This window comes from Mus caroli, unplaced genomic scaffold (genome assembly GCF_978045245.1).
Source record: "Mus caroli unplaced genomic scaffold, Mus_caroli_1 scaffold_13, whole genome shotgun sequence".
NCBI lineage: Eukaryota > Metazoa > Chordata > Mammalia > Rodentia > Muridae > Mus > Mus caroli.
Window position 1 is genome coordinate 105000042 of NW_028227268.1, and position 72089 is coordinate 105072130.

General features: G+C 39.3%; 1 pseudogene; it reads left to right on the forward strand.

The window, feature by feature from the left end:
• Positions 1-27719: 27719 nt before the first annotated feature.
• LOC110304129 (signal transducing adapter molecule 1-like) lies at positions 27720-39534 on the forward strand (annotated as a pseudogene).
• The last annotated feature ends 32555 nt before the right edge of the window (positions 39535-72089 follow it).

Sequence of the window (72089 nt, forward strand, 5' to 3'; positions counted from 1 at the left end):
AATTTGTTGTCCACTTGTCAAATCTTTTGACAGTTTGCTGGCATATGATAGACTCTAGTACCCGTCTGAACAATCCTAAAATCTGTATTCTCAAAAGAATTATTTATAAATGCACCAGTATCTAACATGAACTCAAGACTACTCGGTGACTATTTACAGCATCTGCATTTGGAAATATACTTAAACGTCTTCCTGGGGTACTTAGCTCAGATTTGGTGGCGGTCACAATTGAGAACAAAAGGAAAATTCCAAGTAGCCTAATAGCTTTCTTCCTAATATGTTTTATTTCCATTAAGTTTATCTTTAATAATGAGCATGTAAAAATCCCTTGAGTATTCACCATTCAAACTAAATATTTTTAATGTGACTCTTAAAGGGTCTTTACTGAAACTATGTCTTATTCCTTTTAGATCCAAGTTATAACACTGAATATGCTCATATCCTATCTATTTATACATGGGTATATTAGACATGAGTTTGCTGATATTACAATTGTTAAAACACTTAACAATTACAGGTATTAGAGTGAAACTTAAACATTATATGTCACTGTTTTTTATAGTCAGTAATGTTCCCTGCTCTTGGTATTAGGTACAGCTCTTCAGAAACAATACGGTAAGTTAGAGGTTCATTCCTGGACCCACTGATGTCCAAGGTACTTGTTCCAAACTTTTGCCAGATTTCTATCTCAAAAATAGTTTAGATATTAAAAGAAACATGAAAAGGTACTAAGATGTTTTTGTTTATTAATGATTGAAATTTTCTAAGACAGCACGTGGCAAAATAGTGGAGTGGGCTGCAGGTCTCGGTGCCACTACTTGTTGGGCCCTATTTGGCTTTGGTTTGGGCCTTGAGAACAAACCACAGCCTGGCTCAGTCTTTGAGACCTGTCATTCTCCTCTGCTTAAGAATGACTCAGCATGACCTACTGACCTGAATGAGACTGCCTCTGCCTAGTTACCACTTATATATCAATCTCTTATAGGCCTGTGAGATCACCCCACACCCCTGGACATCTCACTCCATCCCATATGTCATCTCATCCCATACCCCTATCCCTGCCTTCTTGCCCTGCCTAAATAAACAAATTGTTGCCATATTAAAATGAGTTCCTGCTTTGACAAGACTCCTGGCCTGGATATGTTTGTTTTGGAATGTAGACACTCACCATCCCACTTATCCCTGGAGAGACTTGGCTGGACCAGGTTCTCTCCTCTAACCTGGACCTGACAGCAGAGAGCCGACAGCTACTGTTTCTCATCATGCAAGTTACTTGTACTCTAGGAATCATTTCTTACAAACATCTCTAATGGATGTGAGAGTCAATAATGCACACATATAAATAATAACTTACAAACAACTCATGGGACTTCAGGAGAAATATATATATAAGCTACTGGTGATTTCAGAATCAGCTGCCATAGTATGTCATTGTCACTAAAGGGTGTCTGATGATGTAAATAGTCAATTGAACAAGATGAGAGATAGGACATGGTTCATCTAAGAGGAACAAACTTTCGGTATAAGCCTCCCCATCAATCATTTTCCTTAACACTTTTTTCTTGCCATAGATGAAAGGAAGATGACATCCAAGGAAGACTGAGGACACAGCAACTTACACTTCCCGTTGAATAGCTGTATCTGTGAAGGAGCTCTGGAAGCTATCACACAAGTAGGGATAGGCTATGAGGGGAAGAGAATTCTTTTAACTGGATCTCTGTGAGGGGATGAGCCTAGAAATATCTGCTGGATAGATTGATATGTGAAAGATACACAAAGAGTGTAGAATTATTCTAAACTTAGGTGTGAACTTAGGATTCAGAAATGTGACTTGACTCAACATGGATCATTGTTCTAATTCTCAGGTTAGAACTTTCAGGAGAAAATTTGACTTGTTTATCCATATAGCTTAAGGTTGCAACCTGGCTTGTTTGATGGTTGTCTGTTGTTCCTGCTTAATTTTCCTTGACATTGCCTTTCATATTTATCCAAGTGTCTTGTGTGAGCAACAGCTTGTATGACTGCTGTGAGTAATTAGCGTCACGAGCCCAGGTAAACACTCTTCTCCAGATCTCTCTATAGCTCAGTGTTAGTTTTAGTTGTTTGTTGATGATGATTTTGTTTTGTTTTGTTTTTAAGAAGGGATTTGACATTATTTCTCCAAAAATAATTTTGAAATTAGTTTGTTCATGTGGGTATGAAGATCATAACATGTTTGTTTAAAACTCTTTTTTTTTTTTTTTTTATTTATTTATTTTTTTTATTACATATTTTCCTCAATTACATTTCCAATACTATCCCAAAAGTCCCCCATAGCGCCCCCCACTTCCCTACCCACCCATTCCCATTCTTTTGGCCCTGGCATTCCCCTATATTGGGGCATATAAAGTTTGCAAGTCCAATGGGCCTCTCTTTCCATTGATGGCCGACTAGGCCATCTTTCGATACATTTGCAGCTAGAGACAAGAGCTCCAGGGTTCTGGTTAGTACATTATGTTGTTCCAACAATAGGGTTGCAGATCCCTTTAGCTCCTTGGGTACTTTCTCTAGCTTCTCCATTGGGAGCCCTGTGATACATCCAATAGCTGACTGTGAACATCCACTCCTGTGTTTGCTAGGCCCCGGCATCATCTCACAAGAGACAGCTATATTTGGGTCCTTTCAGCAAAATCTTGCTAGTGTATGCAATGGTGTCAGCGTTTAGAAGCTGATTATGGGACGGATCCCTGGATACAGCAGTCTCTAAATGGTCCATCCTTTCATCACAGCTACGAACTTTGTCTCTGTAACTCCTTCCCTGGGTGTTTTGTTCCCAATTCTAAGAAGGTGCACAGTGTCCACACTTTGGTCTTCATTCTTCTTGAGTTTCATGCGTTTATCAAATTGTATCTTATATCTTGGGTATCCTAAGTTTTGGGCTAATATCCACTTATCAATGAATACATATTGTGTGAGTTCTTTTGTGATTGTGTTACTTCACTCAAGATGATGCCCTCCAGGTCCATCCATTTGGCTAGGAATTTCATAAATTCATTCTTTTTAATAGCTGAGTAGTACTCCATTGTGTAAATGTACCATAATTTCTGTATCCATTCCTCTGTTGAGGGACATCTGGGTTCTTTCCAGCTTCTGGCTATTATAAATAGGGCTGCTATGAACATAGTGGAGCATGTGTCCTTTTTACCGGTTGGGACATCTTCTGGATATATGCCCAGGAGAGGTATTGCTGGATCCTCCGGTAGTACTATGTCCAATTTTCTGAGGAACCGCCAGACTGATTTCCAGAGTGGTTGTACAAGCTTGCAATCCCACCAACAATGGAGGAGTGTTCCTCTTTCTCCACATCCTCGCCAGCATCTGCTGTCACCTGAATTTTTGATCTTAGCCATTCTGACTGGTGTGAGGTGGAATCTCAGGGTTGTTTTGATTTGCATTTCCCTGATGATTAAGGATGTTGAACATTTTTTCAGGTGCTTCTCTGCCATTCGGTATTCCTCAGGTGAGAATTCTTTGTTCAGTTCTGAGCCCCATTTTTTAATGGGGTTATTTGACTTTCTGGAGTCCACCTTCTTGAGTTCTTTATATATATTGGATATTAGTCCCTTATCTGATTTAGGATAGGTGAAGATCCTTTCCCAATCTGTTGGTGGTTTTTTTGTCTTATTGATGGTGTCTTTAGCCTTGCAGAAGCTTTGTAGTTTCATGAGGTCCCACTTGTCAATTCTCGATCTTACAGCACAAGCCATTACTGTTCTATTCAGGAATTTTTCCCCTGTGCCCATATCTTCAAGGCTTTTCCCCACTTTCTCCTCTATAAGTTTCAGTGTCTCTGGTTTTATGTGAAGTTCCTTGATCCACTTAGACTTGACCTTAGTACAAGGAGATAGGAATGGATCGATTCGCATTCTTCTACATGTTAACAACCAGTTGTGCCAGCACCATTTGTTGAAAATGCTGTCTTTCTTCCACTGGATGTTTTTAGCTCCCTTGTCGAAGATCAAGTGACCATAGGTGTGTGGGTTCATTTCTGGGTCTTCAATTCTATTCCATTGGTCTATTTGTCTGTCACTATACCAGTACCATGCAGTTTTTATCACAATTGCTCTGTAGTAGAGCTTTAGGTCCGGCATGGTGATTCCACCAGAGGTTCTTTTATCCTTGAGAAGAGTTTTTGCTATCCTAGGTTTTTTGTTATTCCAGATGAATTTGCAGATTGCACTTTCTAATTCGTTGAAGAATTGATTTGGAATTTTGATGGGGATTGCATTGAATCTGTAGATTGCTTTTGGCAAGATAGCCATTTTTACAATGTTGATCCTGCCAATCCATGAGCATGGGAGATCTTTCCATCTTCTGAGATCTTCTATAATTTCTTTCTTCAGAGACTTGAAGTTTTTATTATACAGATCTTTCACTTCCTTAGTTAGAGTCACGCCAAGATATTTTATATTCTTTGTGACTATTGAGAAGGGTGTTGTTTCCCTAATTTCTTTCTCAGCCTGTTTATTCTTTGTGTAGAGAAAGGCCATTGATTTGTTTGAGTTAATTTTATATCCAGCTACTTCACCGAAGCTGTTTATCAGGCTTAGGAGTTCTCTGGTGGAATTTTTAGGGTCACTTATATATACTATCATATCATCTGCAAAAAGTGATATTTTGACTTCATCTTTTCCAATTTGTATCCCTTTGATCTCCTTTTGTTGTCGAATTGCTCTGGCTAGGACTTCAAGTACAATGTTGAATAGGTATGGAGAAAGTGGACAGCCTTGTCTAGTCCCTGATTTTAGAGGGATTGCTTCAAGCTTCTCACCATTTACTTTGATGTTGGCTACTGGTTTGCTGTAGATTGCTTTTATCATGTTTAGGTATGGGCCTTGAATTCCTGATCTTTCCAAGACTTTTATCATGAATGGGTGTTGGATCTTGTCAAATGCTTTTTCCGCATCTAAGGAGATGACCATGTGGTTTTTGTCTTTGAGTTTGTTTATATACTGGATTACGTTGATGGATTTCCGTATATTGAACCATCCCTGCATCCCTGGGATGAAACCTACTTGGTCAGGATGGATGATTGTTTTGATGTGTTCTTGGATTCGGTTAGCAAGAACTTTATTGAGGATTTTTGCATCAATATTCATAAGGGATATTGGTCTGAAGTTTTCTATCTTTGTTGGGTCTTTTTGTGGTTTAGGTAACAGAGTAATTGTGGCTTCATAGAATGAGTTGGGTAGAGTACCTTCTGTTTCTATTTTGTGGAATAGTTTGTGAAGAACTGGGATTAGATCTTCTTTGAAGGTCTGATAGAACTCTGCACTAAACCCATCTGGTCCTGGGCTTTTTTTAGTTGGGAGACTATTAATGACTGCTTCTATTTCTTTGGGGGATATAGGGCTGTTTAGATCATTAACCTGATCTTGATTCAACTTTGGTACCTGGTATCTGTCTAGGAACTTCTCCATTTCATCCAGGTTCTCCAGTTTTGTTGAGTATAGCCTTTGGTAGAAGGATCTGATGGTGTTTTGGATGTCTTCAGGATCTGTTGTTATGTCTCCTTTTTCATTTCTGATTTTGTTAATTAGGATGCTTTCCCTGTGCCCTCTAGTGAGTCTGGCTAAGGGTTTATCTATCTTGTTGATTTTCTCAAAGAACCAGCTCCTTGATTGGTTGATTCTTTGAATAGTTTTTCTTGTTTCCACTTGGTTGATTTCACCCCTGAGTTTGATTATTTCCTGCCGTCTACTCCTCTTGGGTGAATTTGCTTCCTTATGTTCTAGTGCTTTTAGGTGTGTTGTCAAGCTGCTAATGTGTGCTCTCTCTAGTTTCCTTTTGGAGGCACTCAGAGCTATGAGTTTTCCTCTTAGAAATGCTTTCATTGTGTCCCATAAGTTTGGGTATGTTGTGGCTTCATTTTCATTGAACTCTAAAAAGTCCTTAATTTCTTTCTTTATTCCTTCCTTGACCAAGGTATCATTGAGAAGAGTGTTGTTCAGTTTCCACGTGAAGGTTGGCTTTCTATTATTTATTCTGTTATTGAAGATCAGCCTTAGTCCATGGTGATCTGATAGGATGCATGGGACAATTTCAATATTTTTATATCTGTTGAGGCCTGCTTTGTGACCAATTATGTGGTCAATTTTGGAGAAGGTACCATGAGGTGCTGAGAAGAAGGTATATCCTTTTGTTTTAGGATAGAATGTTCTGTAGATATCTGCCAGATCCATTTGATTCATAATTTCTCTTAGTTTCACTGTGTCCCTGTTTAGTTTCTGTTTCCATGATCTGTCCATTGGTGAAAGTGGTGTGTTGAAGTCTCCCACTATTATTGTATGAGGTGCAATGTGTGCTTTGAGCTTTACTAAAGTTTCTTTAATGAATGTGGCTGCCTTTGTATTTGGAGCATAGATATTCAGGATTGATAGTTCCTCTTGGAGGATTTTACCTTTGATGAGTATGAAGTGTCCCTCCCTGTCTTTTTTAATGACTTTGGGTTGGAAGTCAATCTTATCAGATATTAGAATGGCTACTCCAGCTTGTTTCTTCATGCCATTTGCTTGGAAAATTGTTTTCCAGCCTTTCATTCTGAGGTAGTGTCTATCCTTTTCTCTGAGATGAGTTTCCTGTAGGCAGCAAAATGTTGGGTCTTGTTTGTGTAGCCAGTTTGTTAGTCTATGTCTTTTTATCGGGGAGTTGAGTCCATTGATATTAAGAGATATTAAGGAAAAGTAATTGTTGTTTCCTGTTATTTTTGTTGTTAAAGTTGGCATTTTTTTCTTGTGGCTGTCTTCTTTTAGGTTTGTTGAGGGATTACCTTCTTGTTGTTTCTAGGGCGTGGTTCCTGTCCTTGTATTGGTTTTTTTCTGTTATTATCCTTTGAAGGGCTGGATTCGTGGAGAGATAATGTGTGAATTTGGTTTTGTCGTGGAATACTTTGGTTTCTCCATCTATGTTAATTGAGAGTTTGGCTGGGTATAGTAGCCTGGGCTGGAATTTGTGTTCTTTTAGTGTCTGTATAACATCCGTCCACGATCTTCTGGCTTTCATAGTCTCTGGTGAAAAATCTGGTGTAATTCTGATAGGCTTGCCTTTATATGTTACTTGGCCTTTTTCTCTTACTGCTTTTAGTATTCTATCTTTATTTAGAGCATTTGTTGCTCTGATTATAATGTGTCGGGAGTTATTTCTTTTCTGGTCCAGTCTATTTGGAGTTCTGTAGGCTTCTTGTATGTTCATGGGCATCTCTTTCTTTAGATTTGGGAAGTTTTCTTCTATAATTTTGTTGAAGATGTTTGCTGGTCCTTTGAGTTGAAAATCTTCATTCTCATCCACTCCTATTATCCGTAGGTTTGGTCTTCTCATTGCGTCCTGTATTTCTTGGATGTTTTGAGTTAGGATCTTTTTGCATTTTACATTTTCCTTGATTGTTGTGCCGATGTTCTCTATGGAATCTTCTGCACCTGAGATTCTCTCTTCCATCTCTTGTATTCTGTTGCTGATGCTCGTATCTATGGTTCCAGATTTCTTTCCTAGGGTTTCTATCTCCAGTGTTGCCTCATTTTGGGTTTTCTTTATTGTGTCTACTTCCCTTTTTAGGTCTAGTATGGTTTTGTTCATTTCCATCATCTGTTTGGATGTGTTTTCCTGTTTTTCTGTAAGGACTTCTACCTGTTTGATTATGTTATCGTGTTTTTCTTTAAGGATTTGTAACTCTTTAGCAGTGTTCTCCTGAAATTCTTTAAGGGATTTTTGTGCTTCCTCTTTATTGTCTTCTGCCTGTTTAGCAGTGTTCTCCTGCATTTCTTTAAGTGTGTTATTAACGTCCTTCTTGAAGTCCTCTATCATCATCAGGAGATATGCTTTTAAATCCGTGTCTAACTTTTCCGGTGTGTTGGGGTGCCCTGGACTGGGCGAAGTGGGGGTGCTGGGTTCTGATGATGGTGGGTGGTCTTGGTTTCTGTTAGTAAGATTATTACGTTTACCTTTCGCCATCTGGTAATCTCTGGGGTTAGTTGTTATCGTTGTCACTGTTTAACGATTGGAGCAGAAGCTGTGTTCCACTCACCAGCAGTCTCTAAATCCTGTGGCGGGGGTCGTGGGTAGCTGATGGTACCCTGGTGCTGGTCCAGCCGGAAGAGGCCTGTGGTCCTACTCAGGCCGTTTTTCTGCTTCCCTAACTAATGCAGTCTCTGGTCCCGCGTGCAATTGGATTGGAGCAGAAGCTGTGTTCCACTCTCCAGAAGTCTTAAGATCCTGTGGTGGGTGTTGTGGGTAGCTGGTGAGTGTCAGCAGACCCTGCGCTCCAGCTGCCCAGGTGCTTTTCTGACTGGAAGAGGGTTGTGGCCCTATGTAGGCCGGATTTCTCTCTCCCCAACCAGAGCAGTCTCAGGTCCCGCGTGATTGGACTGGAGCAGAAGCTGTGTTCCACTCACCAGCAGTCCCAAAATCCTGCGGCGGGGGTCGTGGGTAGCTGGCGGGTGTCAGGCAACCCTGCGAGCTCCTGCTACCCCGGCACTGATCCGGCTGGATGAGGCCTGTGGCCCTACTCAGGCCGGTTTCTGCTTCCCTAACTAATGCAGTCTCAGGTCCCGCGCAATTGGATTGGAGCAGAAGCTGTGTTCCACTCACCAGCAGTCCCAAAATCCTGCGGCGGGGGTCGTGGGTAGCTGGCGGGTGTCAGGCAACCCTGCGCTCCCGCTACCCCGGCACTGATCAGGCCGGATGAGGCCTGTGGCCCTACTCAGGCCGGTTTCTGCTTCCCTAACTAATGCAGTCTCAGGTCCCGCGCAATTGGATTGGAGCAGAAGCTGTGTTCCACTCACCAGCAGTCCCAAAATCCTGCGGCGGGGGTCGTGGGTAGCTGGCGGGTGTCAGGCAACCCTGCGCTCCTGCTACCCAGGCGCTGATCAGGCCGGATGAGGCCTGTGGCCCTACTCAGGCCGGTTTCTGCTTCCCTAACTAATGCAGTCTCAGGTCCAGCGCAATTGGATTGGAGCAGAAGCTGTGTTCCACTCACCAGCCTGTTTAAAACTCTTAAAGGGAACCCAAAGATACCACTGACACTAATAAAGTTAGGGTTAGACGTTTATGGAAAAGGATTTCTGAGAAATTTGGCCAAAAACCTCTTTTGGTTTGAATTTGGACAGGAAATATGAAGTACTTGTGTGTCTAGCAGTGGAGGGATGGCCAGTCAGTGGTTTCTTTCATGGAAAATAAATACTGAGCACTTCCCAAATATAAGATATTACTGGAAGAAAAATCAAAGAAATAAGAGAAATAGCAATGACTCTAAAAAATGCCAACCTCTTTAAGACACATGATCAAATAGCATCTTTTTCTTAACTTGTGATTGTCATTTTGTGGAGTAGAAACAAGGAGATTTAATGGCCAACATCCCCAATATCTTTCTAGTTCAAGATACCAGCCACAGATATTGCGAGTACTTGAATTAAAGTATTGACTGTGTTTAGAGAATAGAAAGAACAGGGAGATAATGTTGTATACTCCTCAAATCTAGCAATCATATTTGTTTCCTATGTAAACCCAGCCCACAAGGTCATGTAGCACTGTCTATGAGAAGACTAAAGAGTCTCATGTGCTTATCTCACAGGGCTGACGTGTTCTGTGACCTTATTCTTAAGATGCTAGACAAAGTCAGTAAAGATCTTATCAAGGCAGGTCAATATGAGAGCTACAAACACAAGGGCACAGAAATCTAATGGCTTGATGGTGTGGAATCTGGTTGCCTTTGCAGAGACCCATCTTATTACATAGTTAATTAGCAACCTCAGACATTCTCTTGATTCCTTCAGGGGAAGGAAAAGCAGACGAACATTTGGAAAAATGGAAGTTTAATACAACATTGTTGGGAGGAACTTAGAATGCGGTCCAAGAGAGCAGGACTCTGAAAACAACATTGAACTCCCTAACATGGTTGTTGGCACACTCTAGTCATCAATTGCAGCTCACACATGGGTAATGGAAACTGACATGGTGGATCATATATGATGAACTTCTATGGCTGTTAACAAGGAAATGTATGCCATTTGCTTCCCCCAGTGAATGGGATAGAACTTTTAAAAAATGTGAATTAGTCTCATTTAGAAAGCTCTCCTACCTTGACAATGGTATCTGAAGCTAGAAAGCCCAAGAAATTAGACATCTGCTTATTTCCAGAGTCTGTTTAGTGGAAGAAACCTCTCTTCATCATGATTTTCCCCTAGAAATCAGGGAAGGGGGAGAAGATATCCCAAGGACATTTTGGAAAGAGGAACTCTTTATTTATTCTGAAGTATTCAGTTTCTTATCAGATAAAGCAAGTGTTAATTTGCACACGATGGATTCTCAGTTGGAAGAAGCTGGGCTGGAGCTTCCTAGAACTGAAAAGGCTCTTAGAAGGACAGCATCTAGAGCAAGAGATCCCAGAACTTACTTACAAATTAACTAATGTCACTCCACTCATGGGCTATACAGAACTTAATTACTGGTTTCTGAATAGGTCCATCCCAAAAGTTCAACTCCATTATCATGGCTACTCTTATACTCTCATGTCTACCAAATGCACACAGTACCTAGTCCCACATATCCCTTATGGTTGCTGGATTTACCAAATACAAATACAGAATAGTAAGTCAAATTTGAATTTCAGCTTACAAAAACATTTCTTTTTGGTTCAGTATATACCTGCAACATTAGGGACATATTTATGTTAAAATTTATCTGACAATTATGTAAAATTTAATTAGCTGGGCATCATTTCCTTCTTAGAAGTGGGAGTCCTGTCTCTGATCATATTCCTTACAAAGATCCAGCATATATGAGATATGCTTAAGGTGAAACTGCCTGGCAGACAAGTTAACATTATTAAGGGAAAATAAATGATGATATAGAAATTTCAATGTTTCCATCCTTTGAAGTTCTTTTGAAACAAGCTACTAAATATGCATAATCCCACTGTGTATCTGAAGAAGTATATGCAATGTTGAGAGCCACAATATGTCTTAAGTAAATAAGGATCCCTTTAAAATTGTTCCAGCATATAATATTTAGGTTTCACTCTACAAATGAAACTACTTATTTTTATCATATAATGAAAAGGTAGATATGAAGGACTCTTCTCTCTCTATCCAGTCAGTAAATATCTTCAGATATTATGTATTTTTTTATGAGAACTGTTGACCAACAAGCATTAATACATTTATTTATATGAAGGTAAAATGACAAGATAATCTATAGGGAAAGAAAGCAGATGAATGACTGCCTCAGAATAGGTTGGGAAAATGGGAAATAAGAGATTTATAAGCACAAAGGGAAACTATTAGAGATGATGGATGTATTTACTATCTTGATTGAGAAAATGATTACATAGATATTTGCATATTTAAAATCTTATGAAATTATAGCACTAAAATGTGCAACTTATTGAATCAATTATATCTCAATAAAGTCAAATGAAATTTAAATTGTTACAAAATGAAAATAATATACAGTAAGCTGTATTAGAATTTTAAAGTATTTTCTAATATGGTCCTTTGAGCTCTATTAAGAAAACCACACAGTGTATTAGCGTAAGTTGAATCTCAGAGAGTTCCATGAAGAAAAATTTCATGTATTATTTATCTCAAATACTAAAACATCAAATGCTGGCAATAGCTCTTGTACATTAAAAAAAGGTACATACTATATTTGGATGAGTAGATAAATAGAAGCCATATAATCCCAAAGTACAGCAGGAAGAGATATACAGTGATCTAAATAGGAAGATATATCAGTTATGCTTGGCTGCTAGTGGCAATGTCCCAAGCACAGTGCATATATCACACATGCATGTAGTCTTCTGTGCTATAGTAGCTTAGTGTAAGCAGAAGAGAAGACTGGTGGATGGCTCTCCAAAGACGTAAGAAATTCAAGGTTCCTGTTTTTCTGCTTTACAACATTTGGTTTCCATTCTCAAGGACAACTAAATTTTCCAAGTGACAGTGGGAAGTTGTAGCTATAACACGTGACTTCTGGTCCATGAAAGGGAAGATGGCAGCTTCTTTTGCTAAAGATGGGTTTTTAAACAGTCTTCTCTGAAGAGTCACTCATTTTATTATTTCATTGGCTTGGCTGTACTTCCTGTCTACACCTAGCCCCTGAGAATGGCATCTATACCTCAGATGCCATTGTATGCAGATAAAACTGAGATTGATAACAGTGAAGGAATATGAGGTAGCATTTAGTTGCCTTTACCTTTTAGGGACTCCATATTACTTTAGTTATGATTAATTATTTTATTTTCTAGATCATAACTAAATAGCAGTCATGTAGGAATACACAAATGCATTTCTAGGCATAGCTTCAATCTTTGATTTCATCCTAAACACAAGGTTCACATCAGACAGACTGAAAATAAAACAGTTGTACCTAGAGGAAGGTAGTAACACTGAATTCCAGCACACAGATTAATTCCTCCACCAAGCAAGAACTACAGGTCAAAGGGCATAATAATAAAAACATTGCCCAGATTCTTTTATTTTGTTGTATTGCATATTTCTTAAGACAAATGGGTTATTGCCTAAGGCTCAGAAATCTTTTGCTATACAGGGATTTGTGTCGTAATAGTATTTGCTGTGATAAAATTTGACCTATATTATATTTCTTTACATCTGCTGCCTAATTTCCCTTAGGGCAATGGTGTTCAATTTTTTTGTTGTTGTTGTTGGGAAAATCTTTTGTTGGAGGAAAATCTTATGAAGGCATACTATAAAACAAAACTGATGTGAATGCAGGTGGAGGACTCTGAGTAGAAGTAGCCTCAGACCTTGCCAACTCCTCTTCTTTCTGTCTCCTTCCACTCCTTTCTATCACATATACTGTATATGTTTGAACAGTAGTTGAAAATTATATTCTTAGTTAGATTTAAATTTGCTGTGATAATCAAAAAAGTACAATTATGATAAACATTTTTCCAATTGTGCCTTCTACTTTTCAAATCAGCTAAAAGTTTCAAAACCTACAATCATTTGGTTTTAAAAAAAAATCACATTTTGATTTGCCAAACAGAAGCCAGTTAAGTGATAGATCACAGCACTGTGAATGAAGTCTTCCTGAACTGTGGAAAGCCAGTTCCTCCCTGCGCTCTTGCACCACAGTCATCCATTCCAATAGGGCAGAGACTACCGTGTTAATCATTACTTTACAAAAAGCCCTTCCCAAGCCAAGAGTGCAATATTCACTCTTAGTGGTTGCTTTCCTGCCATATTCATTAATGAGCCTCACAGAATTGTTTGCAAACAAAGTAGTGTTTACATTTAAAAATAAATTTGAAAGAAATATCTTCAGAAACAGATGACTAGAATACCACCATTTTAATATGTTGTTGTTGTTGTTGTTATAGTATTGTAAACTTGGTGGCATGCAATTGCTGAGAAGGACAAAGAAGAGCCCAAACATGTGTAGCTCTAGGAGCCCATCAAGCTTTTTCTAAAAGTAGGTGAGGACACAACACCAGGAATTCTGGTTGTAATATAAAGGTATAGATAAAAATGTTCAGTTTCTCTGTTTAACTTCATAAAAGATAATTTATGTCCAACTATATTATTAAATTTACTTGTATTATAAGTACATTTCTTTTGCTGTCCATAACAGTGGTTTCCAGTCAAGGGAAGGCTCCTCTGTGAGTTCAGATCAAGGTTTAGTATGTGCTTTTGGCAGATACAGGATAAGTTGGAGCCACACACCCTTCAATGTACTGAAAAGTCCTAAGAAGCAAGACCCATGGTTGTTATACAAATAAGCACAAAGTTTCTGCATAGTTTATGATATACTGACTCTAAAACTTTGTGAGAGACATAAGTTTTATCTTATTCAAGGTTTTAAGTTCATCAAATTGGACATACATGCTTCTTACATGTGTTTAATGCATTGATCATGCTCACCTCAATTCTCTCTCATTGCACCCTCCCCTCCTTACAAGTCTCTTTCCAACTTTCATGTCTTTTTGTCTTGCTTTGTTACCCCTGAGTTTACCAGGACTGGAGCACAATGGGCTCACAGATAGGTGCACATCTCAATACAGTGACTCCTCTCCTCTTATATAGACCAGTCATCACTAATTCTACAGGCTAGAGTATGGCTAATTTATCACGGCAGAAAGTGATGCACTCAGAGTACCCCCGGCTTCTCTGTGTAGCACTCTTAGTGATATGCAGACACCTTTCAGGGTTCTTATTTCTGAATGGTATTAACTATATTAACCTAGATGTTATTTTCTCCTTAACCCTTTTCCTTAATTGTCTTTTATGTTTGGCTATGGACCTTGAGAGTTTATAATACTAATCCTAGTTCAGAATAACAAATAAACAAGCTTATGTTGTTTCTGGTAGATTTAAAATATTAGGCTAGGGAGTTTTCACTCTTGAAAATACTTTTTTCTAGAACATTCTTTTTGTACTACTCAATTCTATGGACCATTGTATGTACAGCACCCTCTTTGGTCTCTGTTTATTATATAGTAGTAGCATACCTTAAGATTGTAGTCACTAAAAATGACACAATATATTTTCAAATGTCTCCTGGGAAAGAAGATTAGCTTTGCTGAGCACTTCTATTAATGCAAACTGGTACAAGAGATGGAGAATGACCATATAGATTCTCCTGACAATTTCTTATTGTAGAAGAACTCTTGTCACATTCTAGGTGAAGCTCAACATGCTAGTGTACTCTTGTCATCAGTGCTTGGCTCTACTAGTTGGCATTTCTTGTAAATCTCTGGGCATCTGTTTTAATATTTTAATAGAAATAACATTGAACTTGAAAGGGCAGTGACCACTCTAGTTTTGTGACAGCCCATCTACATTTCACACCTTTGAGCTGTAATATCTTGGGAGCACCCACAGCTCTTGAGAACCTCATTTAATTTGTTTCTCAATGACCAACCTCTTTAAAAATGTGTCCAACTGTTGGCAATTCTGTGTATAGTTTATTAGACAACACCACAAACATGATGTAGATTAGTTTAAAAGCAATAATGATAATTTTAAGAAAGCACCAAAAGAATTTTAAAAGAACACAATCTAACTATCTCTCTCTCTGTTTCTGTCTTTGTCTCTGCCTCTCTCTTGCTTTCTTTACATTTATCATATCACAATTTAATTATAACTTATCTCCTTGATTTCTTCTCCCTCCCAACTGTTCTTCAAATTTATGTCCTCTTTTTTCATTAATTGCTATTGCACAAGTATACTGTTATATACTTTTTAAAATATCCCTAAATATAACCTGTTGAGTCCATATAATGTTACTTGTATGTATGTTTTCAGGGTTAACAATTTGAAGCTTGACAAAAGTTGGCATACTGTTCCCTGGAGAGGACCACCTCCCCCTCGTCTAGCTTTACTCAGTTGCCTGCAGTTCTTTGTGTAGGATTGAGCTAACATGGGCTTTTCCCATCCAATTTTTTCTTTCAAATGGTCTCCTCCTTGCTAGGCTCATCATTGCGTGGCCATATGGTGTGATATTTATGAATATAGCTTAACAAAATATATGTGATAGAATCTAAATTTGCTTTTATACTTTTTCTTTTAAATTTTAGCTATTTCTTTAGTGTTAGAAATATAGGTAATTTATTAAGAAATAAAAAAGGAAGGAAGGAAGGAAGGGGAGAGGGGAGGAGAGAATGAGAGAGAGAGAGAATGAGAGAGAGAGAAAGAGAGAGAGAGACTCTTGAGAGTGGAAGTAGCCTAGACCTAGTGATCTTGAGAGAGAGAACTCTGACCTTTCTTTTTATTTGCACACCACCACCCTTCTCTCAAGCTTGGAGAGCTCTTTTTTGCATGGTCCATTTGTTCCATGTGTCCCAGATAGATGATGCCTATGCCTTTCTCTGCACACATCCAAGCCCCTACCACAGCTCCTCCCTCAAAGCTGTGAACTCAGAAATGTAGAAGGAGAACTGAAGGTTGAAGATCAATTTTCATAGGCTCCCTATGCTATTGAGGGATAAATTTCCTTCCTGGGACAGACTGAATAAAGCTCTTTTCCTCTTTTATTTTTTGGCTAGAGAGGAGGTTTTGGGTTTTCTATAGAAGAACTTGTCTGGAGCTCTGTATAGTTAAGAATTTAATTTGAAGTTGTCATGTATCCCAGAAGGCACCAAATTTACAGATTAAAACTAAAATCAAGAGTAACCTGATTATGGCAACCAGTGACCCTAGAAAAAGTGAGAGCCAGGAAAACCATCATTATACCTGTTCTAGGAAAGCCATCTTTATGTAGTTTGTTCATGAAGGTATTATCTCTTTGACTCTTAGTAACAACAACAGCACAAAACTATTAAGGTCAGATAAGTCTTCTTAGGGTGACTCTTGGAGGCTTTGAAGATTCTTTGGCTTTTCCTTTGTCAGTTGTGCCATATAATGAAACAGGTAGGTGTTTAACCATAGGGATTCCCTTAGAAATATTGAAGACATTTTTGCTGTGTTCACTTTTTTCTTTATAGAATCCATTCAAGTTAGAATTGAGCCAGTAAGATTTCCATGGCTTTTCTGATCAAGTGGACAGGTGGCTTATCAGCCCTCTAGGCCCTCTTAGAAGTGTTGTTATCCGTAGAGACCCAGTTGACTTGGGGTTAAGGGCAAAAATATTGTCTGTTTTCCTCATTTCATTTTGGTTGCTGCAATAAGATATTCAAAACAAAACCAAACAAACAAAGCAAAAGCTACTAAGAAATAAAGGTCATAATTCCAGGTCACAGTGCATCATAGCAGAGAAGTCAAGGTAGCGGGAGACAAAAACAGTGGATCACATCAGATCCACAGTAGAACAAAATGAATACATGCTTGTCTATTCCACACTTCAGTCTCTCTACCCTTACAGAGTTCAGGGTCCTAACTCAGGGCATGGTACCTTCCACTTCAATTAATGTAGGCAAGGAAATTCTCTGCATACATGCATATGGGCTGATGTGATCTAGAAAATCCCTCACTGAGGGTCTCCTGCAAGGTGATTCTAATTTATGTCAAGTTTACAATGAGAACTAATCATCAAAGCTTCAGACCTTCTTTCCTATCTGATACACAAACAAGATACCTTTTACTTCTTGTCTTCAAAGTCTCACAATTATCTAATAATGTAAACAGTCCTCATACATTTTAAAAATTTGTAACAATTTATTAATCCAAAGTCTCTTAACTATGTCTTCTTATAGAATAGAAACCAGTGACCTACTTCCAACATATAATGGCTGTACTGGCTATTTTTGTGTCAACTTGACACAGCTGGAGTTATCACAGAGAAAGCTTCAGTTGAGGAAATGCCTCCAAGAGATCCAACTGTAAGGCATTTTCTCAATTAGTGATCAAGGGGGAATAGGCCCCTTGTGGGTGATGCTATCTCTGGGCTGGTAGTCTTGGGTTCTATAAAGAGAGCAGACTGAGCAAGCCAGGTGAGGCAAGCCAATAAAGAACATCCCTCCATGGCCTCTGCATCAGCTCCTGCTTTCTGACCTGTTTGAGTTCCAGTCCTGACTTTCTTTGGTGATGAACAGCAGCATGGAAGTGTAAGCCGAATAAACCCTTTCCTCCCCAACTTGCTTCTTGGTCATGATGTTTGTGCAGGAATAGAAACCCTGACTAAGACAATGGCACAAAATAAACCATTCTTATTCTAAAAGGAAAAAAATTCAGGGCATCACTAGAAATATTCTTTTTAAAACAAACCCAGAATCCACCAGGAGAACACCAAATTATGAAGCCTCATGTCCACCATCTGGGCTTATAACAGTGTTCTGGCTTCCAAGGGCTTAAGTAGTTCCACCTCTGCAGTGCCTCCACTTCCAGCATGTACAACTTCTTTCATAGACTTAGGGTGTTCTACTGGATACTTGCAGTTCCTCTTTGGTGGTTGTCTCATTACCCTGCTATTTGGAGTCTCTTAGAGGGAGAAGCAATGTTTCTCCAGAGACAATATATTTTTTATTAAGCATCTAATGTACTGTACTATTTTCTGCTGAGCTAGGATTCACAGATCCAAGAATCAAGGGGCTGAAATGGGAATGGTACCATTCACCACCACTGTAATAACCTGGAAAAGTGCTGCTTTCTGTTTCCAAGGCCTTATACTATGCTGGCCTAGAGGTTTTAGTTCGCTCCTGCCAGGATCCATGGTGAATATTACATTGAACTGAAAGATAAGACTTCTCCCTAGTCATTTGGCTTTCTAATGTCCTTGAAGTCAACAGGATCAGAAAGGAATAACAGGGTTAGGAGGAATAACTGATCTAGATAGCAGGGGAAACCGTGTTGCTTTTCTAATGGAATTAAGAGGAGAAAATGGAGACTGGAGGGCAAGAGGTCCTTTAAATTTCTCTTTGAGTTAGTGTGTGTGTGTGTGTGTGTGCTTAAAATCACTGTGAAACTGAAAATCCAGTACACGAAGGATCACAAATAGCCTAGATGCTTCAGGGATGAACACATGGGTGACAAAGGATCTTATTCCTATATGAAGAATTTAAAATAACAATGCAATCATAGAAACATGGACTTTAAAATGGGAGTTTTATAGCAGGTCCTGAACATGGATTACATAAACATTTCTATGGTCATTTGTTCTATGTATATTTATGTAAACACCGAATGTTCCAGGTACCATGATAGAAGTAACTGGGAGTCACAGTCTTCCAAGGCCAGTGTTTGGCCAGGGACTTACTTTTGTGTACCACAATGATAATAGTAAAATGGTCAGGACTAGGAAAAGGTGGGACACCTAGATACATTTTTACATTGGCATCACATCTGGTAAGTGGATAGTCTCTGTATTGAGATGATGAATCAGGTATCTCTAATGAGACAGTGTTTAGGATGAGACCTGGGACACAAAGAAAGACAGGCAAGGTGCATGGAAGATAGGACAAGAAAGAAGCAAGCAGTGTTCAGTATTCTCCAGCATTGGGACAAGAAGAGCAAAGCTAGACAGGTGATGTATAGTCAATAGATCAACAGAGTAAAAATTGGAAGGTTAGGGTATACAAGTGATGGGAGATATGGGTATAAAGAAGGGCTTATTCATTAAAAAAGAAACAAAACAATAACAACAATAATAACAACAACCAAAAAACTGAATCCACTCCAGGGAGGATATGGTAGCTTGGAGACAGGAGGACATGATTGACAGATTCCAATCACAGAGGTGAATTTAAACTGTAATATATGTGGACAAAACAGTAATTTTGATTTTCTGGAAGGCATTGTAAAACAAATCAAAAAAGTTGAAGCTAACAGCAAAATTATCTTGAAACTTTGGAATCACTATGACCGTGAACGTGGCTTACTGTATTTGAATGTGTTCTTTCTTCTCTATGGAACACTCTGTGGTCAGATCCTTAGAAAAATCAATAAAAGATATTTTGAAAAAGAAGTTACTAGAAGTCATAAAAGACTTGAGTTAGAGTAGATATTTTGCAGCTGTTTCTAGCCAGGGCCAGAAAGTGAAAACTAAGCAGCTGACACATGTCCCCCTCGTAACTTTTACTGAGCAGACAACTTCCCTTCATCCCCACCACCCTGCCCAGCTTTACAGACCTTTTATTTTATTGTGAAAAGAATTTTTAAAAAGTTTTGAAGTTAATAAAATATACAACTTGACCTGGTTAATTTGAACCAGTTTGCAAACTCCCTTTATATAGAGACAAAAAAAATAAACGTACAGATTAGCAAACTCTTGGCAGAGTCTCTGCATCTCATGTTAGCAAATTCTTTACTTGTTACATTTCCGGCTCCCTGGACATGAGGATGAATTAAGCCTGAAATAGCCAGCCCTGGCTAATTATATTAAGTATTGTTTTTTTTTTTTGCAGCAAGAAAAAGTGTGTCACAGTGTTCAGATATGCTTAAGGCAACATTAGCTCTGACCTTCCAAGTTTTGGATGTTGGCCCCAGGATTTTGGATCCTGAAATAGAGAACCCTTGGCCAAAGACACTCTCTGCCTTTCTGATCATTACAGATTTTGTCATTAATGGAAGTGACAATGCTGCCAGCTAGAAAGAAATTGAAGGGTAGAGGTGGACTGCACAATGAGGGCTGGCAGAGCCTGAACTGGCCCAAGCTTGCTGACTCCTGATTTAATGTGGTTCTGGATCTTAAGAAACTCTGCCCTGGTGATCAAGTGAGAGAAAATGCATTCTGGGAAGAAGGTCAATCCTAGAGCTGAGGAGCTGTTAGAAACTCTGCCCTGGTGATCAAGTGAGAGAAAATGCATTCTGGGAAGAAGGTCAATCCTAGAGCTGAGGAGCTGTTAGAAACTCTGCCCTGGTGATCAAGTGAGAGAAAATGCATTCTGGGAAGAAGGTCAATCCTAGAGCTGAGGAGCTGTTAGAAACTCTGCCCCGGTGATCAAGTGAGAGAAAATGCATTCTGGGAAGAAGGTCAATCCTAGAGCTGAGGAGCTGTAAGATGTTGCTGTCATCTCCTTTCTAATGTTCTCTCAGCGTTGCCCTGCAATTCACCTTTCCCAGAAGGCCTTCCTGCTAAATCCACGCCCCTCATAATGTTATTGTAATTGGAGGGTTCAACACTGCTTTTAACTTGTCTCAACTCTCTACTTACAGCTTTCATTCTTCTTTCTAAGAAATGGCTGTATATCTTGGCACTGCGTTCCATGCTAGCCACACAATGCGTGCTTACTACTTTGTTGGGGCCATTATGAGAGAATGTTATGTTCAGGAAAAGAGAACATGTCATGTAGCATCTAGCCACCTTGCAAGCAATATTCTTCTGAATAATCCCCTTTATTACTACCATAAAATATTATGCTATTCTTATTGCTTTTGGCAATAAGAGAGAGCTGATAAAATATACCTTTCCTACCGGACCTCATACACTTAACTATTAGGCAAAATCTGAATAGAAAGCTGGCAGTATATGAAATGCCTGATTCTTACAGAGAAAGCCAAGTCACTGGAGTATGAAAGTTTGATTCTGCACTTAAAGTGGTCTAGGAAAACATAAACCTCTATATGTTAAGTGTGACTGTACTGTTGGTTCCTCCAGGGGTTTGAAATGGAGCCTTGTCTCAAGGTCTTCACCAAGCCTTTCTTTGAGAAGTGGTCTGAAGCTTACTCTCAAACCCTTAAATGTAAAAATAAACAAGCATTCAGTCAATGAGGTCCCCAATGCCTTGCTGTACCACAACGCATTTAGAGTCATAAATCATAAATCCGACAGGCCTCTGATGATGTATTGTGTGAATACACCGTAATGACAACACTGACGATGTATTAACGCAATAGACCTAAAAAGCCTATCACTTCAGAAATCACTGTTTACACAGAGTCAAGGGAGGAGTTGATGATGGCAAAATTGAGGAGAGAGAGAGAGAAAGAGAGAGAGAGATGTTGTTCTGGCTGCCAGTCACCATTTTGACAAGCTGTGAACCCCAAACTGAAAGCTCCCACCTCCCAAGCACTGGTGTCTTCCATCTCTGAGTGGTTGTGTGATTGTACAACTCCCAGAGATGTAGCTCTCCCAGACACAGCAGGGCATGAGCAGAACCAGGTTGCAGGCTGACCTTCTGAGACTTAGCTCCAAACTCTTGCTGACAATTCCAAGTTTTGTAGTGAATAAAATAGCTAATTATACCCAAATCTTCAGATTCAACCAACAGTAGGTCCAAAATATTTTGTAAAAACTGTGCTTGTACTGAAAATACCCTTTTTATTGTCTCTGTGCCCTAAGCAATACAATATAAGGAGTGTTTACATATCATTTACATCCTATTAGATATTACAAGGAATCTAGAGATGATTTAAAGCCCATGGGAAGATGTGATATATGCAAATGCAATTTCATACAAGAAACTTGAACATCCATGAAATTTGCCTCAAGAGGTTAAAACCAGTCCTCTGTGGGTGCCCAGGACTAAATGCTTATGCTATATCATGAGACAGGAAGTCCTTTCTAGTCCTAATCATTAAATAAAAAAATGTTCCTTCCCTGACATTTTTGTAAGCAGTGGACTCTAGTGACTTGGGCAGAGAATCATCTTATTTGCTGTGTGTATACGTGTTGCTATAATGGCTGTCTTCCAGTATTTACAATATCTGGCTGTCTGACCAAGCTAAATGCCAATCACATATTAACCTTTAACAATAACAACAATAACACCCACAACAAAAACCAATTCAGTTTGTCTATCTCTCATTTCAGGAGAGCACTTATGGAGGAGTGACACTGAGGAAAATTGTCATCATTAAGCATTTAGATTGTGCCCTGCCCAGAAAATAATGAATTATATGTTAGCTCTATATCTTCTTAATGGAAACAATAGGAAATTTTAAATGTCCTTTGTAAGGAAGGCTTTGAAAAATCCTATCTGTAGAATCTTCAATTTTCTGTCATTTTTCAGCTGACCTATGACTTTAATGGTTCACACTTAACTTATCTTAGTTAAGCTTATAAGATGTTCCTAAGAAAAAGAAACAAACAAGGAAAAACTAAAAGAAGTTAAAAGATCTTTTAAAGTATCATTTAGAATCGCAATGAAACTAATGAGGAGAGGAAAATATAGTGTAATTGATGTGTGTTTGGTTTGTATGTTGGCTAAGACAGGATTCGTGTCATTGAAAAAGCAAACTAGGAATTTAAATTAGAGTATAAATGGCTGGGCATTTCACAGGAATTTAATAATTCTAGATTTAAGGATACACAGTTTACTTTTAAAATTGAGTGACAAATTATTTTACTGAAATTAGTAAACTCCTTAAATTAGCAGAACAGTGTGTCTTCTTCATACTATTCCTGATTTGATAGTTTCCTAAGAAGGACAAGAACACAGACAGAGTATGGGAAGCTTACATGCTTGTGGATATTATGCAGTCACTGTCTGTCGGCATTTTCTAACTCTAGGCTGTTAAAAGTTTTGAGTGCCTAATTTTCTCTACATATCTCTTTCTATGGACTTATATATGATTTTCTTTTCTCTGTAGATTTGCTGTACGGATGTAGGCAAGGACTGCCTACAAGGTCCATGCTACCTCTATAATGCCAACATGTGTGGTGTTTTTCTGTTGATGATATTGGTATTTGTGAAATAATATATTACGGTTGCCTAACTTGCTAATCATCCTTTCCTTCATAGGTGAAACTTGCAGGCCCTTGAAAACATTCACTCAGTACAAATTAGTAAAAGATTACTTTGAAGAGACAAACCAATTTTTGTGACTGGATTGTATATTTAAACATGTTCTCAGATAATTTTTATTCAGCCAGTGCTTGCTGGTAAGTGTGGCTCCTAGAACAGGAGGAGCGCTATTCCTGCCCACTAAATGCTAGAGGTTCATTATGGAAATGACAGCTCTATCACTCAGTGGCCGTCTTATGGCCTAATGGAGCGAGTTTGGGAAGCATTATTACTCTATGAACTCACCAACTCTGGCTCCCTGCCACTGGAGAAGGCCACACTGACCACTTGATGGCTATTACCATCCAAAGTATTCCAAGGTTGCTATAGAGAATGATGACCAAAACCCAAGGGTCCTGTGGCAAGACTCCAGACCTTTGAAGAGCCTCAGCTCTCTGACCAGTGGGCTTATGGTAATGTTTGTTGCTTTTGGCCTTGAAGCTAATCTGTCCCATTCCCAAATTGAGCATCTGGAGAAACTATGATTTCCAAGAACTGCTCCCAGAGGCCATATCTATCTCTTCATTACCAGAATAAAAATATCCCCAGCTACTCCAACATACATAGCTAATGAAAAGTTGTCTTACGTAGCCCAGCTGGATGATATTGATGAGCTAGGGGTCAGTTTCCCCCGTTCTCTTATATCTCCCATCAACTCAAGGGCACAGCACACTTAAACATATGCCTAAAACTTCCTCCCTGTTGTTACTCGTCAGGATCCATAAATCCTGTTTGTTCTCATAAATCTACAAGACATTAATGGGTGGGACCCAAGGGAGGACAATGTAGACAGATATCAACAGCTCCCTCTTCTGTTCCAGGCAAACACCTACCTCCGAGGGACTCAAGCTCCTTCTCTGTAAAGCTAGAGTGTGCTTTAAATAACTAAGCTACTTCCTTTTGTTTCTTATGCCTCAAAAGTAATTGAAGAGTATTTAATGTCATAGTTGTCCTTCTAGACGCTTACTCCAAAGTCTCTAGATTTCCTAAGCAGCTGCTGAGGTTAAATCTGCATGTTTCACTGTGGACACCAATGCCACTCCCCGATCAGAAACAAGGCCTGGAGAGTCAAGTAGATCCTTCTCCCACCAAATGTCATCACTTTAAAATTTCTTTGGGACTGTTCCCTTCCATAGCATGGCTGCAGCCTTGACCTGCCTCTGTCCATTATCAAGGCCCCAAACTGTTAGCCTGTTCTTCTCTTTGGGAAAACTCAATCTTTAAGTTTATACTTGATCATCAAAACATGCCCAAACTTCTGCTTTAGCTCATAAGAACTGAATCTCCTAAGTTCTTTTCCATGGGCTGTTGAAAAAGCTCCTTCACATATTATTTTAATGGGAATATGAAGTAGAAACTTAAGGGTTCTTTGGAAAGTCAGTTGCGTTGGAAGGTGCTTTACTGGGGCAAACACCTGAAGGAGTGTTTTACTGAATTGGGCACAAGTGAAATGATATAAGCTAAAGCAGAAGCATGAAGGAACATTTAACTGAAGCAGATAAAGGTAAAAGCATGTTTCGCTAAAGCAAGCACTTGGAAGGACATGTGATGAAGAATTCTTCAATAATGACATGCATGTTTTGCTCTGCCTTACATTGAATAGTTGAGCTCCACAGAGAGAAATGCACCAAAAAAACCCAAAACAAAACAAACAAACAAACAAACTTCTGGTGATGTGCTGTAGCTTCTTGCCACTTCTTAGGACTCAGGCCAAATGGCAGAGTAATGTCAGCAGAGACAGACTCACAGGCTGAGACAAGACATGCAGTGAGGCAAGGTATGTGGAAGACATATGATGTTTGGAGGGAGTATAAATAGCACTCAATGAACTGTGAGTTGAGCTAGGCTTGCTGGTAGAGCTAGCTGTGCAACACTTGTTGGTCTCGAGTCTTCACTGGTCTTCGCTTAGCTGAGAAAGGCACAGTTGAGAACAACAGGTGTTCCTGTTGGCCCTGGTCTCTCCTGCTGACTCCTGCCGGTTCAGCTAAGGCCTGGCTGTTCCTGCTAGTTTGTACCATTGATGCTGTCATCCTGACAGTACCGAACTGGACTGCTGGTGGATCAATGAAGTATTTGCTAGTGGATCAAGCTGCCGCTGCTGATTTCCTAACAACACAAATGACATTTGTCCCAAAGAACCTTTCTTAACAGATCCACTTCACCCATATCCTTTCTTTTCCACTACATCTGGTAGGTAATGGTCTCTAAGGGATATTAAAGCATCTAAGAACCATCATTAAAAGTAGATTTTGAAAAAAATTACAGGGAGAGGAAAAGCATGTTTTTAAAAAGCTCAGGGTATCTTCTCTGGAAGGTATATTCTGAAGCCTGGAAGTATATGAATTTTGTTAGACCAAGACACTTTATAAGTTGGTCTCAGAGACTCTTGGAAATAGGCATTAGAAGAGAAATAAGAAAGCAGTGGAATTTGAAAGCTTATTTGGAGCAACAGGCCAAGGGATAGGTAGACAGTGACAGCCTGAGGTCCAGAATAGGCTAAGAGGGGAGAAAGGTTTCTTCAATGTTGGATTACACCCAGGTTCTAAAGAATCCATCTGTGATAGTCTCTGCCCCTTTGCATGCTGCATCTCTGTCAGAATGAAGTCTTCAGGATGCTATGATTGCAGAGTAGGGGGAGGTCAGTGATTCTCACTGCATTTTGCCTCTGTTGAATACAACAAACCCAGAAGGACAGAGTGACCCAAAAACTGAACTGAGGAAAACTGGAGTTGAATTCATCCATCACCAGAACATGGTCCTAAAGAGTTTCAGGAACCTTGGGGAAAATTTTAGACTCCCACGAAGTATGGAATGTGATGTTTGTAGAAGTTCTACTTGAACTGTCAAGAACATAGAGGTCCCCACTGACACTGATTCTATCATATGGGACATTTAGACTGCTGACTTGTCAATGCTGTGTGTGAAGATCAGTCTTGGAATATACTCCAACATGGGTGGCCAACGATTTCACAACTTATTTTTGCCCATGTGATCTGGCCCTCAAGTTTTTATTTTTTTTGTTTGTTTTTGTTTTTATTTGTTTTGTTTTATTTGGTTTGGTTTTGTTTTCCAGACAGGGTTTAACTCACTCTGTAGACCAGACTGGCCTCGAACTCAGAAATCCTCCTGCCTCTGCCTCCCAAGAGCTGGGATTAAAGGCATGTGCCACCACTGCCCAGCAAGTTTTTATTTCTATTACAAATGTCTTCCCTACTTTGTCATTACCTCTGAATACACAAAAAGATAGTAACCTACCATCCCAGCTCTGAATTTAGAGGAATAGTGATAGCCCATGTGAGGGAAGATAGGATTTTTTCCACTTCTGCAGGGCTCTCCACTTTGAACCATTTCCTCCATCCTCGCATACCTGTGGCAACTTTCATTGTTTACTTCTAGGGCTCCATGCCCTCATGGATGGCCCCTCCCTCCAAACAGCATTTTCACTTCCTCGTCAATTCTCACTGAACTCCAGTGACCTCAGAGGTCTGGAAGACCAGTTTATCAAGCTCTGTAGGCAGCAAGGGCTGAGGTGAGCTATCAGCCTCTCAGAACTATGGTCTAGAACTGCCCTGGACCAGATTAGTAACGGTGACCTGGAGGTGAAAGGTTCTGTATTCCATTACCAGTGTGCTGAGTAATCTCCGTAGTCCAGCACCCCTTTGTTTAATTGAGGCATTATTTTCTCTCTGTTACCCAGGGCACTCAGGCCAGTGCAACAGTGTTAATCTTTTAGTTGATTTCCATCTCTGCAGAATTACCTTCCTAGCAATTAGATCCACAGGTACAAATTTACTTCCTTCCTTCCTGGACATTCAGTATTAAGGTGGAAATCTCTAAACTCAATGTATTTTCCTTCAGGCTGACCCAGGACATACATTAATTAACTGGGTGCTTTGAAAAGCTTGATCTAAGAAAGGCAAGCAGACTATCTCTTGCGGTGTGTCTGTACCAGCAGCAGCCTAAAGAGAGTGGCACCTGGATGGAAAATCTAATGAGGGCAAGGAGCAAGGTCAGGGTTATTCTGGAAGTTGGCTAATGTTTTCAAAGTCTTCTGAACCCTTTGTTGCAGCTCATCTGTAAAGACTCTCCAAGACATTCAGGTTCTAGCCACGAGCCTGGCAGCGAATGAGGGCCTTGCGGCTGCAGAGACTTTGTCAGGTCTTCCGCAAGCTGGGAGGTGCTGGGAGGTGCTGGGAGGTGCTGGGAGGTGCTGGGAGGTGCGGGGAGGTGCAGGGAGGTGCTGGGAGGTGCTGATTGCACCTATTAGACCTAATATGTAAGAAAGGTTCAAGAGCTGGTTGGCATGCCACATTTTTGCTAAAGGACGGACATCAGTGAAAAATTCATGCTGACTCCTTCATTTCTTAAATTTGGACTCTCCCTGCCCCACCCCTGCAAGGCAGGCACCTGCTTTTACCACAGTCGAGAGATGAGCACTATGTTTGGGCACCATTTTCAGGCTGTTTATTGTTGAAGACTTCTCTTAGACTTTGCCCTCTCTAATGCTGAATGCCATTAAGTAAGTCTATCTCTACCATCTCCGACCAGCAGAAAAGCAGCGACGAGACCGATGTCCTTCTCAAGGCAGTTTATTCAGGAATTTTACAATGTCCAGGAAAAAAGAATGCTCCGACCTCTCTCGGCCATCCCTCTTTATCCCCTCTCGTCCACTCCTCATCACCCCAGTCCACGTAAGCACAGTTCATTGGCTCAGGACTACATTCATCACATCATTCAATCTTAAGTTGAGGTGCATCTGCACAATGCAGCTCAAGGTACCTGGCTATCTTGAGGGATATGAGGAAGTCAGGTTCCAGTCATAAGACTTGGCAGCAGCCCCGGGCGCCATCTTGGGGCCACGGCCACATCAGCTCCTAACAATTTCCCTTCAAAATATCCTTTCCATTTGATTGTGGGGGCCATGTCTCTGCTCCTCCTCCCTTGATTCAACTCCACTCTGCCCTGGCTCACTGTGTCTTACTCCTGCAGACATAGTGATTACTCCTCTGTCATCTCTGGTCCCTCTTCTTCTTTCCCTTTCCCTTTCCCTTTCCCTTTCCCTTTCCCTTTCCCTTTCCCTTTCCCTTTCCCTTTCCCTTTCCCTTTCCCTTTCCCTTTCCCTTTCCCTTTCCCTTTCCCTTTCCCTTACCTCTTTTTATCCTCTCCCCTCTCCTCCTCTTCCCCAAGCTTCTTTCGAGACAAGGTCTTACTATGTACTATGTAGCCCTGGTCGGTTTAAAATCACAGAGATCTATCTACGTCTGCCTCATAGTACTGAATTAAAAGCATGTGGCACCATGCCTTGTCTGTCATCTGTAAAATTCTGTCAGAATTAGAAACTTTGGCTCCAGAGGTAAGCTTAGATGGGTTCACAGTAATGCTAAGTCTTCCTGTCCACGAATAGGTGCATCTCTCTGCCCACATCTTCAATTTCTTAGACATTGTAGTGAGAAGGTTTTGGAGATCTGATTGAGTTTTGTTTTTAGAAAGAAAATTAATACAAAGGTCATTGTTTCAAAATTAGATTTCTGATGGTTTCTAATTTATAGAAATACAACTGATCCTTGATTTACAACTCTGTCAAACTCACTAATTATTTCTTTTGGCTTTTAGGGTGTTTTATAGGATTGCTGTGTGCAGGCTGTAACTCTGCTAATGAAGAAATTTTGATTACTTTCTTTCCAATGAGGGTGCCCTGCTTCTTGCCTACTGAACCAGTTAGAACTTGCAACATTATTATTAGTAGGAGCTGTAAGAGCAGACATCCTGCCTTACTCCTGGTTTTATGAGAAGTTCACCAATATGTTATTCTCCTTGGGTTTTGTTCCTACGTTTGTTTTATTAAATGAAAAAAAATCCACATATTTCTAAATTATTTAGTTTATCTTATATGCAGCTTTCATTGCTCATATTCTTAAGTTTGAGTAAATACAGTTTTTCTTTGATTCTATGCTTTTGCTTTTGAATTTCCAAAGCATACATCTGCTATGTGTGAAGAGGTTCACATGCAGATGAACAGGTTTTGCAGAAATGCTGCTGGCCTTTCCTAAGAGGTGGGGAAGGGAAGGAAGGAGAGGGCAGGAGCAAGGACTGGAAAATTTCTAGACAAAGGCTGCTTGGAGTTTCTCACCGAGGTCTAAGGGCTTCTTGGAATCCTGATGGCCTCTCTTCTCCTTATCCATCTCTCCATTCATTGCTTCTTTGTTAGTTGATCTTATTTTTATAAAGAGTTATGTACTAATTGAATTAATATTTGCTTTATCATGTTATTGGTTAAGTGGATATCTTGCCATTGTTTTTTACTTAATGCTACCTAGTTCTTCATTTTGTACTTTAAAATTTACAAATTAGTTTTATTGTAAGAGAATATTTAACTTTTTTGGTCAATCTAGAATCAAACAATTTTGCTTTTTATATTTATTTTTGACCTATTTAAAAATAGAACAACATTGTTGAGGGCTAAGGACAGCATCTGTGAGAAGTATCCATAGGCTAGGGCTGAACCTCTGGGAGATGCTCTCTCTCTCCTCCTCCCTCTCTCTGGTCCCTCAGTGGCCCCTCACCACTGTCACTACTGTTCCTCAGGGCTGCAGCACTTCAGAATGATATTCAAAACAGTTCTGAGGCAGTGTGCACACAAAATTGCTCTAGCAATACTATTCCATGCACAGCCATATAGAGATGCTCCTTGAACATATTCCAGAGAAGTACTGAGCCCCTGGCATGATTAGTACTTCTCCTTCTCAAGGTTTTTTAAACCAAACAAAGCAGCCTTACTAGTATTCACAGGTAGACTGAGCCATGAAAAACTTTGTATTTTCTTATCACAAATCACTAAAGCCTTTATAAGGAAGTAAATTATTTAATATAACAATCTCCAATACATTAACTACCAAATAAATACATGGTTAAATAATATAAGAAAGCACTCCATCAGAGACTGCAGCCAGAATGGGCTCCTGGACAGTACTCTTGTCCAGTTACTTCATTTTATTTACAGTTTCTAAGAATTCGATGTTAGGTTTGCTTTGTTTTTTTAAGGTGAATAAAATATAAAATAAAAAGATAGAAATATAGAGGCAAAAGTGTAGAGTTAAATGGTACAAGTTGTTTAAGTTTAATTTTCATGAACTCATGCTTAATTTCTTTGAACTTGCTGGAATTATTTTTCTAGCTGCTTCTTGCAGGAAGAGTTTTAGGAAAACTCTTTGATTGGAGAGGCTAAAAAGGGCAGGTGATCTAAAGCTAACCGTGAGGTTGGAAGTATTAGACATTGGGGCATCTCCACCATCAAGAACAATAAGCAACAGTCAGAAATAAATCACACAAGTTCACTTAAATCTATGTTTGGACTCATCTTGAGCAGAAGTTGAAAGCTTCTACCATCTCACTCAGCTGAAGTCAAACCTCTCCATTCTTGTTCAGTTCTCTAAATTAGGAAACAAACACAGACAGACTTGACTCTCCACAAAATAATTTGATTGATAGTTTCTACTTTCTTCATTAAGTGGATCACTGCCAATATGTTGAGGTTCATCGTAAAGAAGTTCTGGGTGCACCCCAGGCAAGGCTCACTGCTCTGCGAGCTCTTCTACTTCTTTCATTGATTAAGTGCATCTACATTCCCTGTTGCATGGTGATCCTATCCCTTTCCATATAGCTATAGCCCTGTGTTCAGGGCTGTGGATAATGCTCTATAGATGGTTGATACTTTTTATAAATGCACAGTGTTGTGGAGACAAAGATTTTCATTTAGATAGCAATAGAATGAAACAGGCAGTGCCTTTCTCTCAAGGAGAGATGGGGAAGAGGAGGGGAGAAAACAGAAAAGAGTAGACGAACGACATTTGAAGCCTCTGAATTCTTACATTTTCTGCATCATTCAGTCTGTGTGGGTTCCCAAGCCAGATGAGGGAGCACCAGTAGAGTGCTCACAAAACTGGCTTCTCACAAATCATGTGGCTGGCAGTCTGCTAATCCAACAGATATGCTTGGAAAGTCCCTGCCTCCTCCTGAGCTCTTTAGTAATAGAATTGGTGCATCCTTAACTGCCAGTTTTCAATCAGGTTTGAATATGCAAATTAGGTGCATTATGTCCCTTGTCTTTTTTCCTCCCCTCCCCCTTGACTCTAGGTCTATAATGTACAGGTTCATAATCTGTAATCTAGGCCACCCTGGGTCGTTTAAAGATGGGTCCTTTACACCTATAGTGCTTGTACTTGCCCCAGACCCTGATCCTGAACACTTTTATACCCTGAGACCACTGGTGCAAAAGGGCCAGTTGGGCTCAAGGGGATCCACAATTCTGAGCACCATGTATTATGTACACATGTAGGAAAAAGAGCATTCAGTTTGGATTTTTTCCCATATTCTCTTTCTGAGAGTTTTACTAATAATTTAGAAATGGTGATGAAATGATTCTACTTGTTTATTTCTCTAAAAGTACATCTGTAGCCTGGTTGTGCTTTGTGATGGACAGGCAACTGTCAACATGACATAGTCTAAGATCATCTGGAAAAAGAGTCACCTTGAAGAATGGCCTAAATCAGGTTAGCCTATGGCATGTCTATAAAGGATTGCCTTAATTCCAGTACTTGAGTGAAACCTGCACACTTCGGTGGTACGAATCCCTAGCTAAGGAACTCTGGACTGTACAAGGGTGGAGAAAGTCAGTTATCTTGCCATATTTAACATGTTTCTATTTGTTTCAGGATATTTGATCACATTGTGACTCCTAAGACTTTAAATGAAAATACCATGTTCTGGTGTGGCTCAGCCTCACAAACACCTTTAACCCAAGAGCTTTCTATATGTAAGGGATAAATAAAGTCAAGGATAAGTCAAGAGGCAGAGCAATTAATAGGGAGTGAACATAAGCAAACCCAGGAAAGAGAAAGGGGGTTAAATACAGTGTGCAGAGGAAGAGCTTTTTCCTTCTGGGATGTCAGTGGATGGGGAGGTCAGTTGGGTGGTGCTTTCTCTGCTTCTCTGGTTCAGCAGGCTATCACACCAACTCTGGCTCCTGAGTTGTCTTTGATAAATCAAACATTTGGCATTTTGTTGTTTAAAAATAACACCTATTTAATGATTTTCATTCAACAAATGTTGGCCAATGATCAAGAAAGTGCTATTGTCATGGCGATATAGTAGTTGTCTTAGACCTTATTTTGCATAGAATAAACAACACAAAGACATTTCTCTCTCATCTATAATCTATCATTCATCATCTTTTGATCATATTTATAAAATCAAAATAAATAGAATACAAAGACATATTCCATATATGTCTTTATAGAGAGACATTTATTTGAATGTTTATGTAAATAAACACTACTATGAAAACTTAATGGGTAAATACGGTGTTTGAAAAAATCAAGAGAGACCTTATGAGAGGACTTCTGAGAGAGACTTGCAGAAAGTGATGAGGTGAAATACCAGGCTTCCTACAATAAGAGCACTCAGGCAGACAGGTAACAAGGGCAAAGTGCCCCCAGTAGAAGCATGGTTTGGTGTATTCACAATCAAGCTTAAAATCATTGCCTTTGGATGGGTCTTTTAATTGGTGATTGTTAACCATAACCACAGTCCAGGAAGTAAAGAGATGTATAGTATATTTATTTTCCTGATCATGGATCCTTGGAAGTTCGGGAACATTTAAAAAATTATCTGTGAGGAATATATTCTTGCATTGCCAGAATAACAGCACCATGGGTAATAGTTTCTGGAAAAACATATTTGTGCTATGGCTCTAGAGCAATAGTGATTGAGACATGAGCTCTGGAGTGATAATATTGTGGAAGCTTTAGCCACTTATTTCAATGCATTTCCATGATGTCACATAAATAAAAATGGTATATGTAAGTGTACATACTCATAAAATTAAATTTAGGAATCTTCACATGTCTAAAATAAATATTGAAACCTGTGTAATCTAGATCGTCTCTTCTCGAGGTACATCATAAACTCAGATGTCTTATAATCAAGAGATTGTAACATAGTACTATGTATTTTGAGGGTAGATTTAGTGAAGGACAGAGAGAAAAAATAGGAGTAGAGAATGACCCTAAATTGTTTGATGTCAGTAACTAGCAGAGGAAGTTCCCACAACAGAGAAAAATGGGAAGAAGAGTGGGGCTGGGACCATGTTAGGGTTCAAATGCCTTTTTGGCATCTGTTTTTTATTTTTCAGAGATGTTATCAAATACCCAGCATGACAGGCTTAAAATAGAAATTTATTATCTTACAGTTATAAAAGCTAGAAGTTGAAATAAATATGTCTGTATGATGAATTGCCCCCCCCCTCCGTGTGTGTGTCTGTCTGACTGTCTGTCTGTCTCTACTAGTAGCTAACCCTAGGAAAGAATTGGTCCCATCTTCTGGCAATTGCTAACAATCTTTTGTGCTGTTATTATTGTCTGCATCATGCCAGTTAAGATGGTGAAGGAAATAAATAACACTGTTGAAGACCTGAGAATGGAAATAGAAGCAATAAAGAACACATAATCTGAGGGGATCCTGGAGTTGGAAAACCTAGAAAACCTAGGAAAAACCTAGCAGAAACAACAGATGCAAGAACCCTGACCATGGGCATAATCTTTTTTACACATGTGACTATCTCTGTACCTACTTTCTTTTTCTACAAGAAAGCTGGTCATGTTAGTTAGGATCTAGCCCAAGGACCTTGTTTTAATTTGGTTTCCTTTGTAAAGACCCTATCTCTAAATAAGTCCACACTGTAAATTACTGGAATTTGTTGGTTGATGTATCTGTTGCATGGTGGGTATGAGAGAAATACAACAAAGCCTGTCACAACTCCTAAGTAAGGAGGTCACATAGACATATGCCAGTGAGGTGCCCTAAATGCAGGAGACAGCTTTATACTGGAGGTAAAAACATGGGAGTTGTTAGGATGGCTAAATTGTGAAAATGGTAATTTTGTAACTGCAGCTGCTCATGATGGGAGGCTAAATTATGGGCATGGCTGTTCATTACTGTCTAGTTTGGCTTCACAATCTGGGCTAGACCAAAAGATCCTACCCCCAAAACAAAGCAAGTGAAAAATGATTACAGTTGCGATTGGTATTAGATCACTGGGATTTTTCAGCTGGCAATATTTTACCTAGAAATCTCAGTTTATATTGTACCAAAAAGAAAAAAAAATGCCAGGCTGCCTCTTCCACTTTAGTCTCTCTTTCCTTCGTTCTTTCTTCCTTTCTTTTTTCTTCCTTCCTTCCTTCCTTCCTTCCTTCCTTCCTTCCTTCCTTCCTTCCTTCCTTCCTTCCTTTCTTTCTTTCTTTCTTTCTTTCTTTCTTTCTTTCTTTCTTTCTTTCTTTCTTTCTTTCTTTCTCTCACTCTCTCTTTCTCTCTCTTTCTTTCTTTTTCTTTTTGTATAAGTTCAAAGGATACAGTGAAAAGCTTTTATAAGATTAAGCTTAAGTGCTATTCAGTTAGTCTTGACAACTAATAAATCAATCATGAAGCAATCTTGATAGAAAAGAAACTAAAGCCAACAGATATTCAAAGTCAGAATCAGTATATGATCCAGCTATAGCTCTGGACATATCTTCGGGAGAATCAAAATCAACTTACCTGTAAACTTGCATCCAGTGCAGTATCACTCAGCATAGCCATATTATAGAATAGGCAGCCAATGTGCCCATCAAGAGATCAATGGGTGAAGAACATGTGTGGGTGTGTATAAACTGCCCCTTTCACACATGCTGGAGTTTTATTCAGTCATAAAAAAGAATAAAATAATGCCATTTGCAGAAACATGAATGAAAAAGAAAACTAAGTGAAGAAACTTAAGCCAGCCTCCTGAAGGCAAGTTTCCAATGCTGACTTTCATCTGTGGAATTGAGGGAAGAAAGAGAATGTGAACATGAAAGATCTATTACTGGAAACATGGAAGGGAAACAACAAAGAAGGAAGACTGCAAATTGGATGAATTAGATCAAAGTGGGTTCTATGCAAGTGTGGAAATGGCACAACAAAGTCTGTCACTCTATGCATTTAATACATGCACATTTCACAAAGTGAAAAAGAAGAAAGATTTCATGACAGAAAGGTGACCATTTTGTCCCCAACACATATAGCCATTCCATTATTCTTTTTTTTTTTTTTTTTGGATTTTCCTCATTTACATTTCCAATGCTATCCCAAAAGTCTCCCATACCCACCCCCCCCACTCCCTTACCCACCCACTCTCCCTTTTTGGCCCTGGTGTTCCCCTGTACTGGGGCATATAAAGTTTGCAAGTACAATGGACTTCTCTTTCCAGTGATACATATGCAGCTAGAGTCAAGAGCTCCGGGGTACTGGTTAGTTCATATTGTTGTTCAACCTATAGGGTTGCAGTTCCATTCTATTATTCTTGAGGTTACAAAATTCTTAAATTTTGTCATCATCTGGCTGTAGGGTCAAACTCACAGCACTCATATGGTGAATGCTAAGTTTTCTTCTCTTCTCCCCCAGTAGAAGGCTGACCAGTAATAAAGTAAGAACAGAACCTGGAGCATGGACTCATAGCCGAGCTCATACTCCTGCCTTTGCTGAGTAGTGAATTAGAACTTGCTATATGTCTGTTTTCTCTAGCTGTAGGTTGTGATGTTTTGAGAGCCATAGAAATACTGTTCTTCCCTCAAAATAGGTATATGAGTAATGACTTAGTTCAGATATAAAAACATAGGGGTACTTAGTATTTAAGAAATGGCAATAAATAGTATCCTAGTAAATTATGTTTGATTTGGCCATTTTTGTCCTATGGACAAAATTGCTACCACTGTCTATTTTGTAGTCATCCCGAATGTTCTACAGGTTACATTGTTAAAGATAGCAAAACCAAATATGAACACATTTTACATTATGTTCAACTTTATTCAAGAATTATAATCATTTAGGCACCTTTAGGGTAATCTATTTTTGTGTTACTTTATCCAGGTTGCAGGGTAAGTCACTGCTGCCTATGGTTTTTCTTGAGTCACAGTTATTTATGAATTACTATTTATTTTACACCTTCACTTTGCCCATCTCTATACTGGAACTATCTTCAGGGTAGACTGTAACCAACTTAGTAACATTTATTTGGAGAAGAGTGATTAGGTTGTAGAAACAAGAGGTAGAGGCTCACCTCAGTTTTCCTGAAACCAACAGCACAGGGCAGCTCTTTTGCAGCTCATGAACTCAGCTCCAGAGGAAGGATACGTGACCCCAAATTTGAGAAGTCTAGAGTGCTCATCAGCCCTCTACCCCCATTGCTGCCTTAAGAATAAAGGGTATCCTGAAAGAACAGTAGAACACGAAAGGCAGTGAAATATCCTGTTGGAGACAGAGCTCAAAACTTGGTGCAAAGTCTGAATGAACAAAACTAAGGTAAACACGGGGGGTGGGGGGTGGGGGTAGATAGGGCCTCTCCAAAACAAGAAGTGTTGACTGAGAATATAGCATCTTCTATTTAATTCTATTGCTTATTTGTATTTATATAAAATTTAGCAAGGAAATTGAGATGCTAAAAAGGAAAGAAAAAGAAATTTTGGAATTGAAAAGATAAATTATTTAAAACAAAGCAAACAAAAACCACAGAGAACACATCATGAACAGATAAATCCAAATAAATGAATGAATTTCATGGGTAGCGGACAGGTTTGAGACAATGATACAGAAGAAAAATACAACAAACATGACTGAAGTTTTCCAGAAGTATGGACTGCATTCAAGGTATTACACTTAAAATTCATGGGGTTGAGAATGGAGCTATGTCGATTGGTTTAAGAACACATTCAGAGAAATGATCATTGAGAATTCCTCAAGCTTAGAGAAAGAAACATATGTGTAAACACAGGAAGTGTTTAGAACTCCAAATAGATGTGATTTGAGAAAAACCTCTCTGCAGCACATCATACTAAGAAGTCAGCAAAAAAACCCAAGAAATAATACTAAAAGCTTTATGAAAATTCTTTACTGTAAAATAATATAGAGGGGAAAGATCAGAATAACATCAGATCTGTTGTCAACAACACTAAAAGTCAGGAAAACATTGAGGGCTATATTTCAAACACAAAAGTAAGTAACTGTCAACCAAGATTACTATGCCAAATTATCTATTGAAATTGATGGAGAAATAACAGGAATTTCTTTTTCTTTTCTTTTTTTTTTTTTTTAGGGCAAACACAAGTTCAAGCAATTCATGAAAACTAAATTAGCAACTCCCATAATTCTTAAAGAAATACTATACACATAGAAAGAAAAGAATTTCTCACTTAAAAACACAAGGGTTGATTTCTTGAGAGGAACAGATGATAATTGGAAAAAGAATGAATCATGCCCATCAGGGCAATATCCAGCAACCAACCAATGCACCTAGGAGAGAAGAGTACCAGTGAGCCAACCAACCAGAACAACTACCAAAATCGTCAGTGACAGCAAACCCTTCTCAATAACACTCTGAAATGCAAATAACTTTAACTAATTAAAGATACAGACTGACTGGCTTAAATAATACCCAACTATCCTTTGTCATCAAGAAACTTACTTCATTAAGAAAGACACCCAAATGCCGAGAGTCAAAGGTTGGAAATTAAACTATGAAGAAAATGGAAGCAGCAAACAAGCTAAACTACAAGTTCAACTACCTGGCTATGGGACTCTGGACCATAACTAATGAGAGAAAGTGAAGTGAACTAGCCCATATTAATAAATAGAACAGTGCATCAAGAGGACAATTATTGTAATATTGTAAATATTTATGCTCAGAACTTTGGTGCTCCCAATTCATAACTTAAAGACATGAAGGGTCACATAGAACCTGCACAATCTTAGGAAAATTCTCCAGAACCCCACTCTCACATAAAAAAAGGCCTTTCAGTCTGAAAGCCAAGAAAACAAATGCATAGATAGGTTATACTGCAGATCATCTAGATTTAATAGTACCTATAAAACATTCCATCCAACAAACGGGCTGGGAATACACATTCTTTTTCTGAAATTGATTACATTATAAACCACAGAGCATTAAAAATAAAATATTTCCCTGTATCCTATCATAGTACAATAGAACAAATCCAGAAATAGAAAACAGGACTAAACTCCAGAAATAAATAACTGCTTGGAGATTGAATAGTACAAATTCGAATGAATAGTGGGTATGAATGGCTGTCCCTGGTTTTCAACTTGACTACACCTGGGAGGAACTACAATCCAGAAATGGAAGGTACACCTGTGATCCAGATCTTGAGGCTGGAAGACACAGGCTTCTGATCTAGATCTTGACTTGGAGATCTTACGGCATAGTGGTCAGGAAAAGCTTAGGCCCAGGCAAGGTAGTACACACCTTTAATCCCAGGCGACTGAGGCAAGCAGATCTCTGAGATCAAGGCCAGCCTAGGACAAAGCAAATTCCAAAGCCAGGCAGGCATGGTGCAAGAGGAGCTGAGTTCTACATCCTCATTCAAAGAAAGACAGGAACAGATTGACTTCCAGACAGGTAGGACAAGGGACTTAAAATCCACGCCCAAAATGATACATCTCCTCCAACAAGGCCACACCTCTCAAGAGTGCTGCTCCCTGGGCTCTACATATTCGAACCACCACAGTGGGTCACTGAAAAATCAGTGAAGAGATTCTTAAAGGTCTAAAATAAAATTAAGATGAAAGCACAGCATAGCAGAAACTTTGGAAAAAATCAAGGTAATCTTTAAAGAAAGATTTATGCCTCTAAGTACCCACCCCAAGAAGATGGAGAGAGCTGTTGCTGGAGGTGGGTGAGAGGAGGGGCTGAGAAGGACCCTGCACTGGCAGTCTCTCTTGCTGTTTTTGTACCTGAGGGGTCTTCTTTCTCCATCTTACCTTGAGTGCCTCAGTGTCAAGGCACACTTGTCCCTGGTGACACCTTGGCACGCGGTGGACGTGCCTCTCAATGCCACCAACCTCTTTGACTAGGATGTTGAGAAAGCAACTAGTGAGTTAAATACTGCAAAGGCCTGGGGCCTCATCTTGGATATCTGTGATAAGGTTGGCTAATCTTGCACAGGACCTAATGATTGCCTTCGTTCTATCATGAGTAGAGTAAGCCATAAAGACCCCCATGTTGCTATGCAAGTTTTAACTCTTCTAGAAGTGTGTGTATCAAACTCTGCCAAAATATTTGACTTAGAAGTATTTTCAAGAGATTTTGCTAGTGAAGCAAGCAACATATTAAACAAGGGTCATCCTAAAGTATATGAAAAATTAAACTATACTTATCCTAAAGTATGGCAAAAATTAATCGTAAGGCTTTTATGGTTGAACAGACAGATGAATTTAGGAATGGTCCACAGCTTAGTTTGATATTGGTAATGACCAAGAACCTTAAGGTACAAGGTGTAACATTCTCACCTATTGGCTCTTAGGCTACAGAACAAGGGAAAGCAAGCCTGGCTCTGGTAGCCAAGGACCCTGGCACTGTGGCTATCAAAAAGGAAAAAGAAGATTTAGCACAAGCTACTGAGTTGTACCTCAAGGAGCAAAGGCAGCAGTCACCACCATCACACACACACACATACACACACACACACACACACACACACACACACACACACACACACACACCCGTGTATCCAAGCCCATCTGAGCTCCTCATGAACCACCAACGTGAAGGCAGAATGCTGTGTACTTTCTGAAGCCTCTGAGGATAATGAGCTTGCTTTTAAAGCTGGAGAAATCATCTCAGTCCTTGATGGCAGTGATCCCAACTGGGGGAAAGGTGAAGCCCATCGAGGCAAGGGTCACTTTCCTTCTAATTTTGTAACTGCAGATCTTACTGCTGAACCAGAAATGATTAAAACAGAGATGAAGATGGTACAATTCAGTGATTCAGATAGAGACAACAGAACCAGAACCAGAACCAGGGTATACTGATGAGGATAAAATGGACCAGTAGTTACAGATGTTGCAAAGTACAGATCCCAGTGATAAACAGGCAGACTTACCAGAGCTGCTTCATCTTGAAGCGATGTGTCACCAGATGGGACCTCTCCTTGATGAGAATCTGGAACATATTGATAGAAAGCATTTAGCACTCTCAGAACTAAAAGTGAAGGTGATAGAAACTCTTTCATTGAATACAAAGTTAATGAATGAAGATCCAATGTATTTTTTTAATTGGATACTTTATTTACATTTCTTTTTTTTCCTCAATTACATTTCCAATGCTATCCCAAAAGTCCCCCATACCCTCCCCGCACCCCCACCCCCCTACCCACCCATTCCCACTTTTTGGCCCTGGCATTCCCCTGTACTGGAGCATATAAAGTTTGCAAGTCCAATGGGCCTCTCTTTCCAGTGATGACCGAGTAGGCCATCTTTTGATATATATGCAGCTAGAGTCAAGAGTTCCGGGGTACTGGTTAGTTCATAATGTCGTTCCACCTATAGGGTTGCAGATCTCTTTAGCTCCTTGGATATTTTCTCTAGCTCCTCCATTGGGGGCCCTGTGTTCCATCCAATAGCTGACTGTGAGCATTCACTTCTGTGTTTGCTAGGCCCCGGTGTAGTCTCACTAGAGACTGCTATATCAGGGTCCTATCAGCACAATCTTGCTAGTGTATGCAATGGTGTCAGCATTTGGAGGCTGATTATGGGATGGATCCCTGAATATGGCAGTCTCTAGATGGTCCATCCTTTTGTCTCAGGTCCAAACTATGTCTCTGTAACTCCTTCCATGGGTGTTTTGTTCCCAATTCTAAGAAGGGGCAAAGTGTCCACACTTTGGTCTTCATTCTTCTTGAGTTTCATGTGTTTGCAAATTGTAACTTATATCTTGGATATCCTAAGTTTCTGGGTTAATATCCACTTATCAGTGAGTACTTATCATTTGAGTTCTTTTGTGATTGGATTACCTCCCTCAGGATAATGCCCTCCAGGTCCAATGGCTCAGCCTTTAAAGGCTAGGCTCACAACCAAAAAGATCCAATGTATTCTATGTGTGCAAAATTACAGAATCAGCAGTATTATATGCAGTCATCTGGTGTTTCTGGTTCCCAGGTATATCCAGGGCCTGCTCAGAGTGGTACCTACTTGGTTGCAGGGAGTGCACAGATGACCCATCTTCAGACCTACAGTCTCCCCTGCCCCCCCCTCCCCCAGAGCAACTGTCTTCTATCAGACAAGGAGCAGTTCCACCCTCTGCTGTGTTTATTGGTAGCAGTGACACCAAAGATAGATGTGATGCACATAGAGAGTTTTCAACTGGGGGAAAAAAAAAAGAACTAACACTACACTTTCAAAGTCTCTTGAAATTTTTAGAATATAAAAAAAAAATTTGATTCACTTGAGGTATTTTGTTTGTTTGTTTATTTTGAGACATGGTTTCACTGTGTAGCCCTGGCTGTCCTGGAACTCACTCTGTAGACCAGATTGGCCTCAATCTCAGAAATCTGACTGCCTCTGCCTCCCAAGGGCTGGGATTAAAGGCGTGGGCTACCACTGCCTGGCATTGATTCACTTGTCTTACCCCACTAGATTTTTAAAATGTCGTTGACACATTGTATCTTTTAATTCTCATTAAAATGGATATAAATAGGTGTTTCAAAGTAATTTGTATTCTGATTTTGTTTAACAGTTTATATATTTATTGTTAAGTTTCAAACTGGAGTCTTAATTTTTCCCTCTTTGTCCCTGTCTCATTTGGAGTCCTATAGAATTATATTTGCTTATTTAGGAGTAAGTTTAATGAATTATTTTAATCCATACAAAAATTCCACAGGTATTTTAGTCATAAATATTTATAATTCCCCTGATTGTACTATAACTATTATTTAAATACCCTAAGCTGTGAGTATCATGTTGACTAGACCTAAGTTTTTCTCCTGTGAGTGCACATTAGATTGGCATTTCTGAGGCTTGTCTGTTTTCTCCTTGACAAATGACTTCAGCTTGGGCAAACAGTGTTGAGGGTGATTAACTGCCAGGTTCATATTTACGGCTCTTTCACTTTTAAGTTTATTTACATTTATTTGAGTTTAAAGTATGTTACCATCAAATAGTAATGTTAAGATTTTAATTCAGGTGTCACATTTTAAGTTTTTTTTTTTAAATAAAACCTCATAAGCAGTTAGATTATAATCTTTTTTGTTCCAATTTAAATATTATGGCATACATGATATACTTTTCTACAAGTCATACTGTATTTTCCTTGTATTTTTATAAGTTCTTTGTCTAAACTTTGAAATGAGATAAGTATGTTTACTTTCTTTACTCTTATTCAATAAAGCGTTTAAAGTATTAGCTAGAGCATTGAGACAGTTGAAAGCTATAAAAGGGATAAAAATAGAAAATAAAGAATTAAACTATAATTAAATTATTGTTATTAATAGGTAGCATAGTTTCACATTTAAAAGACTCCACAGACTCTGCCAGAAAGCTTTTAGATCTGATTTAAATGTCCAATATATAAGTAATGAACTTTTTGATAAAAATTTAGGAAAAATATCCCCTTCAAATTAGATTAAAAATAAACAAGTAAGATATCTTAAAAACAGGCAAGGGGATGAAAGACCTCTATAAGAAAAACTTTATGCATTGGAAAAAGAGAAAGGAGAGAACTAGATAATTGAAAGTCGCCCCCCCCCCCCCCCCGCAACCCACACACATGTCATGTTTCCAACTGCAGAGTTAATAATGGAAATGGCTATATTGAGAAGAGTTATCTATAGATTCAATGAAACCCCCATCATAATTTCAAACACATTCTTTATAGAACCAGAAAAAGAATCCTAAAACTTATTTGGAAACACAAAAGACCATGCATATCCAAAAGCACAAAGAACATTGCCAAAGGCATCACAACAGCTGAACTCAAACCATACTGCAGAGCCACAGTGACAAAGGCATCACAACAGCTGAACTCAAACCATACTGCAGAGCCACAGTGACAAAGGCATCACAACAGCTGAACTCAAACCATACTGCAGAGCCACAGTGACAAAGGCATCACAACAGCTGAACTCAAACCATACTGCAGAGCCACAGTGACAAAGGCATCACAACAGCTGAAATCAAACCATACTGCAGAGCCACAGTGACAACGGAAGCATGGTACTGGCTCAAAAATAGACATATAGATCAATGGAACACAATAGATGACCCAGAAATAGCCACGGAGCTTTGACACACGACTGTCAAAAATTTCTATCCTATTCAACAAATGGTGCTGTCAAAACTTGTTATCTACCCGTAGAAGAACACAATTAGACCCATATTACTCACCTGAGCAAAAAATCAGTTCAAGCACGTCAAAGATCTGAATTTAAATGCTGAATTACTGAAATCCACAGAAGAACTCATAGGGGAACATTTCAGGATATAGGATATGCGAGACTTAATCACACCAAATACCCCAACCTACCAAAGGGGGCTTCATAAAATTAAAAGCCTTTGCATAGTGAAAGAAAGCAGTATCAGAAGGAAGAGATATCCTGCAGAATGGGAGAAAATATTTGCTAGACATATATCAAACATGGGCTACTATCTAGAATACTTAAAAAACTCCAAACATAACTCTACCGTAAACATAACTCTACCACCAAAAACAACAACGAATCAAAACTCCACAACAACTAACAAAAATTAAGAAATGGGTCAGTGCACTGAACAATTTCCCAAAGGAACAGTATAAATAGCAAATAAAAAATACTATTCACCATCTTCACCCATTAGAGAAATTCTGATTAAAACTACTTTGGGATTCCATCTCTCTTGAGTCAGCAGAGAGAGCCAAGGAAACAAATGGCAATAAAGTGCTTGTGAAGATATGGTGAAAAGGAAGTGTTTCTTCACTGGTGGCAAGGATGTACACTAGGGTGGCCACTGTGGAAATCCACGTGGAAATTTCTGTAAACGTGAACAAAACTACTGCATGGCCCAGCTGTAACTGAGAACTGTATATCCCACACAGCAATATGTCCACATATACTTTACTGTGTCTTCCATCATAATGGCAAGGAAATGGAGTCAGCCTACATATCTACCATCAGATCATGACTGAGTGATGAACATGAAATTGCAGGAAAATAAATGGAAATATATAGTATTACATTCATCAAGGTAACCCAGGCTCAGGAAAATGATTGATACAGGTTTTCTCTCATGTGAGGCCCAATATTTTAATTTTTATGTTTGAATGTTTGTGTGTCAGTGAGTATGGTAAAGGCCCAGGGAAGGGTCTATGAGATGATGAAAAAGGAGGCTTTTAGGGAAGTGCGTAAGTAGGATGATAGGAAACATGGTTTCAAAGTGGGGGGATTGTTTAGATGGGGCAAGAAGGAGAGGGAGGAGAGTGGGTCGAAAGAGATGACCAAAATTATGTATGTAGAAAAATTTCAAAGAGAAACCTTTTGATTTGCATGGTAATAAAAAAAATTAAGACAACTTTGAAAAAGAAGAGATAATGTTGGAAAGGAGTCTAAGTTTATAGAGATTTCCCACAATATTTAAATTTATTTATTTATTTATTTATTTTTACAGTTCTTCAGAAATGTCTTTTAAAGAAAATTGATCTTTAAAGAGCCACCACCCTGTCCACAAGTAGTTAATACCTGAGGCTTAGACAGTACCTTAGCCCATGAATTATCTTCTAAATTTTTTTTGGAACCAAAACAAATTAAATAAACGCCACTTGAAGTAGATAAGTAGATTTGTAACATGGGAAGAGAAAATTAGATGACTTGCAAAATCACCTTGACCTACGGGTTAAGGTCAAATAACTCTTTTGGATGGGCTCAATCTCTAGTTCCTTTTACTTAATGTTCAATCAGTCATTTTATAGTAAAGAGTTGAATTCTTTATCTGTAATATCTATAGAAGTTGCTATTACATATTTCTCTCCAATAAAACAAAATTTCCTATCAGGTGTGTGTGTGTGTGTGTGTGTGTGTGTGTGTGTGTGTGAGAGAGAGAGAGAGAGAGAGAGAGAGAGAGAGAGAGAGAGAGAGAGAGAGAGGGAGAATGTGTGTGTGAGTATGTGCATGTGTGTATATGTGAGATACTATGTACATGTGTGTACGTGTGTGTTCATGTGTGCATGGATGCATGTGTGTGTCCATGTGCATGTGTGTGTTTAATAAATCAGGACTTGAATTAAGAGACATGTTAGCCAAGCAGGATACACACAGGCTTTCTTTACAGATTGCACCTAAAAGATCAGTGTGCATAGATGGCTCATTAGTTTGTCATCCCTACAGCTGGGCCAGCTGCAGTGGCAGTGGACCGAATAATGGCAGTGGCATGGAAGAAGCTCACTTTAAGAAGAAAAGCATAAAACTGCCTGGGCGTGGTTACAGATGTAGATCATTTGAACAGAACTGACACTTAGTCCTCCCTCTTTGCCGCTATTTTTCTCATTACGTCCTTGGAACTTGCTTTCAAGTCTGCTTACCTGGGGTTCTCCCCATTTGCCTGCTGCTTCTAGTCTCTCACATCAGAGATGCCTGACCCTCAGTTTTGTGCTACACTTGTTGATGGAACCTGTTTCTTAGTGTTCAGGTTTCAAACTAACCAGCTGTGCGTGACTGGGAGAAGGAAGGCCTGAGCCTTTGTCCTGAGGGTCTTGCTGTCTGTCAGCTGCATATCTGATGAATTAGAGAGCTTGTGTAGAGAGCACTTTTTTTAAATCAGCAAAACACTTCTATCACTCAAGTCTAGCACCTTCACACCCACAACTCCTTTGACGAGCACCACTGTCAATGAGCTGGCATCTGGAGAAGGAATGTGTGGGGTCTTCTCTAGCACCTTGATAAGACTTACAAATTATTCAAGTTCAAGATGGAGTGTCACGCTTTCACAAAAGTTCAGAACCACAGGAAACCTGGTACCAAATCTATTGCATGATAATTGTTTCACTGAGATAACTTGAAGGTAATTGCACCTTAGCAACCCACAGGTAACCTCACTGAGTCATACTTAGTCCCTATGTAGCTTGCTATTTCTAAAAGGTCAGAAAATCTCCCTTCTCATGTCTCGGGGGTGTCCTACAGGGATGTGGAATTTCAATGGAGTGGAAATTCTCTCAGTCAATGGAGCCTTGCTATAAATATTCATGGCAAAACTTTTGAGAAGAAGTTAGGAAGTGAGCCCAAATAAATCCCATCGACCCGGAGAGGCAATGCAGAGTTCCACCTGTCAGCATGGATTTGCTTGGAATGTGTTCTGTTGCATCAGTACTGGTTTCTGGGCAACCCACATACTCTCTATACCAGTACCAAGTCATCACTTTTCTGCTCATTGGAAAGCAGAGGCTTTCGGACTGAACTCCCACAACACATCATGCCCTCTCGGAATCTCTTATCTTTAGAAACAAAGAATTTAAAAATTTATGCATGTCCCGATGCAGCCAGATATGTCAGCCTATATAAAATTACTGGGAAATTTAGAATTTGTTGTGCACTGTGAATACTGCTTTTGAACTCAGTGGTTAAAAATTCAATTAAATAATACTCATTGTGATACAGTCTAGAAATTATATAATTTGTATTACATTGGTAACCTCACTCTTCTCATTGAAGATTTGTACATGAGGGGAAGTGTTTGCCAATTTCAGAGTTGAAGATATGACTCAATGGGTAAAGTACTTGTAAAGGACGAGGAAGGGAGTTCAGATTCCCAGCTCTCAAGTAAGAGCCAGGCCAATACATCTGTAACCCCAGCACAGAGGGCATGCCGATAGAGACACGATGCTTACTGGCAAGACAGGAAACCCCATGATCAGCAAGAGAGCTTATCTCAAAAATAATGTGCAAAGCAATACAAGAAAATATCCAACATCCACCTCTTGTCTTTATATGTACATGTACAGAAGAGCACACACAAACACATATGTGAACATGTATGCATGCCTGACAAGAATGCATACTCAATAAATAAATACCCTTACCTTTTAGTCATAATGGTGGCTTTTGTGTTTATTACAAACTTCAGACCGAAGTGTTATACGTTTTAGCCGAAGATGTTCTCAAAAGATTATCTAAATGAAACTACATAAAAGGAATAAATTCTAATGTTCTATAGGACAGTAGAGTGTCAACAGCACATAAAATTTTATAATTCATTTTATAAAGCACTAAAAGAGCTAAAAGGTTTCCAATTCCCACAGAAAGAATAAGTACTTAAGCCTATGAAAATATGAGTTACCCCGGTTTTATCATTACGCATTGTTTATATGTAGTAGGCTACTGCATCATACCCCATGAAGTATTAAATTATTATACATGAATGATGAAATAAAAAAGAAAAAGAATGGAGAAAACAAAAAGTTATCTGTCCCCCAAGAATTCAGTCAAGGGCTGGAGATTTGGCTCATGCATAAGAACACTTGTTGCTTTTAAGGAGACCAGGGTTGGGTTCCCAGCACCTGTGTGGTAGTTCCCAACTATCCATCACTCCAGTTACTGGATAGAAATCACATTTTGAACTCTGTGAGCATCATGCATAGATATGGTACACGTATACACATGAACACAAAACAAACTCAAAACAAAATAACCGAAGGAAATAAAATAAAATAAAAATAAAATAAAATAAAAACATTACAGGTACAGACTTCATGGTTTGAATACAGAGATACTGTGTAAAAAGATCTTTCATAAATCATATACTTTATCTTCCTATGCACATCCTAGAAGTATCCACCACAAAGAAAGAAAGAAACAAACAAACAAACAAAACCCATAGATGTTGGTGCCTTTTAGTGTTCAATTAGCAAAGAAAACAAGTAGGCACCCTTTCTGGTCATGCCACGTGGAATGGAATCCAAAGGCAGTCAAAGCATAGACTTGCCTGACATAGCCAATTAGATTCAAAGGAAAGAATTTATAATTCTGTGCATATAAAATAATGAAAATATTCAATCCAAGTACCTTTTACTTACTTACCTCGACCTTCATTCATTGGTTTCCCTGTTTTCCCACTAAATAATTTGGGAACTGTATTCATCTAATAAATTCAAAGACTGTATATAAATGATAAAATTCCAACTACGGTATAGATCTGAGAGCTCCAGGAAGTTGTCAGTCTTAGTTACAATATATTATATGTTATTAGATGTATATTAGTTATGCTTAATTATTAGTATCATTATCATTATATTAGTTATGCTCAATTATTAGTATCAGTATCAGTGTTAGCATAGGTCATTCTGAAAGGAGAAATGTGATTGCAGTGGGCCCTCAATCAAATAAGAGCGGGATGAGAGTAACTATGCCTTATGATCAATTTTTTCTGTGCTGCATGTGTGAAAATAACTCTATCATCTTTCCACAAGCCACGGTGATATCTATTTCTAATTACATGAATATCATTGAAGGCATATACGTAATTAGTTCTCTGAAAATTAGGGATGATGCCAGCAAAACTTATCTTCATCTCCATGACTCTAAATTGTAAAGAAGATCACACCAGGTGCCACCCCTGGAAGTTTTGTCTGTCTGTCTGTCTGCTTGTTTGTAGCAGGACCAAGGTCTTTAGAAGAGGATCATTTCAGGATATGCTTTGCTACATTATCTTGGCCAAGCCATTTTCTCTCCTCTTATAATTAGGTCCTCCACCCCTTTTGCTATAGCTACTAACAGATATTCAATGAAAAATTTAGAAAATGAGTTTCTGTCTTGAAATACAGTTTTTCAGTGGACAAAGGTAAATGTTCCTGCTTTTCTGCCTGGACCTTCCATCTAACAAGATTTATTCTCCATCACATTTTCTGTAGTATGCACTTAGGAGCCCCAGGTGAGAAACAAGCGGTTAGCCTTTGCAAGTCCTGTAGGTAATAGGCAACCGTCCTCACATAAATTCTTTTAAAGTGGGCTAGGTGAAACATGAATATACCATTCCAAGTGCAAGCCCAAACTCAAAGTTTTTCTTTCCTATAGACTATTTCCCAGGGATTTCCAAGCATGGGCATTTCACAGTTCAGCTATGAAATAATATCTCCAGATCACCATCCAGGGATCTTGAGCTATAGCTAAAAGAAACGAGTACAGAAAGAAAAAGGAATGTTTGCTTCTATGACATTACTGCAATTTCCCAAAGACTTTTTATTGTTTTTAACAATCACTCAGCAATATGATTAGACAAACAAGTCTCTCAATGCACAAATCAGAAATGTTGATTTTTTTAGGCAGTATGGCACCCCCTTCTACTTCCCACAGTCCTCTGTTCTCATGGAAGAGGTTAGGTCACAGTTCCTGAGGTTCAGATGATACAAGGTTACTATGCAATGATTTTTTTAATTGATGATGCTAGGCTGCTTAGCAAAAAAGGGTCAGCAGCCACTTTTGTGCCATAAACTGGCAGTTATGGTTATTTAATATCTATTATTCTTTAGAAAACTGCACTCAATCAATTAGAGCTGAACCAATTCAGTTTGAATATGTTCATATTTTTATCTTTGTTATTCATTCAGTTCTAATTATTAGGAATAAAATACACTCTGGATATACTGTAGACTTCCATAATGTTTTCCGTAGAAGTATAATAGGAGTAACACACATGACCTCTGTGTTGTAAAAGGAGGTGTAAGGAAAATCTGTATGTGTTGGCATTCCCTAAAAGAGGCTGCGCTTAGAACCACTGTACTAATTCCTCCTTCCTATGGTTTCAACTCTCTGAAGTATCTCAACTGTCCACTGTGAGTTATGTTATGTGTGACACTACCAAGAAAATCTTTCAAAATGTTAAGTCCTTTCATGTGTCTGTTAGCTACTAAATTCTTTTTAAATTAACCCTAAATATCACACACTTGTCTCTGGCTCTTCTTTGTCTACAAACTAAAAATATAAAAATGGAGAATCACTTATTCAAAGTCATTCTTCTCTAGTAAGGATGCTGCTTTGAGAAGGTGAACTAACTAGAAGAATATGGAGAATCGAAATTCAAAAACTGAATAGTGATAGGAAAGAATGCTACTGTAGTGACAACTACCATTTGTTGGAATTCCTCTGTCCAGTCCTTTTGCTCAACCTTTCTGGGTATCATCTCATTTATTTTCATCTGCTTCTGTTGCACCAGTGGGAAGCGAGGGCTGACTCTGAAGTGAGGCTCCTGTGCTTACAGAAGAAAGATGCAGGTGAGATGATGAGATTGGGCCAATGTGAGAGTAGGGACGTATAGATATGTTGTGTGTGGGAATGTGTGTATATGTGTATGTCCACATGCATGAATATATAAATAAGTGTAGATTTGTGGGCACATGTAAACTAGGGTGTGCATTTATGCATATGTGTGTGTGCACGTGTGCATGTGTGTGTGCACCGGCGTTCAGGGACTGGGAACTGGGGAGATGTCTGAAGTAATACTGACAGGATTAATATTAGTATATTAGTGTAGAACACATACTCAGGAGATTGCTGGAGTTTTTCAATTCTTCCTGTCTACTAATCGCAATAGTACTCTCATGATAAATTATCTGCTTTTTCTTAGAGATGTTTAAGTGAGTCCCTGACATTGTGCTGACAGTTAAGGACTGCTTTTCCTTTCTTCAGGTATAGTACAAGTGTGTGTGTATGTGTGTGTGTGTGTGTGTGTGTGTGTGTGTGTATTCCAAATATTTATACCTGGAACTGTGTAAGTCAATTGGAACCAGAGGAATGAGGTCCTGAGCCATATGAGACATTCTGGAACTTGGGTGAAGGTTCTGATGTTCCCTTTCAGGTGCTGTCAAACTGCACTATGGAGATAAACTGATGAATAAGCCTGTCAAATGCCCATGCTACACTCTTGCTCTTGGCATTGTTTAGTGTCTTATGATATTTGTGACAAGTTATAATATTTGCTTCTCCAAGTTTCTTCTTTGTCTCTGTATATAGCTTACTTCCCCCTTCTTTAAAGAATGAAGCCAACTTATTTACTTTAAAGCATTAAGCAAAAGAGAACAATGAATCTGGAAATGCTGAATTTTCATTGTACATCCAACTCAAAAAAAGATGGCTCCCGAGGAAACCGATAGTCATGTGAGCTTGCACAGTGCTTTATGGGTAAACTTGCTGTTTTAACAACAGATTTGCAGGATTGTGATATTTATAATAATCTATAATCATCTCATGGTCCCTCAGGACAGAGGCCCTGGTCACACACAGTGATGTCCTTCACATGTTTTCTCTTACCTTCTGCTTCACTCTTGGCCATCCAATTAGATTCCTAATTTAGCTGCAACTTGGGGGCAGCAGGTTTCAGGGGAGTCCAGGTCATCAGTTCCCTACTTGTTATGCAGAACAGTATACTGGGGCACTGGAACTCCTGGATGCAGACATCTTGAAGGTATTTTAACACCCACCTACCCTATTCTTTCTCTTCATCATAAGGCAACTCTGTAAGTAGATTTGATGGAGGAGAAATATATTGAACTGGCTTTGTTCCAACAAGAGTTATTAGCTTAGGAGTAAATGTTTTAGAGCTGTTGTGAAGAAATGTCACTCCCAATCCCAACCTGGCATCACGTGGGTTCCATCTTTGATCCATTGATTTGCATATGGCTTCCCAAACACTCCTGAATGCTTGTAGCCTCAAACACCGAAGGAAAGATGCCATCAGCCCCATTAGATCATGATCCGGGAAGCCACAGCTAATTTTAAAGAGCTCCAAGGACCATTCGTCTCATCAGTCATCTGGAGCCTGCTGCAGCAGCCTGCTTGATTTCTGAGAATCTGCTTTCCTGACACTCTCCGTTTTAGCCCCTTTGCTTTCCAGCTACAATTGGCCTCCTAAATCTTAAGTTTGCTTTCTCCTTCAGACTTTAAGAAGACGCTTTCCAGATATTGCAGTCATGAAACAAACAGACATTAAAATGTTTTAAGTAGAACACTTGTGATGTATATCTTTCATCCCAGCACTTGGTAAGCTGAGGTAGGCAGATCTCTGTGCGTTTGAGGTCAGCTTGGTTTACAGTGTGAGTTCTAGGATAGCCAGGGCTATACAGTGAAATCCTGTTTCAAATAAAACAACAACAACAAAAACAAAAACACGCAATAAACTCAAAACCAAACAAAATTCTTTCTAGAAAGAATAGTGCTCAAATTTCATTTGGAACTGAAGGGCAGCTCCTTCTGTGCCAACACACTTCCTGTGACTAAAGCCATTAAATATCCTACTAGTCATGAAGATAGAGAGAGATCCAAGGTGACAGACACTATTTCATCTGTTGATCTGTGGGTTTCACTAGGTAATGTGATAAGCATGTCACAGTAGGGCTGGGAGGTTTTAGGTCCCTGAGGTGCTATGACAGTTTCCCTAGTAGGAAATGTTCTAAAATGTCTCCTAAACACCTCCATCACCTGATAGCCACAGTTTTCTTTCCTTGGTGACTTAATCCTAAAGAAAAGGCAATGGAGCATCCCTTCTGAGGACAAGCTTCCGTGTCTGTCTTTTGAGCACACCCTTTCTTTCCTTGCTGGTGTGAGTGAAGAAGGTGGCCTCATTAATAAGATGGCATCATGTGACCAATTTCCCACAAGAAAACTGGTTGTTCAGGATCCTACTTACAGGCAGGTGACAGAGTTTATGGCTCAAGAGACACCCAAGCAGAAGACTCAGGTGAGCTATCCAGATTTCTGAACCACTGATAAATAAATATTTTGAAGGCAATTCCTAACACAATACCAAATATACACAAGCCCCTCCAATTATTGATTTCCAGGGCTGTCTCTGTCTTATTTTGTAAACCACCATACCAGCATTTTCTGGTCACAGTACCCAGGAAATGTCAGTAATCTATAATCTCTCCTTTGACTCCAGGCAGCCATTTTCACTCCTGGTTCACTAAGCAACGTTCAACCTGTCAGAAACTAGGGCATACAGATTCTATTATAGCCACTATATTTAACACAGGAGCCTGGATAATAAGGTCAGAGAGGTATTTTACAGCCCTAGACTGGCATCATATCTTTTCTGGACTAGGGGCACTTTCCATGGTTCTGACTGAAAATAGCAGTTATTTTTTTCTTTCCCCTGATCAGTTATCTTTACTGAAAATGTACGTTCCTGTCGCTCCTGACAGGGAGGACTTGTATTAGACACCATGGGCTTGCACCTGAATACCCAAGTGATGCATTACATGAATATAATTTACATAATGAGCCAGGCAAAATGCTCGTGTTAGAGTGAACATGCTCGTCAACATTTAGAAATGTTGCAATCCTGACAGAGAGCTGCCTCTCAGAGCGAAGGAAAGAATAGCTATCCATCTCCCACACACTTTTATCAGAGGCTGTGGTGCAAATACTATTCATGAAGAGAATTCCTATAGTTTATTCCAAAAATATATGATATTTGTCCTACATTCTGATGTTAATAAAGCTAGCACTTTATGTTTACCTGGATGCCTTGATGATTATTCTTCTAATCTTTAATGGCTCTGTAAGATTAAACTCAAGCACCAAGTATATTTTCTGATTAACTTGTGATTTACAATTAGACAATAATTATAAATATCTGTTAAAAGTGAGATTCTGAAGGAATTATATTTTGGCTTCTCACCAGTGTCTGTCTTATAATTATAAGCTTTGAGGGGATTAAACAATTATAATAAATTATGATGGTATGAAGCCCCAGGATGATGGACACAGTAGCTTGGCCCATGTTTTGATAACTATCTACTGGCCTTCCATCTACTGTGCAGCTTTAGACTCTCTTCACACTTTAGCAAAGCTGCCTCAGACTCCAACAATTACAATTGAGCTTCAGGATTCTTTTACTTTTAGTAGTCTAGGCTTCTTGAAACTGGGCACAGCATGCTCAAGCTATCCAGGCAGAACATTCAGAAAGCTGGTAGCTTTCCACAAACGTGCTAATGGATTCGAGCTACAAGTATTGCCCATATTAACTCTGAAGTGAAACACTTGTTCATTTGTTTCTTCCTTGGATTTTGAAATTTAGCTATGAATCTAATATGGTATTGAAATATGTCTCCTTGATAGAAGACAGAGCAAACAAAAAACAAACGAACAAAAGCTTAAATAGCCATTCTGTGGTTCAGAAGCCTCTCTCAAACCCACCATCAAGTCTTCATGTAAAAACCAATACAATGTATAAGAGAAACATTTTTGTGACTTAAAATTGTTATGCCTGGTCTTAAATAAAGCACAGATCTTGGGATGCTTCAAGTAAGTAGTCAAGACCTTGAGCTTGTCACTGGCTTTTGATAAGAGTTCCTATATGCAGTACTGGGCACACCATCACTGGCTGGATGCCTGAAACAAGAGCCAGACGAGATCCTCACACATCCTGGCATTTCTCTCCCCTCTACCCTACTGACCTTAGCAAATGTACTGAGCAACCCGAGAAGCATGAGCTAAACACTAACTTAAAAGGAATGTATTAGTTTTGGTCAAATGCTGACACTTACCCAGAAATGGGTGAAATGAAAAGGCATTAAAGGCCTTTGCTTTGGAATGGGAAGGGGTCCCTTGCACTCTGTGGAGGACATGATCCTTCCCAGTCTTGAGAGCTATGGTACAGGTAGTTTGCATTGAGAAAAGTAGTTCCTTCCAGTTTGGCTGCCTTTCTCCCTCCAACCGTCCCCCCCCCCTTTTTTTTTTGCCTAATTTTTCACAGGACACTGCTCTCCAAGACTCCATGTGCAGGCCTTTTCACTTATATCTTTATTTTCTAGTCTATTTTAAAAGATATTTCTTTAGGTATTTTATGTAGATATATAATCTATTATGACTGCACTTAATTCCACTCTCCTACATATGCGACTGCCTGGTCACCTTCATCTAAGGAGCCAGTCAGCTACCTGCTTTGTCCTTCCATTCAGGCTCTTCAGTTGCCTTCTCATTTTGAATTAGAAAGACTTATTTGGTTTTAAATCCCAAGTTTATTGTTTACTAGCTGTGTAGAATTAGAAAAGCCATTAAGCCTCTCTGTGTATTTACAAGAATGTGTGTGAGTGAGTGTCTCCATCCTTACCCTTCACTGTTACAAAGGGGATTTAAGGCCACCAATCTATTTATGCTTTGGTCTTTCCTTCTGACATTTCCTTGGCATTTTCGACCACTGCTTTGTCATCTCAGCAGGATTCCAGCTCATTCCTGTGGGTTTTCTCTTTTGGTTTCCTATTTCATCATCTGACCACTCTCTCATTAACTCTTTTTCCTGAACTGACACTGGGAATTTCCGTGTTACCAAAGACTGCATCTCAATGTGCTTGAGCCTGAGACCAAAGCAGAGATGATGTGAGTAAATAAATTTGCCGGAAAACTGGAGGGTGGCATCAAAATCTGGCCTGCCTTTCATAGAGTGGAGTGTTTTACATTGTTTACTTACCCAATAATTGCTCAACACTACATTTCATCTCAGCTGTATAATGACCTGGGAGTTTATATAAGAGTCGGGGAACATTTCATCAACATTTGTGTGAAAATCTGTGAAAGACCAGCTTGTCTCTACACTGCCAGCGGATTTGTTAGTCTTCCACTGGCTGACCTCTGTGGGCATCACTGGTTGGTGATGTTGAGGATATTATATTGTTAGCTGTAACATCTGAGGCAACAATGTAGAAACTACAGAATTTTCTTAGTGATTCACACAGCAAGCTCAGTCACTGCTGGAAACACAGCCTGTAACTCTATGGTAGAACTGCTAGGAGTAAATTGTGTTGCTTATTTTGTTTCTGTTGGTCTTAGGTAAATAACTTAGTATACCTTGACAGAAGAAAGGAATGTGGGCTGCACAGTTCCTTGTGTCTATATGGTCTAGTTAAGCCCTGAGGTAAGTCAGCTAAGAAATATCTACAGTTGGAAAAGAAACTGCTGCTTACATCTGTTAGGGTAACAAACGACAGATTCTGACACTGAATTACTTACTTTTAATCTCGAGATGCTTGCTTCTGAAGAAAAAGATTTCAGCAAGAAATGAAATCTCATGGCATGAGGCTCAAGGAAGGATGCTGGTTGTGCAGAAGAGAACCAAGGAGCTACAGTTTCAATGGAGCAGGCAAAGATCTCTCACTCATAGGATTTGTGGGCTCAATTCATTGCTTTTGTTGGTTTTACAAATGCAGATACAGAGTAATGACATTAAACCAGACCAAGTTTCAAGATATGGCATCAGAAATTAGCTTTTCCTTTTCTCCATTTGTCTTTTGTGTCCTTTTTTGGTACTCTAAATGCTCCTAGACTGTCTATATGTAAAGCAGGAAGTTTGGAGCTGATTTCTTGTTGAAATGAATGACTCGGTAATTGTCTGTTAGGCAGCTTTCTGATCATACAAGACATGTCTAAGCTACTCAACCTGTAAAGAGAAAGGGCGTATTCAGACTCAGAGATTAGATTTCAGTCAATGACTGCTTGACCCATTGCATATGGCCCCATCTTAAGGGTAGATATTGGTGCAGCATCTCATGGCCAAGATGTGAAGGGGAAGAGAGAGGGGTCAGGATCCTAACATCACCTTCAAGAGCATGCCCCTGCAACTGAAGAACATCTAGAATGCTCTTCCTCATAAAGTTTCCACTCTTTCCCAGGAGTGCCACAGAGTGGTGCAAACCTTCAACATATGAGTCTGTAGAAATATTGAAGAGACATATAGGACCAAAGATATTGCTTTTGTATTGTTTGAATATTTCAGAATATCACTGAAAAGTATTTGTCCCTTACAGGTGGTTTTTCTGAAGGTACATACAAATATTAATGTTCACCTATTGGAGAACTCTTATGCTTTATTTAGTTGATTTTAAACAAGTCAACATTTTACTCATCCACATTCTAAGAAATAATCTGCGTAAAAGCACAGGTTCAATGTAGCTTTTACATTTGTCTACTGCTAAGCACACACACACACACACACACACACACACAGAGAGAGAGAGAGACAGAGACAGAGACAGAGACAGAGAGACAGAGTTTAGACAGAGACAAACAGATACAGAGACACACACAGAGAAAGGGGGTATGGAGGACAAAATTCAAAGAAAACCTCTTTGGTGTGCCTTTAATTGCACATGTAAACTAGAACTACTCATAATATTATAACCTATGTTCTATCTTTGCACTCTGACTTTGCTTATTTGTCTTAAATCATAAGCCCCTTTCCAAACGAAATGGCCCAGCCAATGTATAAAATTTCAAGATAAAAATATAGAAGCAACAAAACATTGGTAGTTATTGCTAATGAAAGAAATATAAAGTTTATTTCAGGACTTGCCTTTTTCCCCTAATTATATTGTTCTGCTCCCAGCTCAAAGGAGGTGAGGTAGGTTATACCATTGGGATGCTTGTTAGGTAAGAAAAACAGACAGTAGAAGTTTAAGTTTTGAAACCACACTGAAATCGTTGGGCTCTGCTTGCCAGCGCTACTCCCCTCCTAGCCAGCTGCTGTAGACTGCTCTTTCCAACTGATCAGACTTCACAGTTGTCTTTTGTTGCATCTCAGACATCTCCATCCACTGGGATATGTCTGTGACAGAGTAACCTATATAACACCTACCCCTTCAAAACTGTTTTCCATTGCATGCCAGCCAGCTTTGTCGAAGGCTGTCATTTTCTTTGTGGTCTACACATTAAAATCACAAAGGTTGCTTTTAAAACATGCCCAAGCCTGAGTTCTAACCATATTGACTCCTAATTTAATTGCTCTGTGGTAGAACTCAGGCAGTGGAATTTTTAAACACTTCATTAAAGGTTTCCTTTGGGCAGCCAGATTGATGGTTTTATTTCTTTCTCCATTGTGACAGTTGTTGAATACCTTAAAAAAGACCAGATAGCCCCAATAATTTTTGAGTTCAGGTATGTGTCTTGCATAACAGTGAACTAACCCTCAGCCTATTATTTCTGTCATAACCTTTGACTAAACATGAAGAAGAGAGGAGATGGAAGGCTTCCTTTTCCAGGCTCAGCTCTTTGGTGTTGGCAATGTTCCCCGAGAGAACTGGCTTCACAGGATGTACATAACGCAATGCAACATGGGCCCTGACATCCATCAAACTGTGTCTTTCCTTTTCTTAGCTCCATGAGACAAAGAACCAGGTCTGTTGCAAGTTTCTTGGATTCACCTCCCTTTGTTCTTGACAAATGATGAACTCTGAGTTTCCAGTATTTGATTTGTAATAGTGTTTTGTTGTTGTTATTATTGTTTTGTTTTTAACAAAAGCAGATTCCCCTATCACGTTTTAGAAAAAAGAAGCTATAAAACAGTGGAGGTCACATTTTAACATTTTTTTAATTTGGTTTGGAATGACACCTTTTTATTTTTCCTTCTTCCCTAGCAATGTGGTCTGTATCAAGTTCCATATCAGGAAATATGAAGTCGCTGATAGCCTGTTGCTAAGATGAAGTCAGGCCTTCCCACTTCTTCCTCCTTCTGGTTTCCTTCCCTGAAACGTGGGTTCTTGACAGCTTGTTGTTGGGCAGGGCATTAGCCTTTTGTAATTTATTGCTTTTAGATTAAATCTGGGGAAACTCGATATTGCAGTTGAGTGATTAGAGCAATACCCCTTGGAGTAATAAATTTTCTTTGGTGCTGCACATCTCCAGATCATGTTTCCTTTCTAATTACATTTACATAAATGATATTCTGTAAAATTAAATTAACATTCAAACGGTTACCCTGACAGGGAGAGACAAAAATTCGTTACCAAGTTGTGTCTTTTAAAAAAAAAAAGTCTAGTTTTTTTCATAATATGAATCACTACCCTCTTGCAAGTGCCAGCCTTCAACACAATGCCCCTTCCAGACTGCACGGGGGTGCTTCTCAGCAGCGAATGGAAATGCTTTGTTTCTTTCCTGAAGAGTTAGACCATCAGAGACTACAGTGGCTTTTCTGAACTCAGCCACTAATTAATTGCTAATCTTTCTTCAGGCTTCTAGCTTTGAAATTCTGCAGTGATCCTGGACATTCTCAGATTGAATATGAGCATAGCTATGCATGCCAACCCATGTTTTCCTCACCATCCCCTCCTCCAGCGTAGCTGCTTCCTTCTTAGGATTCCCTTTAGAAATACCTGAGTTCCTGAAAGAGCATCATCAGGAACTCAATGACTGGCTTGTCAAGGGTGCCACCTCTGCTGTGCCAGTATTACCTTAAGACAAATGGCAGGATGGCCTCCACTGTATTTTTAAGTAAAGCCAATGAGTTCCTTTTGTGATTATAATTTTTATATAAAATATGCTTTCATTGATATAAGATAAGTCAGATATCCACAGAGAGGCTATCCCTGGAACCTTATCCCTGAGCAAGTCAGGCTTATTGCCTGTGTTGGTTGACTTGCCTCCAACTGACAGGGATCACTTTAATAAACCAGTAAGCTAGGAAAGAAATGCCTGCAAACCTGTTCATGCAGAGTGGCAGGAGGATAATCAGAGACATATTTCTATGTCCAGATACTTTCTTTTCCATTCAAAAAGCATGGTTCCAGCTGGGCGTGGTGGCGCACACCTTTAATCCCAGCACTTGGGAGGCAGAGGCAGGCGGATTTCTAAGTTTGAGGCCAACCTGGTCTACAAAGTGAGTTCCAGGACAGCCAGGGCTATACAGAGAAACAACCCTGTCTCAAAAAAAAAAAAGCATGGTTCCTTATTACATAGATCTGCTGACACACTCAGCACAGACCCAAACAGGGATCTTTGTGTCCATGTGGAGATGCTTGATGGAACACAGCTGTCAAGAGTCCACTCTCAAAACAACCTGTCAGGAACACTGGTTTCCTCAGATGAGAATAAAAGCCAACATCTCTCTTGAGAGAAGTAGACACAGCATATCCAGGCAACACTGTTCTTATCTCAGGGACTTACCCAATGTCTCAGATTCTCTTGTCTCTTGAGCAGGCCTTCACTTAGGTTTCAATTATTCATTGATTGTGTCTGTGTTGTACATCTGCAAAGGCAAAAGGAGAAGCTAAAATGAAGGAATGGAACAAAATCTCAGTCCATCTAAAGCTGCACATTCTTTATACTCCTATCCATGTATGTTGTTCCTGAGTTTTCTATGTATAGTATATAATATATAATATATGTATATTATGTACAGTATATGTATTACTATGCATAATACATTTATTTATATGCATATGTATGTATAGTGTATGTAGTAGTATATACTATATGTATTCATTCATGTATATGTATGTTATATATTATATGTATGTATATTTTGTATAGTATGTATATATATTATACATTTTATATATACACATGTATTTATGTATATGTATAATATACATAGTATACATATATTATGTATTCTTTTTTATATCTCCCTTCTTTGTCAGTTACCCTCTTTCTTGCCTGTGACTCTCTGTGAGCATCTGATGCCTCTGGGGCTTTTTGTGTAGTCCTTTTCCCCATAGGCAGACTATGGAGACACCAAGCATCCTGACACTTTAGACGGAGTGATGGGTATAATTCTCAGCTCCTGGTCCTGTCTGACAGTCTCTGTTGGAAGCTTCTGACAGTGGATAGATGCCCAAATCACTGATTCACTGACCTGAGTTGAACAAGTGGGAGTATTGCTCCTCAGCTACTTGGGAAGCACTATGGAAATTGGTCACTGGAACTCATCATTGCTTGTGACTTATACACCATGGAAAGTTAGAGGCATTTATGAATGGGTACTAGATGCCTTCCTTGCAGAGGTGTTAATGTCAGACAGAGCTGAGTGCATTAAAAGTGAACCTTGAGAATAAAAAATAATAAAAGAGTATGGAGGTATACAGATGCTGATTACTGTTAGAAGGCTCATACGTGGTTTCCAAATGGAATTTTACATAGAGTACTATATATAAACAGAGGTGAAGATGCCCTCCTCAGTGTCGCTCCATCCCAAGAGCCTCAAGCTACTTCCTGTTCAGAGTCAGGTTGGAATATACAAGTATCAGCCATAGGGTGTCACATTAGCAGGTCTGAAAAATAGACTAGTTCTATCCCTTAGGTCTTGACATTTTAGTTTCAAAGGTGGTGACAGCAGCTGGAGCAATGTCACAGTGGCTATTGGTCTCTCAGAATCAATATCAGGTGGTTTACAACTGTCTGTCTTGCTAGCTCCAGGGGACCTGGTCCCTTCTTCAGGCCTGGGGGAAAACCCATGGTATATACTCACACATGCATACATATGTACTTGAATACATTTTTAAAGTGGTAATGCTCAGAAAGGCTGTCTGGACCGTCCAGTCATTTTCTCCATGTTGTAGTAGCATAGATTCTTCCAAGCAATGCTCTGCTCATTGCTTGGCCATTCTGCTCAATATTTTAGCCAGACATAGGGAATGACAACCAGTACCGGGGACATGCTTAGACACAAGAATAGCAATTACACTTTAAAATGCATAAAATTACTTTAAAGTTCCTTGGTAAGTTGAAGAAAAGGTAAAACACAAGGGTAGTCAATCAGCCTGCTTAGAAGCAGGGGCTTTATCTAGTGGACAATCATGACAAACAGAGATACACAGGTAGAGACAAAGGATAGGAGATTTGGCACTGATCCAGGAGTCGAAGTAGATCCATAAAATTCTTACTAAATATGTTATTGAGAAAGGTACATATGCATTCCCACTAAGTCTATTATGAAAGTCAGAGGTAATTATCTGGAGCTGTGTGGGAGGGTGGGCAGGACACTGGTTTCTGAGCTGAAAGTAGCTGAAATTCTTCTAACGTCTACAACTTACTGGTCACTCTTTTCATGTGAATAGATACTTAAGCTCTGGATCTCAGTCTCCTCGAGAGGAGGCAGAAGCAGTACTTCTCCTTTTCACATCATTTAGAGAGTCAATGACTGAAGTACTTGCTTTCTCCTCCTCTCCATTCTGAGAAGCTACTGATGCTAGAGACAGGGCTGGTGTTATAGAATGAACCATAATGTTAATGGCAAAGTTATGACTTCAGAGTCTAGCGGCATGTCATTCCATCAACATGACTTTTTGTTTCACATATAGAAGATGGAGCATTTGGAGTACTATTTGAAGATATCATCACTTAATTTGCTGCTTCTTGTGGTAGCAGTTTTGGTGAGACCCAACCTTTAGGTAGATATAGCCCAGTGGTGAGAGGTGCTGCTATTGTGTTCTAAATACAGCTCTGTCACACAGCTTCTGAAATGCTTTGTCTTCCTGAGACAGAGGCAATTTTTTTCATACTGATACTCTAGCTAGTCTCTGAACAATTTTTAAAAGCTATGAGAACCTTTAGCATATTAGTTTCTTTGGGGAACATGGTATATCTCTACTTTTTGTCAGCGCAGGATTCCAGGGACCATGGACAAGTATCTATCTTCCCCCTCAAAGTGGTCATACTTTTTAAAATTATATTAAAGTATGTATGAAATTTGATAAAGAAACCATTGACCCTTACCTATTTGTATCAAGCTTCAGATTAACAAGGAAAACTGAAGAGCTGAATTTTTGAGTATTGATTCATGAGAATACAAATGTATTAGACATAAGATAATGCCAAACCATTGATCTAAGATGAACCAGTTCAAAGAAACCTTGGGTATCCCATGTCCTCCAAAGGAAACCCAGTACCCCTTCCTCCACGCAGAGAACAGGGGTGGTGTTAAGTTGATATTATTTGAATGTCTCTGATCCTAATGCCAACATAGTTTAGAAAGGCGATGAAGCCTTCCCAGGCTTCCCTGTCATCTACTCACTCTAGACACCTATTGCAATGGTCTAAGATCAGAGTAGCCAACACTCTGCTCCCTTGGGCCATGGGTGGCTCTCTCCAGCTCTCAGGATGACAGAGGTTGCATTAGTATTCCTCTCAGCCTCTGCCATGAGAGTGTAACTGCCTCACAGCACAGCCAGCCTGAACTTACCCTCCATATCCAGCATACAAAAGGCCCCAGAAATCCTTGCTGAAGGAGCAGCTAGTTAAATTGTTCAGATATTTGTCAGAATTCTATTGGGAAGGAATAAAAGTATATTAATTTACTTAACAAAAATGACTATGTTAACACTTATTTTTTAGTAATTTGTACATGGTTGTAATCTTGAAGATTTTTCTTTCTCCTGAGAATGAAACTAAGTAAGTTGTCAATATCCATGCAGGCCCTGCTCTTGAGGTGTGATGACCTGCCTCTCAGAACTTTTCTTCTTCATTTCTGATTAGTATAGGCTAAAATAATTAGCAGAAATAATTAAATTTGAGCATACAAAGCACGTAGAAAACTGCCTGCCATTCAAAAGCAAAATCAAAGAAAATAAACCCTGCAAGTGAATGAAACCCACCTGCAATTATTGCAAATTATTCCATCAACACACTATTAGGAGCATAGTGAACTGGGCAGTCGGGCTGGAGTGTTCTAGTCCCAGTGTACCACTAAGTGTGACCACTGACTCCCTGGGAACTTGATTCTTTAATCTGTAAAGACAGATGTTTGCCAAGCAAGCTTTAAGAATGCTTCAAGTTTAGTAGTCTGTGGAGTCCTGAACCATTTGGGTCAATAGATTCCTGGGACATTTGGTAGTTGGCATTCCTTTGATGTACCAGAGTGTTTGTTTCCTGCTTGTTGGTGAAAAAGTATTTCACCAACTCCATTTATTCTTTTCACCCAGGAATTCTGCTGCTTAAAACAGAGCAAAAGTTAATCTCATCTAATAGGAAACATTCTAAATGTTAAATAGCATGCTTTAGAAAAACCTTTCTTTCTGTATAAAAATAATTAGTAGTTTAAAGAAATGAATCTAATTGAGAAGAATAAAGAACTGACAGAAGCCTGATATATCTGTCTCCTGTGAGGCTATGCCAGTGCCTGGAAAATATAGAAGTGGATGCTCACAGTCATCCATTGGACAGAGCACAAAGTCCCCAGTGAAGGAGCTAGAGAAAGTACTCAGGGAGCTGAAGGGGTCTGAAGCCCCATAGGAGGAACATCAATGTGAACTAACCAGTACCCTCAGAGCTTCTTGGAAGTATACCACCAATCAAAGAAAACACATGATGGAACTTGTGGCTCTAGCTATACATGTAGCAGAGAATGGCATTGTCGGTCACCAATGGGAGGAGAGCCCCTTGGTCCTGTGAAGGCTCTATGCCCCAGTATAGGGGAGTGCCAGGACCAGGAATGGGAGTGGGTGAGTTGGGGAGCAGGAGGAGGTGGGAGGGGATAGGGGATTTTCAGAGGGGAAACTAGGAAAGGGGATAACATTTGAAATGTAAATAAAGAAAATATCTAATTGAGAATAATAATAATAAAAAAAGAATAACACACACACTTGAAGAGTACTTGTTTAGCAGCTATGGTATATAGCATTGGCCTTTGGGGAATATACATCGTTTTGATTAAGAATCTTTTCACTCAATGAGAATGATTCCATGGGTTCATAGATTTGAGTACTTGGTCACCAGGGAGTAACACTATTTGAAAGGGTTAAGAGCTGTGGCCTTGTTGGAGAATGCATGTCACTTAGATGAGCTTTGAGGTTTCAAAAAGCCCATTCTACATGCAAAGCCTCTCTCTTCCTACTGCCTATGGATCTGGATATAGAACTCTCAGCTACCTCTTCCAGCACCATGACTGCTTGCATGCTACCATGCTTCCTACTGAGAAGATAATGGATTTAACTTCTGAAATTATATGCCATCCCCAATCAAGTGTTTTCTAAGAGTTAACAGGGTTATGGTGTCTCTTCATAGTAATAGAACACCAACTACAACCCCATCTTTCAGGATCCCATAGGAAACATTGCTGATTATTGATAAGCACATTAGTGAGCAGTGAGTTTAAACCGCTTAGCACTCAAGAAATGGTTGACAGAATTTGTAGAAATGATTGGAGATGAGAGGAAGGTAACATAATAGCTTTCCTATGTCAAAAGCTCAAGAACACAAAATCACAGAAAATAATTTCCCAAATCTAGAGAAAGGAATGGCTCTCCAGGTGAGAGAACTATATAGAACCAAAGAGACAGGACCAGAAAGTAAATTCTCCATGTTGTACAATAGTCACTACACTAAATAAACAAAGTAAAGAAAGAGTTTTGAAAGCTGCTAGGAAGACCAGGTCACATATGAAGACTCATTATGCCATAGGCAATATGACTTACCTTTCTGCTACTGTGTCAGGGTTACTTGAACACCAAAACTGTTAGTGGGTTGCCTTTTGGTTTCTGCTTGTTACTGTCATTATTTCTCTTGGGGAACTGTTAGCACAGTAGGGCTTCAATACCCTTGGTCTCCAGGAACATAAACATTGACCATATAACTGAGCATATACTCTTTCTAAAACAAGTCAAAACTGGCCTGGGTGCGACTAAGTGATCAGAGTGACCAGTAATTTTGGAGCTCAGGACTGACCAGGAGTATATTCAGTAGACTCATACATTGATTAAAAAAAGCACTGAGCATTTATAAGGAGAAATAGTCACTGAGAACAAGAATGTGTCCATGAAAGAAGGTTAAGATGTAAAATGGAAGGAAAGAGAGAGAGAGAGAGAATTGAAAAAAAAAACTTAGTGTAGGCTTTATACAGAGGACGAGGTGGCTATGGCCACCACACATTTATGGCACTTCTGGAAACAATGCCTGCAAGTCAGCAGGAATAGTCAGCCACCAACAATGCATTCCCTACACAGAGCACATGTCCACAGCAATGTGAACTCTGTTGAGCAATCATCTCTGATCAGAGAGGAAAAGCACGTGGAGGGAGGGAGAGGAACAGACCTGGAAAATCTGGCTAAAATTATGGCTGAACACTTTCTATCCCAAGCAGGTGGAAATCACCACCCACTGAGTCACTGGGGTTTCAGAGCTTTGCTTGACAGGGGACCAGGCTGTCTGTGCACAGCCACTACCCCACAACACCTCTTTCAACAAAGCCACACCTCCTAATCCTTTCCAAACAGTTCTAACAACCAGGAACTGAGTATTCAAACACTTATGGGGAGATATTCTCATTCAAACAACCACACAATTGCACACCCTCTATGCTTTGGGGGGACTGGGTTGATAATGTCACTCATTATGTATTTTACATTTGAAGTAAGGTAAGTCATGAGCAATAGAATAAATTATTAATGGCTATTTAGCAGGCATATCTTCCTAATACTTCTAGTTAGACTTATGTCCTCTTCTAATTTGGAGCACTCATTTAAATGAGGCTTCTGTATTGACAATCTTTCTGTGTTCTTTTTTATTACTCTTGATAAAAAATGTTCATAATAGTATAGTTAACAAGAACCACAACAGTATGTGCAGAATGTGAAAGGAGAGAGTGCAAGTGGTTTTACTAAAATCAACCGTGCATTTCTGCTGGCTACTCAGTAGGAAGCTGTGGCACAGCAGGCCCTATCCAGGTTCAAAACTGAAAACACAACAGGAATAAACGGGAGTAGGTTCGTGGAGTAAAATTAACATGCTTTAGTATTTTGTTTGTCATATCGGTACTAGGTTTTTCTGCCTCTTCACACTGCTTTTATTGGCTTAAATAGATAGGTTAAACTCTGAATTTACAGCATTTGGTACAAGGGAAGGCCATGTATGGTTGCTCTGTATGATACTGAGTTCTATGTAGAACAAAAAGTGTTCTTCAGTCACACTGGTCCCTTTGTGGATGCAAAGACCTATTTTCCTTAAGTGAGTAAGGCTTGTCATTCTACATCCCGATTTGGGTAACTTTCTCCAAAGCTCATGATTAATGTGGGCTTCCAAACATTGTATTTCTTAGTCTTTTGAAAATAGGTTTTCTCCTCAGAAGGCTGGACCTGGACTTAATTAAATTTAGAAAGAAGGAGATGGTTGGGTAGCCTGACAAAGTTGAAATGCATTGGCGATAGTCATAGTTATATTAGGATAGAAGCATTTGCAATGAGAGTAACGAAGATGAAATAGAGTCTTTATCTAAATGGGAACCTACAGAATATGCTTAAATGTGCTTCTCCGCATTTCCACATTCTTCTTATTTTAGCTAAAGATGGAACTGTTGTTTGGAAAGGCAAGTTCTCCCTTTTTAAAAGTCCTTAACTCTCTTTACTTCACACATATCACTTTATGGGCCATCTTTTTTTTTTTCCTCTAGGAAAGTCATTATTTTATGAAAGTGAACTTTACAATTTTCTTAATGTCTATTTGAGTCCTGTTGGTTATAACATAACTGAAACTTGACCAACACTAAGAAGTACTAGGCTAAAATAGTAAGGCTGCAGTGAAGAAACTGACTTTCTGCTGCACTGACCTTTGTTCATGCTCTCTTCCTAAGTACAAATGAATGTTGTAAATGAGTCTGCTTCAGATAGATTCCAAGCACTGAACTCCTCATCTTCACTAACAGTGGATATGCTAATTAGGAAACCACACCCATCATTTTGAAATGCTGATACTTAAGACTGACAGCAACAGCAAGGACATTCTAAGACATTCTAAGACAGGCCTAAATGAGCATGAGAATCTGGGAGTCATAGACAATCTTTTTTTTTTCCAAAATACTTATTTATCTAGATCTTTTTGAATGATTCAGTCTGACCTACCCTTTATTAGTTCAACCAAATAAAAGTGGTTTTCATTCATAAATCGTTCTTGAATAGTAGAACTCACAACTTCAATCAACTAGATTTCCCCAGGCAGTGTGTTCCTTTTTAAGCCGCTGCTCACCAGGGCCTTTAGCAGCCACACGAGGAAAGCCAACTGACCCCATTTGTGAAATAGCATTAGGATGCACAGTGAAGATTTTAATAGAGAGAAATAAAAAAGCTCTCCATTTAAGGCAACTGTGCCTCTGATGGAGCGGTCAGGGTAAGGAGGGAGGAAGAAAGAACAAGGATTCCTGTTTTCTGTAGTGTTGGACAACAGTTCACAGCTAGCATCCAGAACACTGCATGTAATTTGACAAAATGGGTGTGAAATTTTAAAGTAACTTTCAAAAGTCAGTTTTCCTCATCAATTGGTCTCTTGTTTAATTTTAAAAAGAAAGGAGAAAATATCGAAAAGGAATATTTTCAAGTACCCATTTCTCTGACAGCATGAGACAGGGGAAATGGCACACATTTAAGTGTTTATAGAGCTTTGTGAAGTAGGGCAAGTTTCTCAGTTTTGTATACCTCTGTATAATGAGGGTTATAGTTGGAAGGTAGACTATCCCTCACAGTCAGTGTACAAGAGTGGAGCACCATGTGTGCGCTAAGAGTAGTGGCCAATAGTGTGAATGCAAGGTTTCTAGCTGTCACTGGACATACTATTTTCTCAAATGAACATGAGATTGGATAGAAAGCTTTATCTGCACCTCATGGCTTCTTAATTCCAGTGGCTCATGTGCAATGTGACCATATTAACCAAACAGGTATCCTCCCCTTTAAAGATGCAGCACAGATCTTTATAAAAAAGGATCCCAAACACACAGCCGATCAGAATGTGAGGTAACGTTTTGCTCGTTATTTTCAGGACTTGGTGGGTCTGTCACTAATATGGCAACTTTCTTCCTTAAATATTTTTAGTAAGAATGTAGACATCTAGCAGGGTTGGCTTTTTGTTTTGTTTTATTTTTTATTAACTTCATAACTTTGCTGAAAGTATTATGTACTTTTATTTTTAGAACTATTTTTATAGTTAGGATTTGTTTTCTTCTTTATTCATGTGTATCTATCCATATGTGTCTGTGTACATGTATGTGCATGTTATGTAGGTGTCAGCAGAGGTCAGAGAAGGCATCATATCCTATAGAGCTCAAGCTACAGGAAGTTGTAAGCTACCTGGCATAGATGCTAGTAACTGACCTTGAGGTCTCTGAAAATACAGTCATAGTTCAGGTCTCCAGGACTAATTCTTTTTTAAGATTTAACTTCTATTTGTTAAAATGTAATTACATCATTCCACCTTTCCCTTTTCTCCTGCAAATCTTCCCCCGGGTTCCCTGGTTGTCTAGGGATGGGACACCATAAGACTTTCCTTCTTCTACATTAGCATGTCTACTGATAGTGTCACTGTTCCTGTCTTGTTTAAGCAGCCCATTCTACAAGACACACCCTCACAACAGACTTCCTGATCTGCTGTCTCTTCCCCGCTTCTGTAATCTTCTCTGAGCCCTAGGTACAGGGGTTGTGTCAGGTATTTTTCCACTGGGTCTAGGCTTCTAACGTTCTGTTCATTTTTGTGTTGTGTCCAGCTGTGATTGTCTATGGTTTCTCATTTGCTGGGAAGAGAACTTTCTTTGAAGAAGAATCAGAGTTGTGCTTATCTGTGAGTTTAAGGGAGCTTTATAATGTGGTTAGAAGTTATGCAGCTCTAGGGAAGTGGCAGTAGTAGGTCTTCTAAGACTCATGACCTCATCAGCTCTGGGAAGTTGACAAAGATTCTAGTACTGGGCATAATTTTCCTCCTATTGAGTAGCCTTTTAGTTCAATCAGATAGCCATTGGTTACTGCTAACATACAAGTGCCACTATTGTGTGTTTGGGGACATTTTGCCATACTCGTCAGGGCTGTGCTTCTATGCAGCACAACTGAATAAGGCTATTGATTTTTTTCCTCCCTTAGCAGAGTATTTCCTTGTTCTATAGAATCTAAACTTTGGAAAGAGGCTTTCAGGTTAGATACAGTTTGAACCATCTGAGTTCCAGAACCACTTTTAAAAATGTCAGTGGATTAGTGATGAGGAAGCAGAAGAACAGCTAGGGGGGAGTGGAAAGAAAGTGACGGATTGTTTAATGAGCACAAAGTTTCTGTCGAGAGAGTGAAATTGTTCTGAAAATAGAAACTGGCCATGGCTGCAAGACACTGTGAATGTACTGACAGTGAGTTGTACACTTTAAAGTGGGAGAAGCAGAAATTTGTATGCTGTGTACCTTTATACAGGAACAACAGAAACAGCTAAACATATTCCACACACAAATAATACCTGACACACTCATGCACAAAGTTAGGACTAACCAGTGGATGTTAACTACAACTGGTACAGGGGTTGTTCTGTTGCCTTTTTCTGTATCAGACATATCTACTTGGTTATGCCTTCTGATTCAATCATAATTGATTATAGGTAATTATAACATAACAGCAGAAATGAACATGAAGTTCTTTTTGCCTTGGGGCAAAGATGTAAATCAAGGTTCAAGATGTAAATCATAAAACTTACTTTTGGATGCCATTGAGTCTTTATTCATTCAAAGTGACCTCCAGGATTGTCGTCTGGATTGTCGTCTGGATTTGTCTGTTTCTTTGTCATCCTTTGTTCTCAATGTTGACTTAGGTTTTCTTCCTATTCTTTTATTTTTGGGGGCCTAGATAATTTCCTGTGCAGTGACCTTCTGTGCTCAGTCCTCATGATACCCAATAATAGATGACCCGCCATTTCTCAGCTTCTGTCTTCCTAGGGAACTAGACACAATTCCCTAAATAAGGAATAGGAACATCTCAGTGCACCATCAAGACTAAAGTGCTAGCTGGACACAGGTGCTTTGTGTGACTGGGAAAAGCATGCAACAGAAAGAGAGGGTTAAATGTAAACAAGGCCAAAATTATAATCCTCTCCACAGAAAAGAAAGTCTGTGCTTCAGGAGCCATAGCTGCTCAGTGGTGACGTCTGACCTGGCACTCAAATCTGGCTGTTCTGTGTAATAAACTGTATCTTATGGCTTCTCATGGATGAGATCCTGATAATGTTATATAGAACCATCTAAATACAATGCCCCATGCACCACAGCAGGTGATAAAAGCTTCTTGATGATGTTAGTAATGAAGCTGATGGCCATAGAGTGAGCATTATTTGGATGAAGTTAAATGAGTCTACGTAGATAAGAGGATACTGCCCTGCCACTTAATGAATCACACGTGAGAGGAATTTGGTAATGAAGTGACAAGACTTATCAGGCCAAACAACTGCAATCTCTCATTATATAGCCATAATGACCCACTTATTACTAAGACAAAAGGAAAGGTACATGCATAAACACATCCCTTGATGTTTGGCTGCAAGACATGAAATGGACATGCCAGCTTGAAGAAGGAGCAACAGACGTTGTTTATGTACGAATGATCAAATTTGTTGTTTACCAGCTGGAAAAATGACAACAGAAGTAAAAAGGTAAAGGTTGATTTGACTGTACTTTGGAAAAAGACAGAAAGCCAAAGGAAAGAAAAGCAGATGTGGTTAGCTGGCTCTAAGGGTTGCTGCAGGGGATCTGGGGGAAGAAACAGGTTTATCTGGAAGCATAACTTCTGTCTTCTTTGGGATGTGTACTCGTATGAAAATATCTATTGTACACTCCTATGACTTCTATTTCTCTTGCAAATTTTCTTATTCAAGTATGCCTGATAGCATCAGGGCAGTGAAAATAGAGATCATATCAATTGATAGTCATGTTCAGAAAAGCTATTCTTAGAGCTCGCTCAGATTTTCGGTACATGTGTTCTCCACCCTGAAGAGCTACCTTGTTCACCATTTTAGTGGAGATAGTAAATACACTGTATGGAAGGGTATTTAATAGAACTTATTTTAAATATATTTTATTATTTCTGTGAATTTTGTATAACGTGCTTTGGTTACAACACGCCTCCCTCTCCAAACTCTTTAAAAATCCATTTTTCTTCCTTACCCCATCCACCGTTGTGCTCCCCTCCCCCAAACTCATGAAGACCTATTTGTGCTGCACTGATATTCTTCGACATGGACCTTCTACTTGAGAGTAATTGATTTACCAGGGGCTGCACCCTCAGAGAAAATGGACTTTCCTTCTCCCAGCACGAAAAGCATATTCTTTATGGTCAGAGAAATTATACTTGAGAAGTAACATACTTAACTAAACAATCTCCACAGAAATCTCCCTCAGAATAGGGCATTTAAAAAATATTATCTTCACAGCAAAGACTATACACAGAAAAGATGAACAAACTGGAGCCCCCTTTTCATAAATACCTGTGCCATTTGAAGAACCTAAGTCACTTACACTGCCTTTCATTTACACTCATTGGTGTGGTCTGGCTTGGGGGTTTCCTGGGTCAGACTCCTGCGTCTCCCATGTACTAGAGAATGACTCCAGACGAGATATGACCTGCTGTTAATTTCCAGTT